Below are 72,089 nucleotides of genomic sequence, written 5' to 3' on the forward strand. Positions count from 1 at the left end.
TCCTAAAGAATAACAGGAACCGCGGTGGCTCACTGGTAGAGTGCTCACCTCTGGTGTGTAGGGTCCCCGGTTCGATCCAAGCTCCGGCAAGTGGGCTTTGTGGTGGACAAACACCACGTGCGTGGGTTTTCTCGGGGTTCACCTGTTTCCTCACACTTTCTTCATTCCACCATTTCATTCATTTTCATCATCACCGTCTCCTTTAGCTTAACCGGCATAAGCGCCGGACGTAAAACTCAATTTCATTTCATTTCCGAATAACAACCTAATGCATTCTGTAGTGTTTCATTCTTGGCTAATTCCCCAATAATAGCGTACAGATTGATTATATGCTTCCAGATTGATATGCCATAAAATCGATTATTCATGCAAAAAAAATGCACCAACATCTGTCAGGTAGTCCCTACACTACAAGCAAGAATTATATCCACTTTACTCAGAGAGTGTTACCCATGAGATGAGACGAGAAGTAAGGTTTTCTCGTCTCCTAAATTTAGTAGGTCTCGTCTCGCCTCGAAGACCTCTTTGGCTTCTGTCTCGAAATTTCGTTGTTCCATTTCGTTAATTTACGTTAAAAAAAATATGCCCTACTTTTTCTTAATTTAATCTGGAAGTTATCATAGCCGTTTCGCCTCACGATTGGTCCACAAATAGGGTAATATAACAACATTTAAGCCATACTTATTACTGGAGTCAGGGATGAATTCAGGGGGTAGCCCGGGGGAAATCTCAAAATTTCAGTCACAAAATGTAGAAATTACTTCACCCAATTAATTGCTTTTCTTTCCGTGCACGTGCAGACGAAATCCGATCTCTCAATATATATATAAATGACGCAGACCTATTCTATACAAATATTAAACATGTAACATCTAAGGTAGAATACCAAGTAGTGAATAAAACCTGTATTTCTTAACGCTATGACCGAGTTTGGCAGAATGTGAAATTGTCAACTGTTGAAGAAATGTTTGTATTTTAGTAGGTACTATACTCTCGCCCTATATTATATATTAGTAGGTAGCACTAGCACAGACTGAGATAGGAAAGGAAAGATAGGGAAGATCTTTCGATCATTCCATATGATCTCTGATGTCAGTAGACTTCAGTTCTTGAAAATGTACAGTCCTTGCATTATTTGAAATAGAGCGCCTAAATCCCATTTCTCGCATCGGAAGTAACAGACGTAAATGTGTTTTACGATTGTTAAAGTAAACATGCCTTTCTTTAACTAAAAATAAGTCAGTTAACGGGTGAGATTCAGAGGGCGTCATTTAGAGGGATCAGGGAAGAACAGTTATCCCTCCTGGGTTAGAGATTTATACAGAATTTATCAATAGTAGTATATAAGTGAAAGATTGCTATTGAAGGTGAAGAAGACCCTGCTCAGTGCCGTGCCATGCGAGAGGGACAAGCGGGGCGACGGCCCTGAGCGCCGAAGTAAGGGGCCAAAATTCGGGAGGGAAAAGAAAAGAAAAAAAGAGAGGAATGAAACGCATGTGCACATGTGGGCATTTGCACATATCTATATATATAAAAGAGAACGTACAAATCCTTTGTTCCCTCATCACGCTAATACGGCTGAACCAATTTCTTTCATTTTTGGGGGGTTATTAGGATTTGGACCCTAGATGGTTTTTATCATATCACTTTAATTTTTAATTACCAGTGTCTTGAGATAATTGACCATTCAAGTGTCCATAACGTACAAATCCTTTGTTAGTTCATCATAGGTAAAAATAAACGTATTTATATGCAACCCGCATGACCGTGTCACTCGGCGGGTTAACATAAATGACAGGCGATATAATGTTAACATTTACTGCAATCTACTATGGTTTTTATCATATCACTTGAAAGCGAAAAAGTAAAAATTATCTAAGTAACAAAGTTTATTGCGTTCCGGGGTGACCGCAGCGAAGCGGGGCGGGTTAACATAAATGACAGGCGATATAATGTTAACATTTACTGCAATCTTCTATGGTTTTTATCATATCACTTGAAAGCGAAAAAGTAAAAATTATCTAAGTAACAAAGTTTATTGCGTTCCGGGGTGACCGCAGCGAAGCGGGGTGAACGCTGCTAGTATAAAATAAAAGGAAAAAAGTAATAAAAAGTGCTCAAAATCAAGGAACAGCAGGGTTTACTTTTTAAAATATTTTCACTTTTCGCGGCTGGTCTGTCGACCTCACTCATATGTACGTGGGTGCTGTCGTTTACTCTCGCCCCAAGCACTGATTTTCCACGACACGGCACTAATCCTACTGAAGACTTCGTAAACTAAACTATTAATGTGTATACAGTGAAGAAACCAAGGCTAATATGCTTGATTTAGAATCAGAAGTGCGAGAAAGAATGATAACTTTTTGTTAAGATATTCCTATGTACAGGGTCGTATCCAGAAGTAGGACGACTGATTTTTTCCCGCGGACGCGGAGCAATGTAGGGGGCTGCAAGGCCATATGTTATGGAGGGGAGCCTTGGGAACAGGTGTCGACCGGCGGCAGTCGCCTGCGTGCGTTAGTTGAGTGTGGACCACTGTGTTAGTGACCTCCTGTTGTGACTCCTAGAGTAGTCAGTTGCGATGGAGCGAAATTTGGAGCAGCGGTACGCCATCAAGTTTTGCGTCAAACTGGGAAACTTAGCGACTGAAACCAAGGACATGCTTACGCAGGCCCACAAGGAGGATACCATGAGCCGTTCCTCTATATTTGAGTGGCACAGGATGTTGATTGCATTTTTTGACCGTTGTGGCATTGTCCATAAGGAGTTTGTACCTCCTGGACAGAGTATAAATGCAAGATTTTAAGTGGAAGTGCTCACACGGCTGCGAAATCGGATCACACGCGTGCGACCAGACCTGGTGGGGAAATGGAACTTCCACCATGACAACGCTCCGTGCCACGGCGTGTGGATTGTGAGGGATCTCCTGACCAAATTCGGCGTTTCCACGTTGCCTCACCTCCCTACAGCGCAGATGTGGCACCGCCGGACTTCTTCCTGTTCCCCCGTATCAAGAGGCATCGTTTCGACTCGGTGGAAGCGGTCCAAGCGGCGACGACGAGGGCGATGAACGGCATCCCAGAGGACGACTTCCAGGCCTTCGTGACCTGGAAGGCTCGCTACCAGAAATGTGTGAATGCCCAAGGGGCCGATTTTCGATGTACCAAAATGTTCAATAAGTTAAAAAAAAAAAAACTGAGTCCTACTACTTTTGGATACGACCTTGTATGTTTGTTTAGGACAAAAAATATTTGAGTTAATTTAAATGTTTTTAAAAACTTCTACATTAGTAACAAACAGTAACTACTGAATATAGGAAATAATAACAAAAATAGCTACTGTAAATAGCAGTTAAAGTTTGGTCTAAAATATTTTTGCGAGTCTTTATTTAATGTTTTACATAAAATTAAACGATTGTTTTTTTTTTTAATTATAATCTCACATTGAATATTTATCAGCAATTAGCCTCAATATTAGGTAAGATGTGCATGTCAATGGAATTGTTAAATATACTGCTTTCTTGCGAAAATACAGAAAAACAACCCTCCCCTCCGAGGAGTTGAGTTGATTTTAGTTTAACGTCCCTTTCAGCAGCGAGGCTATACGAGACGTGGACCTACTGATTAACGTGGAATCCGAACCACATGAGCTCCCTCCGGGAATCGAACCCGGGTCTCGCACGCCACAGGCGCGTACGCTAACCGCTTAGCCACGGAGGAGCTCTCCCCTCCGAGGAGTTCACATTCCCCCCCCCGGGTGAAAATGTCTGAATTCAACACTGATTGGAGTAAATTCTGTAGACTTGCATATTTTGAACGTACATAAATGCTCTTCATTGCTTTCGTACTATCATTTTATCAATTTGTAGGTTTTTTTTAAAAAAAAAAAAAACATATGAATCATGTATACTAACACTAGAACAGTGTTTGAAATCCAAGACTTGTGTGAATTAGTCTTGCCCACGAGATTCGAGAAATTTCTCGTTTCAAAAACTAGACAATAATTGTTGTTTCTTGTCTCGTCTCTAATTTAAAAAGGTACAATATCCAGTTTTTGTTTTTCTTACGCCACAGTGAAATATTTTCCAGTATAAAATACCAAGGCACTTTGTAGAGATGTTAGTTTTAAATGCAAATTAACAATTATCTATGATACTTTTATTCAAGAGACCAACCCTTTGGGAGTTCGTTCGACAATACGGCTACAGTTACTACCATCTTACGTTTTCTTATTTCTATGATAATTCAGGTTTCAACTTTCTATAAAGTATCAAAACCAGTGGCGTATACAGGATCTTGTTTTGGGCGGGAGCTTGATAACCAGTAAGAAGCATTTGGGTTGTATGTATAATGCGAAAAAATAATAATGAAGTTATTTCGGGGGCCTTGAGCCCGATAGCCCCCTAAATAGTCACTGATCAAAACATATTTGTTATAATTATTAGTGCTTAAATTTACTCAACAGGTTGTTAATTGTATTGTTCATATAGAACAATATATCATGGTGATGGAGCAAACTTTTCAATGTTTATCTGTCACATGAGTTATACGTTATCCGCCTACGTAAGTAAGTTCGTTTGAGTTAACAGGTTTTATCCGTAAATTAAAAAAAAAAAAAAGACGTTGCACCCTATTCATGTTCTGCACCTCTATTTAATTAAGTTATATGGTGAACATGAACTGTGAAAATCTGTTTCCGTTGCGCAACAATCAAGATTTACTATCAGAAATGGTTGAAAAATGAAAATAGGGAAAGTGCACTCTGATTGACAAGGCTTCTTATAAAATACAAGATATGTAGGTAGATAAGGTTGTCTCATTTCTGACAGCAGTCAGTGTTGCCTTCCGCAACCCTTTCTTCTTCCGAACCATATGATCAGCTTGTCAACTAACGTAACATTTTCCACATTATTAGATGAACGATCTTATCTCATTTCGTAATTTGTTTCCCTCTCCCACCAACTTTTTTTAAAGATCAGTGAGGAACAATGGTGTGAATGGATCAGGAGAGCTTCTATCTGCACCTCCACGAGCAGGAAAGAAACCCTGCTGATTCTCCAATGCCTGAATTTGTGTAAATATTTATGTTTCCAGCGTTGTCTCATTTACTTGTAAAAAGTAATATTAATGAACTATAAGAGCTAGTTTAAAAATAGAAAAGTTAACATGTAGTATTGGGGTAGGTTAACACTTGGAGAAATTTTGAACCGCATAAAACAAGTAGTTTTCATAATACTTTGGAAAGAAGATCACCATATTATTATATAGGGATTGATGATCTCAGATAAAAACGTTAGACACGGCCTTAATGCATTCAATGTTTGAGCTTTTTTTTTTTTTTTTTATTCGATTTGCAAATGGGGCCAAAAGTGACTCAATGATAAAAGCGCTTACCTCTGCTGCGTGATGTCCCTGTTTTGATCCCCAGCCAAGTACGTTTGTGGTGGACAACATCGTGTCCGTGAGCTTTCTTGGGGTACTCCCATTCCATCCCATCAATTCTTCCATCATCATTCATTGCCTTATTATCGTGCCCCTGTACCTAAAGAGGGCGTAAAATTGAAAGACGTCATTTAATTTCATTTTCGATTTGCAAATGAATTTCTTGTACATTTATTGTCAATATTGTAAAAATAATACTTATCTTCTGGTAATAGTGGAAGTCGTTTTGGTTGCCTCGATGTTTCGGTTTTTACTAGTGATAATTTCATAAGCAAGCAAGCAAGCGAGTTTCGTTTCGTTTCATACTGTGAAGCTACGATAGACTTTCAAACTAAGCGTTTTCAATAGAGCAGTGATGAAGCTCATTCTCGGGACGCCAAATAATTATATATATATATATATATATATATATATATATATATATATATATATATATATAATGTGTGTGTGTGTGTGTGTGTATCTTATAGAGTTCTTCCATAAAACTTCCCGTGATCACGCACACAGCAAAGTTGTATGTCTAAAACCGCAACTTTTATAGGGACACTTCTACAAGTGAATTGACTAACCTTATAAGATTCAAGGTAGAAAGAGGAGTATATTTTGAAACAACTTAGTGTATATCCTGATCTAAGACATTAAGAATTTTCTGCCGTTAAACAGGCTTCTTACGCGGTAAGAAAGTACTCAAATAGCATTTCTTTTATTATTTAATTTGATTTGAGTTTAGTGTCTTTTCAGCAGCGAGGCTATATGAGATGTGGACCTACAGCTTACCTGGACCCGAACCACACGACCTCCCAGCAGAAAGAGTAAAAGGGTCTCCCGCGCTGAAGTCGCATATGCTAACCATATAGTATCAATTTATGGTTCATTTTATTTATGGATTTTTCAATTTACCAGCGTGTGTCATAAGTTTGTTCGATTTTTAATGTGAAACACACGTACTATGTAAATAGCCTGAAGACTTATCCTAAAAATCATACGCGCTTTTGGCGTGAAGACCCGGGTTCGATTTTCGGCGGGAGCTCATGTGATTCGGATCATACATTACGATGTAGGTCCACGCGTCATATAGCCTCACTGTTAAAACTGGCACTAGAACTCAAATCTCTCTCACTCACTCACTTATTCTAAAAGTCTATTAAACTGGACGGTCCTATGCTAACTTTCCTCAAAAGCTACAATCCTACGGCGATACCATTCGACAGATCTGGAGGCCAAAAACTCGCGTAGAAGTGAAACATTATTAGTTAAGGGGACGAGGTCTGTAGTGTCTATAACAATTCGAATCCTTGGAATTCCCGAGTAACTACCAGTGACCACGGTATATTATTCACCTGAAGCAGATCCCTCTTCCCGTTGATCAAAGTTGTGTATATCAGTCGCATAGCATTATGGACCCAGTGTAAGAGCGTTTGCACACGCCCCCGGCAATTCCGGTTCCGACAATGGAATCTGCGGCAATGTAATCAAATGGTAGCTTGCACACGCTTTCCGACCCGGCAAAAAAGCCGATGGAACTCCCGGGACCGGTAAATGCAGTCGGCCTAGCCGCCAAGGTCTGTGTCGCCTCCGGTTTTGTCGCAGCAATGTTTTCTTATGCGTGGATGCACACGCAGTCGGTAATGCCGGGCCCGGCTTGCTGATAGGTGTCTTCAATCTAGCTACAGTGAGTGAGTGGCAAGGCGTTGTGTATTTTTGTTTCTTTTCCTGTATTTGGATTTTTTGTTTACTTCAGTTTTTTTTCTGTTGTTTTCCTTTTTTCACATCATTTCAATATATGAAGAATGAAATAATCAAAATGGCTGTGAGATACTACAAATATAGCGGCTTGCTATGTACATAAATTCTCAGCAAGGGAAATTCGGATCTTGTTTTAATTACCCAACTATGGCAACGCGGAAAGTGAGTTTCACATATGTATATTGTTATCTTCTACAACCGAAACTCACTTAAACGATTTAAACAAAGGGATCGTTGGATTAGTTTTGATAGAGAATATGTCTTAGCATATATGAAGTCATAATTTAAAAAATCAACATGGCGGAAATGAAAAAATGGAGATATGAAGAAATTATGAATCTAGGATAGTTACCCAGTGTTTATCCTGTTAATTATGCAATCCAGTATGTAGGGTATGAATAATCTTCATAATAAGAAAACAAGGGTTTAAATCTTCATCATAATCGAAGAAGTAGGCATTCCCAAGCATAACAAAGGTTCTAAATAAAAACTAAAACACACCTACAGAAAGAACTGAAAAAGCACAAACAGAACAAGAAAATTTCCAGTCTTCTGGTTGCGTGCTGCTTTACCCTATAGATCATAATAAATATTCATATACTCTGTGTCTAGTCTGGCATTTGTTCCATAGTACGATTGTGGACTGAGTGAATAGGCAACCGCAAAGCTGCCTTTTCAGAACCTATTATTATTATTTTAAATACCCTGATCTCAGCCTGTTTCAATTTTGAGAAATTTAAAGAGATGTTAAAATTATGGCAACAAAGGTGAAAAAAAAGAGAAAGAAACCAAAAGAAGGCCACATACCTCGTGCGTACATAACCACACATACAAAGAGCAAATAACTTTGCATCTTCGCTCTTCTGTTTAGCTTTTCCCGAGGGGAAAATATAGAAAAATAATTGTTTGCAAGACTGCTTCTATCAATCATTGATAGTGATCAGGTTTCTTCTAAGCGTTTTCCTTTTGTGTGGATGGTTTTTCTTGGCTCCTGCAAGATCATAGTACGTAATTTGAAAAAAAAAAAAAAAAAAAAAAAAATCGAATCATATTTCCGCAGTTTTTCATATAATGTATAAAACGAACCTTCCACATGTACTGTCAACAATGGATGGATCCAAATCTTTCTAGTGCTGCTTTGTTTCCTCTTTCTTCGCGGCAAGGAGATATCGTTTGTTTATTGTTGATTCATGTTCTCTCCTTCACGATCAAACTCAAACTACTTCTCGGTACCAGCATTTCCGGGATGTGTGTGCAAAGCAGCGCCGGCACCGACACTGCCGGGGTTGGCACCGATTTTGCCGGCCGCGTGTGCAAACGCTGTAATTGTTCTGCGTAAAGGTTTCCGTCCACAGCATGGCCGTCTGGAAGGAACTTTTCAGAATATTGAACCATTATTATTCCAATTTAAACACATCACGTTTTTTCAACCTATTTCTTGGGACAGTCTGCAATGCCTTTTGATTTGGTCGTGACCAGTAACGACCACCGGCAGAATATCCCAATAAGATCTCTCATCACCTGATCCGACACCAATCTGTCGTCACGAGGATTCTATAGACTGCGATTAGTCTTTCGGTCTTCTGATCCAGCAGGTCCCTGTTTACAGCAACTTGTCTCCAGGCCCAAGGTTTGCCTTCAACACTCGTGTCTCTCCTGAAGTGAATTGAGTTATGAACGTTTGGCCTGTCCGAATATTCAGTAATCTCTTCTTCCACACCAGAGATTTACTCTGCAGCTTTCGTGTTTCACCCTTTTCTCGCAATAATGACTTAGCAGTATGCAAATAGCCAATTGATCGACCTCCATGTTTGACTCCCTAAGTTTGATTGATGTGGAAACAGATGCAGTCTACTTCATGACTGACATACAGTTCATATCTCAGTAATACATGGTTACGCTCGGTGCTTCCACGTAACACACAACAAGAGGAGTTCAACAACTAACGAACTTATGACTGACTATGGTATTTTCAACGTCTTCAGGAAAATAACTAAATACAATACTCAAGTATATGTATTGTTAATTGTAGCAGAGTATTTTCACTTCTGGATTTACTTTTTCTTTGAGAACCTACAGACACCATACGTAGTGAACTTAACCATTTTAAACTCTAACAAATGGAACGTGTGCTTACACATATAAATTCAATAAAATCATAGTACTTTTTTCTTTTTTTAAAAAAAAGTAAATAAAGAAAATTTATTCTTTACAAAAGGAAAACATAGGCAACAAACAAAAGTTTTACACAAACATTAGAACAGTTCTTCTCTGGAAGACGAAACAAACATAAGGAATACACATATTTGTACTGTAGCAGAAGTTTTCAGGAACAATACAATTTAATTATTTTCTCACTTGAGCACAGGTAACATTGCTTTATAAAAGAATATAAACAACTGAGGTCTCTTAATGTATTAGGCCTAAACGTACCCTGCAGCACTCACAGGAAAATGTCTTCAAAATAAACCTTTTATTCAATTACTCCATATTGTATCTGAACTATTTGTTTCTCAGTACTTCTCGCCTATCTTCATATTTTTAATATGCTCAACTTCCTTAAGGCAAATCTTATGAACACAACAACTCAAATACATATCGTAACTTTTACCTATATATATACATATGTAAACGAAGATTCATGTAACTGGGGAGCGTGGCAGAAATTTTACCACAATTCCAATAAGTATATGTATCACAAATAGGGTGATGGAACACCTTTCTCTCGCAGCAAGAACCTTCTTGCTTTCTTACAATATCCTTACTCAGATTTTTACAGCAACACATCGGACAAAAAACACAAATTCCTCAAGACAGTAGGAAAAGTAAAAACTGTTTATGTAATCATAACAGCCTTATGAAGGTACAGATAGTAAATCAATATGGCAATATTCAAATACATATTAATGCAAATTTTCTATGAAATGCTTAAAGTACATACCTTTAGTCAATGACAATTAATCATGACAGTAGCAATCGTTTTCAATCTAAACAATAGAACTGAATTTGAATAAATAATTTTTAGAAACAGAATAGTTACAAAAAAATATCTATATAATAATTAAAAGTATACCTAAATTAAGAAATAAAAACTGAAGCATGTGTTGCTAATACCAACAGAAACATCACATACCTGCTCGATTACTAATTTGACATTCGACATTCCATCGGATATGTTCGAACACAGCCTCTTGGATTCCCGAGTGGAATCAGACATCAATAAAAATGAGAAAAACTCACATTACATCACACAACTAACATAATTTATTTTGTTCTTGGAGAGGGACTCCCATCATAGGTGGGCCTCGCATTGAACCTGAGGGAACCCATCGCATCCATTGGCATCATTTGAGCCATTGGCCACAGAAGTCGACGGAGACCTGAAAGAAGAAGAAAAGTTACAATAACTGTCTCATAATAAACTTGATTGAAGTTTAATGGGGATGTCAGCATCAAGCCTATTTGTCCCCATCACGATAAACAACTTAGGTTACATCAGTTTTTTCTCTCCCTTCATTCTGTTCTACTAAATGGGACGAACTTTCCAACACACATTTACAATCATTTCATTTCACCTGATCTAGAACAAACTGAGGAACGCTCAACTAAATATCTGTCCGCAGTTTCGAAGCCTGACACTGAAAATAAAAACAGGACTTTCCCTAAACATTTGCAATATATTAATGCAGTTTTTAATGAAACGGCTATAAATGTATCAGCAGTTCTGATACATTCTATAATAATAATTCTTACAAGGACTAAGAGGATAGGTGTGAATAGTATATAACACACTTAAATCAACCTAAATACTAAACGCGAGCAAATACAGTACAGCAGTCAGTTCCCAGGTTAAAATACAAATACAAGTATACAGCAACGACGGGATTGATTAATTATTGTATATGGGCACAGACAAATATATATACTATTATAAAACTATCTGTAAAGACTTGAAGCAGTGACACGAAACCTAAAAAATCTGTATCGCTTAAATTACAGACGTTGAAAATTTAGGGCGGTAACATGGATTTTCAACAATATCGCGTAAATTACCAAACATACGTAAATGTGGCGAGTCCACTTTTCACACAGGAAGTCATGTGTATTTCCATTAATGAAGTACCTTCTTGTACCTTTCGCACTAAGGAGGAGGTTTCCCTGACACCACACACGGCAAACCTTGAGCTTTGTGGTAGAAAAATGACCGACAAAATACTGCTGAAAGTCGCCTATAAAACACACTGCACGTCACATATCAATAACCACCACGCATTTATGCAGGATGTTTGAACCATTCAATTGAAAAGATACGGTAGATATGATTGACACCAGCAGAACTCATTTTGGTGGTAACTTGTAAAACAGCTCGCTGAACGCATTTTGAACTTCCCAATTGATAGCTCATTACAGTGATAATTTCCCAGAAGTGAATTATACTAGCATCAACCATTTCTATAGCTTTTACTAATTGCAACTGAATGGTTCGGACTAAACTTGAGGAACATTCTGCATAAGTTGGTTGTCGTCATTAGTGTGAAACATGCAACGTGTTTTCGACGCGACTTTGCACGTTAGTTGATCAGCTTTCGTTTTCGGCGATTTTTGTCTCATAGTTTCTCGTGCGCAGTATCAGAGAATCTGCCTTCGAGTTGGGTACTAAAGGTGGAAGACAGACTTCATTATTATTTCAATGAAAGAACAAAATCATACACGAACTCTACGGGAACAAAAAATTAATAATATGAAGAGAATAAAAAAAGCAATAAGCCGAAGTGAACCAAGTTCAGATGCTCCCGGCGTGCAAAGTTGTAGAACACAGCCTTTGTTGTTGTGTCGAGCCTGTACCTCACCGAGCCTGGCCACCAAATTCAGCTTTCTTTATCCCCCAGGCGATAGGATATTTGTTAATTAAACTTCCTTCAGATCTGGCCAGTAGTTATGGAGAAATAAAGTACCACACACAAATAGGTCGAGCCTGTCCCTGACCAAGCCGGCCACTAAATAAAGTGAGCTTTATTCCTTAGACAATGGGCCAATTGTAAACTAAATTTCGTTCAGATTCGGTCGGAAGATACCGAGAAATAAAATACCACATGCAAGCCGAGCCTCTCCTTGACCGAGCTCGGCCACCAAATATAACGACTTTTATTCCTTAGACGATGACTGACTATTAAATTTGATCCAGATCTGGCCAATGGTTACCAAAAAATAAAGTATAATAAAGTTACCAAAAAATAACGAGCTGAGCCGAGCTTGTCTCTGGCAGATCCCGCCCACCAAATATATCTACTTCTATTCCGTAGACAACAGGCTCCTTGTTCATCACATTTGGTTTAGACCCGCCCAGCTGTTACCGACAAAAGACCTCATACCTGCACGGAAGATGTGCCAGAAAACTAGGTAAAAGCCTCTCCTAGATTCACATTGAAGCCCCGATATTGATTTTCCCGGATTTCCATGACAAAGTAAATTTTCCCTCACCCACGAACACTATCGTTCCCTACATATTTAGAAAACATACATTCTTTTCAATGGCCTCCACCGTCCCCACAGCCGTTCAGCGTTCTTCATTTCTTAAAATACAGTATAAGCTCATTTTCTTAATATAAATACTTATTAATCAAACTTTCTTTATTTGAAATCAATAAAGTCCACAGTTTTCGGAGTCGCTGAGATGAACAGTGACACTCCTGATACCGTTTAAGTTTCAGTACAGCCCCATCTGCACGGAGGATGAGAAGGGGCGGAGGTAAGAACGGGTGACATTATGCATTTTTGCCAATACATTTTCATTGAAATGCATATCCTATGCTATATACTGTTCATAAACCTACTCTCCCAGTGTAAAGAACACGAATTTCAGCTAGTATTACAGAAAATGGTCCCTCTTCTTCTCTTACGAGGAAATTTTCGAAATCGCTGGAATAAATTTTAAATTACTTTTAACTAACGAATATACATCATGTGTCACTCCAGGCATATTTTGCGTTCTTCTTTCTGCACTTTTCATACAGATTTCATGTGAACTCTAAGTCTCGGAAGAAATTCGAACATATCATATGGATATCGTAGTGAATCTTCAAACTCTTTTTTTTTCTTCCATTTTAGGTCAAAGAATAAAAAAGAAAGTTAACAGGGTGTCTACTAAAATTCTACGATGAAATTTTCTGACTTTTTCGTGATCTTATCTTTACCAAACCATAACATTTCGTAACATTCAAAAACTAATAACAGTATCTATATTCTTTAGCACTTATCTTTATCTTATCTCTACTTTCAAAGGCTGTTCCCTGGACTGATAAAAACTTGGTGTCTTCTCACAGTTGAATGAACTGATTAGATGCGTAGATGCTTTTGGCGATGCGACTTTCATCGTTACTGCTCAGACGATGCCAGCTGAAGGACAATCTCAAGAGCAAATTTGGGTGCGAATTACGCAGAATTTTCATGCATGCGATAGAAGCGTGCTTTGCTTGCGATTTGGTAGCATCTAAAGCCGACCATAGACATTTTTAACGCTGAATTTTGAAATTCTACAGAACAAAATTTACCAGTTTCTACTTAAACAGATTAAAAAAGTGACCTAAAAGCTAAATTTCGTGACTTTTCTAGACTTTCATTAACGTTTTCTGATTGCGTGACCGATAGACACCCTGGTTAACCCCTTGCACTGAAATGACAAGTCTAGCTTGTCATGGCCTCCTGATGCCAAATCGCACAATGACGAGCTACACTAGTCATAAAATTTAAACTATTGTAACATCACGTACGGTTACTATATTGATGTTTTGAAAGTTATATAATGATAAATCATCTATAATATCCTTTTATAACATATATTTCAATTATCAGAATTCAGAAAATAAATCGTAGTGGAAGGGGTTACACACATCTTTAATGATTTTATATGAAAAATCCAAATATCGAATTTCATGTCTGTAACCTTAAGAGATTCCGAGATATGAACGTATAATAATTGCTACCGCTATTCTCCCCTCTTTACGTCGAATTTCCGAAACTCCCTCTTTAGTTGGTACATCACAAGTCTTATGTACCGTTCATTTCAAGTTTCTATCTGAAGCAGTTTAAATTAAATGTCGACTAAAAGCAGGGAATTCGTGTTACTATTCGGTTCAAAATCTCTTGTCGCGAATTCTGTCGAGGAATTTGAAGCTTAAAATATACAAAACTATAATCATGCCTATTGTTCTATATGGTTGCGAAACATACTCGCTTACTCTAAGAGAAGAACATAGACTGAAAGTATTTGAGAACAGGGTCCTGAGAAGAATATTTGGACCCAAGAGCAACGAGAATGGGCAATGGCGGAAACTTCATAACAAGGAACTACATAATTTATACGGTTTACCAAACATTGTTAGGGTCATCAATCTAGGAGTCTTAGGTGGGCAGGTCATGTAGCTAGATTGGAAGAAAGTAGAAACGCTTTTAAAGTCTTGACTGGACGACCAATCGGAAAACAATCATTAGGAAGACCTAGGCGCAGATGGGAGGACAATATTAAGATGGATCTCGCAGAGATAAGAATACAAAGTAGAAACTGGATCCAACTGACTAAGGATAGAAGTCAGTTGAGAGCTTTTGTGAACGCGGCATTGAACCCCTGGGTTCCATAGGCCATATAGTGAGTGAGTGAGTTAGTAGTTTATTGTAGGTGTTAGTCAGGGCATATTTTTTTCTTTTTTTAATATTGCCGTCTTAGCCCACAGCAGCCTCAGACGGGATCGCTTGTAGTCCGTAGCTCATAGCAGCTCCGTGATTAGGTATTACAGGATAGCTCCGTAGCTCATAGCAGCCTCGGGAGTAGGTATTAAAGGAAGCCTTCGTAAGCCATGGCGACCTCAGGAGAAGATTTTGGTAGTTGAGCGATCAGTACTGGCACTGATAACTTTTTGGTTCCGTTGTTCTCTTTTATAGCAATCTTCTTGGAGGCTGTCGGTTTTCTTCGTAGTTCCCCAAATCCTCTTCGTCTTTTCCTGGAGGTGTAAGAGTAATTTCCTTCTTGTCGTCTGCTATTGTTTGTTTATAATTTTAAAAACACGTGTTTGTAGTGAAAACACGTGGCTTGCAGTACATGTCGGTATATGGATACTTATAATATAAAGGTGTGGAGTTTACATACATACAGTGTTTCATTTCCCTGACTTGTGGAGCTGCTGAGATACTATTATTTCTGGCTTAAATTTGGAAACACGTTCGCCCCTTTTAGGATACGGATTTTAGTCAAAGTGACATGACAAAAATCCAGTTGGAGGTAGGTACTCACTACATTTAAAAAATCATTTCAAACACTTACGCCATTTTTATGTAATAATGTAGCAGAAAGCCAGTTCTCCGTATGGAAAAGATACGATTTAAGAAAATATATTGGGAAGGTATATTTGAATTATCCTCACGATGTGCATAAACAAACTGTAAATAGCCTACGGTACGACTTGAAGTAGGTACTTAACTATGTCCATAAATTTATTTCAAAAAGTTCAATGGTGTAACTTTGTACGTGGAACAAATATTCAATTTTATACGTACACATTTATTACCTCAACGATTAAAAATTTTATATTAAGAATAAATATCCAAATAAATAAATAAATAAATAACAATAAACTTACGTGGAGGCACGAATCTGGCCTGTGGGGGATACCTTATATTCTCACTGTCTGGATCAAAATTATATTGCGTTAGTCTTCTCGCTCGGAATCCCCCAGCTGAAAATAAAAGATTATATTCTATTGACTGAAGGGAAGGAATTATGTAGGAAATAGTTATAGTAATGCGGTGTACGGCAAGAAAAAGAAAGAGTACAATATATAAGAGAAAACATTAGTAGTAAAACAACAATTTGAAATAATTAGATGGTACAAAAGTGACTCTGCATTATGAGAGAAGTGTATACACTAATACGCAGGGGTCCTTGGTAGAAAGATTGTTCCAGTATCGGGCGTATGAAGGGCTGGCGATGATGGAATGGGATAGAACGGACCGGGGTCCACATTAAGTGCTGCGAGTGGGCCCCGGACCCAAACCATCAGGAGCACCATATAGAACACTCAAGGAACAAACCCTAGTAAGATTACAGGAAATTAATGGTGCATAGGGTAAGTGGAGTGTTAGGGATTCAAATTATATAGATAAAAACCAAGTGGATGAAATGAAATATGGAACAGAAATAATATATAGGAGAGAAACATGAAGAAGTGCTAGTGCTAGTGAATAAGTGACAGTGTTAATAAATAAGTGTTAGGGTTAGTAAATAGAGGTGAATAACCAAGTGAATGAAGCAATTAAGTAAATAAGGTGAAACAACAAATAGAAAGACAGACAGGACAGAAAAATGGAGAGAAACCTAATAGTCATACAGTGTGGAAAACGAAGAAAGAAGAAAAGAAGATGACCAATAAGTAAAACCATATAAACACACACAGAATAACAAAATACAAAACACACACAATACAACATACTACATAGTAACACCCTAAAACTAGAGTCAAGACATCGTTAAGTTTTAGTTGTTTTTGTTTTTCGTTTATTTGGTTTTCTTTTTTTTCTTCTTTTTTTTTGTTTGTTTGGCAATCCCTTGGTTGAGTGATTGTCCGTAACCTTCTATTCCTTTCCCTTTTTCCCCTCTCTCTTTTCATTTACTAAGAAATAAAAGATATGAAGAATAAAAAAAAAAGAAACATTCGCAATGATGATACGTCGCCGGTTTTGAATGCTCAAGGCACCGGCCGAGAGCTATGCGGCTGAGCGAATATTAGTATTATTATTATTATTAATAATAATAATAATAAAAATTAGTAGTTTTGCATTAGTTAAATCTGTACACGTGTATTATACAGATCACAACTTACACTGCTATTTATATTAACGGTTAAGCTTCTCTTTTAACAATCAAGGAATCCCAGGTTCGAACGCAGTGTGGTTCATCGTGGATGAAATTTCTCCCATCACACCAGGCGACTGCTGTGATGATAACTTCCAAAATTCTTTGCTGTATTTCTGTTTCTAGAGTTAAGTTGCTTCACATTTATATCTAGAACAACGTGAATTAAATAAGTATATCATAATAGCCTATCGTACTACCATAACTTACATATTCTGTGTATTAACTTCACCACAGATATGTGACACTTTTTCTTTTCTTTTTTTTTTTTTTTTTTTTTTTTGTCTCAAAACGTTGACGCGCGACAATCGTATTAACTTCACTGTATTTTGTTAATTGTATTCACGATCCAGGTTTACGTCATTTGATGTGATTGAAATGTGAGTCATAACAAATTTTTAAATAGTAAGAACGACATCTACCTAATCAGGAAGCTTGGTTATTATAATACGAAGTTGACCAGAGTTTGTGAGTGAATTTTCAACAATGGACCGAGAGAAAAATCGGGAATTTAGAGAATACAGAAAAATTGCATCATACAATTTACCGATAATCTGTAGTTATTTGTACGACAAGTGTCCGACAATTGTCGTGCACCGCAAAGTCTAGTGTCTTATGCGAGATGCTTGACGATTAATTTTCCACAGTACAGCATACTAACAATCTGAGCTACCATTTAGATACCGTCTGTACAGTTTCGATACACACCTTAGGAGTACTTTTCTTTCCATTTCTACTTATACTTTTACTTCTTTCTGTCGAACAAAGACTTTAAAAAATCCCAATTACGTTTTCAATTTTTACAACGAAATTTCTAGTTTAAGGTCCCATGATTATGCCATTTAGGCTAAGGGAGACGATGATTAAGGGAAGTGAATGATGATGGAATAGTTGGTGGAATGAGAATATGGGAGGAAACGGAAGAACCACTCCAAAAAATCCACGGACACGATGTTGTCCACCACAAACTTACTTGATCGGGGATCAAACCAGGGATCCTACGGACCAGAAGTGAGCGCTCTACCACTGAACCACCGTATCTCTCGTGCAAATGAAAACTCCGTAGGAAGAAAAGGACATTCACTAAAGATTCTATCCCTTCCTGTACCGAATCCACTTTTCTTTTAAGATGACTGGTGGAAAATTCTTCCATCGCTTGCTCTCCTCCCTTATATCGTAAAAACTGGCTAACGTCAACCAGCTGCCCGATTTGTTTGAAACATTTGAAAACTAAGATGGAACAATAAATCATTAAATAGTCCTCCCCCTAGAACTAGCTGCTAGTAAAGAAAAATTTCAGAAGGTAACACCCAAGCCTGTAATATAGAAAATAAAGTAAAACAATAATAATAAAAAAATGATTACATGACAAGCGCAAAAACAAATTACTTACCCAGGCAGGGTTTTTATTTCAATACTATCACTCACATATAAAATGAATCATAACGTAAGAATCTAAATAATACATTTAAAAAAAAGCATATCTTTAAAAGACAGTACTGCAACATGTAATTCCTAACATTTAGTCAAATTATAATTGCTCATACTTACGCTCATTACTATCCTCGGGTTCCAATTCATTCTGGCCACTACTTGCGGTGGCTGAACACCATTCTAGTTTCAAATTTGGTGGGAAAAAAAGGTCATATATTTCAGGAGGGTAATAATCCATTTGGCGCGACAGAGGAGTGATAAGTGTAATTTCTTTCTTTGTATACACTTCAATAATAGGGTGGGCACATAGGCTATGTTCCTGGAAGAAAGGGTAGTTATATTTATTACACCATATTTTAGATATTATATATACACAGGGTAATTCAATTCATACCTAGCAAAGGGATATTCTACAAGTAAGTCTGAATATTTTCACTTATATGAACCGGGGGTCGCAAATCAATAGTTACTGATTAGTTTACACATATGTGATTTGCTTCAAATTTGCTTTCTAACGACAGGTGCGAGAGAAAATTTTACTCTGACCCACTTCCACATATCGTAGAGCGATGAAATTTTACGTGTGTAACCCTGCATACCCATGTAGGTCATGTCGTAATGTACAGCTTGTAACTCTGCACCGTTGCTGTGTTATAGGTCCGAACGTGAAGTAAGGTGTAGTGGTCCAAAATCCATTACTGCGCCTCAGAAAGCAGCGTGGCAACATCGCAGAAGTGCTTGCCCCTAGGAAATGACTCCATGGTTGAAAGAGCTGGAATGAAGATGGTGTGCGGTCAAGAGAAAACGCGAACTACGGCGAATTTCATGCCTAGAGTCGTGTATCTGTCTGGTCAGCATTCGAGCAGTGAACGGGTGCGTTGTTTTCCCGAAGGCGGACACCTTTTTTCAGCATGTCACGCTCTGGGATAACACAAAATCCCGCAACGCACGCAGCAATGACTCATAGTATATCCTGATAATTGTGGTACACTTGTAAGGAATGCATCGAGTTACCAGTCACCCGATTTTAAATCTATCTATCTAAGGGGTGAGACAAAAAAATCTTAAACGTTTGCAAAAGTGTGAAAATCATACCTAGTATGATGTGCAAAACAGCTTGGATCCCACGTGGAATGGACGTATACAGCTCCTGAATCGTGGTGTGCGGAATTTTGTACCATTGTTCCTACAAAACACGCTCCAGTTCTTTAAGGGATGCTGGTGGAGGTTAATGACACCGAACACGCCTTTCTAACTCAAACCACAATGGCTCAATGATGTTCAGATCTGGTGATTGTGGGACCCAGGGGAGGTGTGATAGCTCCTGGTCATGCTCCTCAAACCATGACTTCACAGTTTTTGCAGCGTGACAGGGTACCAAATCATCTTGGTAGATGCCATCACCATCAGGAATAATATTTGGGCCATGGGTAGAACCTGGTCTCCCAAAATGGCCTCATACGCCTAGCATTCATCATTCCATGCAGGGCTATGATGGGACCTGCAGAAAACCACGATATCACTGCCCATAATGTAGCAGAATCACCCCCATGCTTGACAGTTGGGAGTAGACAGTCTGCATCATAGGCCTGCGACGGTGTTCTCCATACGTAAAAACGACCGGTTGTTGGAAACAAGGTGAAAGTCGATTCATCGGACCACATTACGTGTTTCCACTGCTCATGAGTCCACGCTTTGTGGTCCTGCACCACTGGATACGCCTCTTAGCATTTACTGCTGTGACCACGGGTTTGGCGATAGCGGCCCTGCCATGAAGTTTCATTTTATGAAGTTCCCGTCGCACTGTTTTCGATGAAACTGGGTTATGTAGGCCGGAATTGAGTTCAGGCGTAATTTTCATTGCAATGGTCTTCCTTTTAACTGATACAATCCGTTTTAATTCCCTCCGGTCCCTATCTGACAGGATTGTCTTTCGACCACTGTTGTGCTTTGCAGATGTCCTTTGCCCTTGTGACGTTGGACACAGTGCCTTTCGATACCCCCACAATGTTCGCCACTGTTGCCACTGAAGCTCCAACCAGACGGGCACCAATGATCGTGCCTCTTTGGAAGTCTGTCAGGTCGCCCATTTGACCGCACCACTTTCACACCACGACACTCACGGGTGAACTGGTTACTGCTGACGGAAGAGGAAGGTCCACATGACACATTAAAAAAAAAAACGGCAACCACAACACGTGTTGTTCAGTGGAGAGCCAAACTTACGTGTCCTGTATGATGTGTTTTTAGATTTTTTTGTCTACCCCTGTATATATATGGATTACTTGCCAGGTTATGGGGAGTCACTAAGTTCCTTTGGGGAATACATCGCACAGATCTTGCAGATGTTTGAAACATACATTTTTCAATCGAGCAAGTATGACTTCGAGTGTCATGTTCTGAACCACACTTTTCAATCGAGCAAGTATGACTTCGAGTGTCATGTTCTGAACCACACTCTCTACATTGCGATATTTTTGAATTACAGCCCTCTATAGTTCACTTTCCCAACGCTTTCGGCATCTTATATCGCTGAAATTATCCCTCACTGACCAAAGTTCCACAGGACTTTTTTGCTGGTTTCGGTTATATCGGGTATTCTAAAAAAGGCGACCACGGACCACAGAGCACTATTCTATAGGCCAAAATAAAGCAAAAATGCTACATGATAGTATGCTCTCCGGGGCCTCCTTCAGCCGCTATGGGGAATCAAAATTTCACAATGTGGCAACGTCGCAGATTAACTTGGCACCATTAGCATTACTCGGCGAATACAACAAGCAGTTGAATCGATTGCTACACTAATAAGTAATGCTAGTGTCAACCAATATCGAATTTAGCTGCTATCTGAAAAGACCCGTTATAACTATCTGATAGATTGGTAGAGCTAATTTACGGTTCTTTCGACGATTTGCGACGTTGGCACTTAGTGCGATTCGTGTCTCCAGACGGGCACTCGAAAGGTATACAAATATATTTTTTGCTTTATTTTGATTTATAGAATACTGCTCTGTGGTCCGTGGGCGCCACTTTTTTTTTTTTAGAACACCCAATATATTAAATATGTATATATACAGGGTGGACAATATATCTGGAACATCCGTGACCAATTGATAAAGTTCGTAACACTGCTGAAAATGGCGTATTTCTGGACAATATTTAAACTCATTGTTGTTTTCTCTCTCTTTTATAACATTGCAGGAAATAACTTTTACTACGAGTAATTACAAGTCCCTGTAATTATGTGATTTAAACAGTGTTGCAAACTTCAGCAATGTTTATCATATCTCGGGAACGGTTTATGATATCAAAGTGCTGTAAACAGTAAAATGATATGTTTGCCAATTGCAAACCACACAAGTAATTAGATATGATACTTATCTAAGCATGTTTTCGAAATAAAGCCTTTCAAAAAAAAAAAAAAAAAAAAAAAAAAAAAAAAAATATCAAGTCCTTGTAACTTCGTTGCTTTTCATTCAAAACGAGTCATTCTATGACCAAAGTATCCAAAGCTAAGGTACTTCCGATGTCCGTTGTGCTGTATGTACGATAGAGGCTTACAAACTTTGGATGTTTGTGATATTATAACATTCTTAGTTTGCAATACTGAATAATAAATGTGGCATTTTAAGTTTTCGTTTAATATGTTGAATTGAAATATGTAATAATCTGACGTAGTGCCATTTGAAAAAATATATCTTTATACTGGGATGGCAACATTGTTCACTGAGTGGTAGTCTTTAATACATAAAACGATGTCTCCCTCCTTATAGTTGCTTCATGCAAAGTTTCGCTTTTCTCCTTTTTCTGGTTTCCCCATTATCACAGATGTTCCAGATAAATTGTCTACCCTGTATATATATGTACTGTACAGGGATGTCTCAGGAAACTGTTACCTTAGATCCTGTTTTATACGGGAATCTGGAGTATTTGGGGGATATTATTTTTCGCGGGCTTACTTTTGCACCTACAAGATTGAAATTTTGCACATTTATTCAATGCACCCCTTAGTATTTTTCAGTGTTTTAGATCTCTACCTTAAAACAGGGGGTTGGTCCAGAGGGGTAAAAAAGGATATTTTTAACAGAAAATCAATTTTTTCGTGATTTTTCCGCCCCAGATACACGATGGAGAGATTTGAATGGTACGATTGAATTTTTTTTATTATTATTTATTCTGAAGAGAATAATGTACAAATCACGACCCCAGGATAAATAGAGATGTCTGAGGAAATGTTTATATTACATGCAGGTTATCTAGAGCATTGTGGGGATGTTCTTAGCTCATTGTTAAATATTTTCCCCGCCCTTACTATTCAAGATAGCTTGAAATTTTATACACACATTTAGTACACTCCTTAGTATTTCCCAGTTGATTTTGAGATATGTGCGTTAACACAAGGGAGTCCAGAGGGGATCAAAATTTAAAAAAAAAAAAGTCCCATTTTTTCTCACAATTTCCCGCTTCAGGGACATGATAGGAAAATGCGAATGTTACCGCTTCAAAGGCTGTTCTATTCTGAGAAGAGGTATGAACCATGATCCTAGGATAAATAGGAATGATGATATAGCTGCTTGACTGAAAGTCTATAATTAACTCTTTTAAAAAAAGCCATAATTTAAAAGTGTTAAACATTGTTTGGGATTGATATAGGTTAACAATTGGGGATTAATTCAAAATTCAGCCCTAATACTTTCACTCAAATAGCATAATTAGCATTTAATACTAATTTCTAATGCTTTTCCTTCAGTTCGCGACTTGTAATTTACGAGGAGAAAGATTTGATTTAAATAAAAAAAAATCAACAAAAATGATTTTTTTTTTAAAAAAAATCATGATTTTTTCCACCCTGATATATATATATATATATATATATATTGAAAGTTTCAAATTATTATTTTAATAAAATATTGAAAACAATTTATAGTAAATTTAACAGGACTAATTACTAACTTTAAACATCCATGGCAAATACTAACATTACCGAAAAACAAAATTTGTTCGAAAACTACCAATTAGGTAAATGTCAATACGTGATCTAAATGTTAGCCTTTTAAGTGAAAGTATCACTAGCATTTGATGAACAGTACATTGCCGACGAACACGCACAGCGGAAATATAGAGTATATATAAGAATATAATTAATCAGTTAAAAATAATAATAAAAAAAAAAAATCAAATAGGACTTTAGAATAAAAAATAATCATTTTTAAATACTGTATGGAACTGATACTCTGATCTTTTTTTCGAGTTACTTCAGAAACTGTCTGGGTGGTGCTATAACAGTAATTTCTAGGAGTGGATTATTGCAGGCCCCTTTCCAAAGTGAACACTGAGAATTTGCCTTTAAACCAAAATTAAAGAAACTTTTCCGATATTATATCTGACCGTTTTGGCAACGCTTCTGCCATTTGTGATTAGCACTAGCAGCATGAAACTGGCGTCTTTATCAGTGTGGTATCTCGCTTTCATAGTCGTCTTGTTGCTGGAAAGACTACTTGTTATTGGAAAGACTACTTCATGCCTTGACCATCGGAGTGACTACATCTAAAAATATCATCGCTAGCCAAATACAAATAAGCCCTAGCAGAAACATTCGAAAAAACGAATTTGTATTGGAGTTTCTTTCTTTGCTTTACGCTTGTACTCTTCCATCATGGATGTTAAATCCACCAAGGCTCGACTTCGGTTGTCATTACACACCAAACAGCACACAAGTACCCAGGAATTCCACCAAGAGTTGGAAGCGTTGCTAGAACACAGGGTGTCCACACAATTTGGCAAAAAAAAAAAAAAAAAAAAAAAAAAACCCTGACTTTTCCCTGATGAAAGATCCAGATTTCCCTGACCACTGAATAATTTAAAAATATAGAAGAAAGAAAGAAACCCCAGCCTTCTACACTCCTCATAGTTGGTCTTGTTTTCTCTCCGTTTATGTTCCTTTCTTTTTTCAATTTTCTTTAATCCAAAAGAATGTAAATTTACAAATATATGCATGAGGCTGATATTGATTACATATTACACAAAATGTAAAGTTACAAACGAAAGTGTGCAGTATACAGAGTACTTAAGATATGAAAAAAAGTAACACATTATATGCTTACACATCATAATATCAATTACGCAGCATTATAATATTGCCTATAGTAATAAACAGTTCATACATGATTTTACTGATCATTAAAAAAAGAAAAATATGTAACACATACCTTTGCCGGTGGTCGTTAAATGCAACCCATTTAACAACTTGTTTTTATCCTTTTTTGCATAGTTTTCTTCTCACTGATCTCAATATTCTTGCCGTCTCCGCAGTTTAATTTTCTTCTCTTCTTCCTCCAGTTCCTTTAGTTGATGCTGAGTCTTTCGTTTCTCTCTCCTCTTCCTCTCTCCAGCATTCATTTTTCTTTTCTTTCCCAAACTCACCTGATATCGTCTCCTTGAACTTCTCACTGAATTGATAATACCTCTTGTAATGGTTTATCCTGACGATCCAGCTATCCTCATCACAGAATCATATATGATCCGTTGAGCTACCACAGATACTTCTCGTAAGTTCTCAACAATGAGATTTTTGTTTATTGAAAAAACACTTTCAACAAATGCGTTTCCGTGAGAGAAGAAAAAACCCAGCTTCATAACAGACCATAAACCAACGAAGTTCTCATTTAAAAGTTAAAAAAAAAAAAAAAAAAAAAAAAAAAAAATCAATAAGTCCAATACCATCTCCGTTCTTGGCTATGAAATCACTGAAGTGTTCCCTAAATCCTTCAGTCTGAGATTTCACTGTGAGCTGGAGATGTTTTTTCGCGTTCTCAACCACTTGTCCACATCCTCTTGGCACCATGCAATTCTTCTAGTATAGCGTCTACTCTTTAAAGCAAATATGCCAGGACGCAGTTAGATGTGTTTCTCGCAGAAAATTAGCTTCCACAACTATTTCAGAGAACACTCTCTCCCTCAATATCATCATTGGGAACACCACATTTTGCATCCAGTAACAGTAAATATATTAACAGTATTCCATAAATTCAGTAATTGAACAATGGACTAAATCGATTTTTTCCTGACCAATCTGCCATTTCCCTGACACAGATTTACTTCCCTGACTTTCACTAATTTTCCAGAATGTGGACACCCTGAGTAACCCCGATTATAATGTGTTATATGAATGGTTCGAAAATGAGACTTCAGTTAGCTGTGTCTTTCTGCCTTTATCACAGAGCACAGCTCGGAATTAATTCGGCGTCGACTGCATTAAGCGTTCACTGATGAATTAACATCAGTTAACCTTGCGCTTCAGCTTTCGCCGAGTCCTGTGCTCATATCTACTGGATCGCAAAGCGTTACGGTAAGACTACACAGTATTTTAAGGAAGTGAGCCCTTGTGCACGGCATTCTGATCATCTCTGGCGGACGGAGATGCCATCAGCTACAGTAACGGGCTGTGTCGGGACGTTTCAGCATTCGAGGAAACGAGTGCCCCGATAGAGGAGCCAACAGCACTCTTCAATGCTCCAATATCAGTAGCTATTTCCTCCAACGGATATCCAATGATTGGCAAGGGGATAGAAACTAGGTCAACAAAAATAAGCTTCACTCAGTGAAAACAATATTTGGCAATTAACAGACATCGTTGCGTAGTAGACGCAGAGAAATGAACTCATCCTGATTCACTCACGTATCGGAAACTTTCTGAAAGCACGTTTCTGAAACCTTACAGTGAAATCATACTCAATCTCTCTCATTGATTTTCCCGTATGGGGTCGTTCGTGAGCCCACGTGCTCATTACAATCTGTTCCTCCATGGTGTAAGTAGACTCATGAGCCATGATTTAGATTATATCAGAACAAGCAACAATAAGAAACAACAATTCATTAACATCTACGTAATATAAAGAGAATAACAGGACTTTGTAATCACTCTGTATATAACAGTAGCGAAATACACATGTAAATTCAAATTTTGACTCCAATGTCGTTCATTTCCTTACAGGAGCATGTGACTAATCCTAAAGAAACAGAGAAAGTCAAACTGATTTTATAAATTTTCATCGTAATTTCTTAATTCGGATTCATGTTAGAAACACGACATGCCATAATATGGAGTTAAGCAATTGAAAGTAGGGCGTAAGAGAAATTTGAAATCCTACAATGTCAGCAGCGTACATTATATCTTCGACACGGTAATACAATTTATGGAATATGGGACAACATGATTTTTCTCTAACTTCTACTGACTCCGATATTCTTCGCAATTCTGAATGCGTTTCGTTAAACCGGTCACAAGATATAACAAATGTATGGAAATGGAACTAGACAAAAAGAAACAATGGAAATTTAAGAGAAGCTGATAGTAAACATTATAGACTATCCATCACCACGCCGAAACCTTCAGTAAACATAATTGTATTAATAAGAATAATCAAATCGATATTTATTCTTATTGTTACCTACATTCATTCTTAGGCTCGTTTTTAGGTATGACTTGTTTCCTTTTGTGACCAGCCACCACCTTACAAAACACCAGATTAAATTAACAAAAATAAAAAAGGATTATGTTTAAATAAGTAAATAATGATGTTCAATTCACTAAGTGCTTATTAGAATTTTAATACTTGAAATGTTGGGTCCGCGACATGTTGGCGAAGGTATGAAGGGGTCTTCAAAGAAAATTTATTGGGAACCACTGCAATATACAATTTAGTGGACCATTTATCTTGAAATGCCTTATAACTTAAACTAATAGGAAAACTCTGAAATTTTGCACCATGCTAATATCGGCCGGGGTACACTGTTTAATATACTTTAGAATACTTTGTAACTTTTAAACCTCGTTAACACTTCAGCAAAAAACTTGCGAATTGACAGAAACATCATATTACAAACTATATTATTTGCATATATCTATTATATATATATAAACTATTTAGTTTGTAGCCTACAGAGTAACTATTTTGAATCTTTACTAAGAATTAAACCACAGCTGACTCAAATTGTTCACAAAATTTTACTTACGTCGATATATTTCGCAAGTCTGGAGTAGACTCTTGGGATTGTCACGAATATGGTTAGCCTACTGCGATACGGGAACTTCACGTAAAGGGCGTGCTGGATCTCAGGAATATTAGCTAACCTTAGATTTAGCTTCTTGATTCTTTCTAGCTCTCCCTCTGTTGGGTTCGCTGAACCCTCGCACAAGATAAAACCCATAATGCATTTGTAGGGTTTTGCATCCTTGTAGAAAAGAAAGTAGATATGTAATACCTTGATTTCTTTCAGCTACATTTTTCATCGTAAAAGAAAAAGATTTTAGAGAAACAAAAATGTAAACATTCTATGATAAAGGGTTATTCAAAAAGCACGCCGGTTTTGGATCGTCTGGCAAATTTTTGTTTCTCGGTCGCCGACATTGTTTTGTATTGTTACTTTACCCACAAACATTCCGATTGTCGCCTTAGTCTGAATTTCTTACATTTCTTCACTCTGTGTCTAGCCATGGAGCAGTTTACTATAGCGCAACGTGTGCTAATTGTGAAAACCTTTTATCAGAACGGATCACCTCATTTTACGTAATGCTGACCAGGAATGGGCCCCGAGTTCTTGTGACTTAACTCCTTGTGACTTTTTTCTTTGGGGTACTCTTAAATCATTGGTGTATGTAATAAACCCCATTCCATCCGTGAATTAAAGGAGGAAATTCGAGGAGTCGTCGGCGAAATCCAAGTGGGAACTTGTCAGGCAGTCATAGCGAATTTCACGAACAGAGTTATTGCATGCCAGGGCAGTACAGGAGGTCATATGCCAGACGTCATTCACCATACCTGAAATCGGAATGTGATGAACATGTTTATGAATTTTGTTAGTGTGTTTTGAAAAAAATAAAGTTCATAATTTGATGTAACAAAAGCGGAACGCTTTTTGAATAACCCTATACAATAGGATCATATTTAATAACAGCAGAAACATTCACCATCATATCTGCTGACCTAGTATAATGTTCCAAAGCTTATTTACTTCCTTCATCGGTTCCTCAGAAGGAACGAGAAAAAATTCCGCTGCTATATGAATTTCATTCTGAAGAAACATCTTATTTCGAGAAATATGACTCCTACCCCAAGCATTTACAATCAATGAAAAATCACTAAGAGTCACTATAGTCCGCGTCCCCGAATTGGCGAGTGGCAACAGCCAATAGGCTCGCAGTGCGCTGTTACTAAACTTTCAGGGAGGAATCTAATCATTCATAATGGATTTTGTTCGTATTTATGGAGAATTATGAATGATCAAGATTCGGCTGACGCGGAGTATAGTCCTCTCTATTTACTTTCATTTATACGTGGTTAAGCAATTTATAAAAATGTTTAGTGATGGATTTTCTGCACAATATTAATACCTTAAATAGCATCAAATAATACATTGCTGAAGTCTTACCTTTCCCAATAGAGATCTGACGAATTAAAATGCAGAAAACAAGCTTCTACATTGAAAAGTACCGACAAAAAAGTCCAGAGAATGTTTGAAGCAGTATACCATTCAAGGGATGCGCAAGTGAGTCTTTCTGCTGTTATAAAATGTACTATTACAATAAAATAAATTAAAAAAGTCAACTAATCTAAGAAATCATGACGGTAACAAATGAGTAGTAAACATTTGAACCATAACACAGCAGATGTTACTGATAACGCTGTTCAACAACTTTTGAGCAAAGGTGTGTAAAATTACTTCCTACTTTTGCAAAATTACACTTGTACATATATACACACAATGGTACATTTAGTGATAGTTTTGAAAAAAAAAAAAAAAAAAAAAAAAAATAGAAAAGTATATTTGCTGAGGTAATTAGAACGAGAAACTTGTAAATACATTGCACCAAAATCCTTGTAAGTAGCTATGGGTAAGGTTTCTGATATTTATTTATCCTTAATTGGATATATTTGAACAGAATAATGGAATATACTAACCTACAGACTTTTATAACCTTGTACAGTAATATTAAATGAGCACATCAATATCATGTAACATGTTTCGAATAATTGTAATACAATAAATATGTGAAGTGTTCCAGTACAGTGGATTCGGAATCGGTATATTGGAATCCATATCAAAAACAGTTTGTCTACTTTCTTTTCTAACATTTTCAGTTGCAATAAGGAAAAAAATGAAATGATATCCTTCAGTCTAACGTCCAACGATTATGCCCTTTCGGCTAAGAGAGAATATGATTAAAGCAAGTGAATGATGATGGAAGAAGTGGTGGAATGACCCCGACAAAACCCACGAACACGAAGGCTCTCTACCACAAACTCATTTGGCCGGGGCGAACCAGGGACCCCACACACGAGGGGTAAGTGCTCTACCTTGCTCTATAAAGACTAATATTGAAACCGGAATTAGTATTAAATATCCACTACTTCCGGTTTTAGATTCAGGTTGACATTCCACTTATTTTTCAGAGTTCAATAGATTAAAAAGAAAAAAGAAAGAAAGGTTATTTCTACCTATTACAGTCTTTGTTCTGTGGCGGCTAACGTTAAAACCATAAAGGTTATTTTTTCTACCACCTGGTATAAATACCGAGTTAACAGAGATCATAGCTATTCTTGGGACGCTGATGGCCGTGTGCACCAACGAACTGTTGAATGAGGGTCATAACCAAGCTCGGTGAAAATGACTGTTGCACCAACAACGTTCAAGGTTAAGTCTCGGTCAAATGGTGGATAAACTTGGTTTTAGCTTGAACGGCCGAATTTGGGGCTTTAAACTTCGTTGATTCAAGTCAGTCTTTAGTATTAGTGGAATTTGCTATTGTGATGCACACAGCTCTCTTCTTCATGTTATCATAGCTGTTCTTAATTTCTTTTACATTCCGTTTAACGACATTTGGATTGTACTTGAATTCTACAAATCTTCACCCAAATCTTTTCTCTCGCTTTTATAGTATTGCCATCAGTCCGCTTACATTCAATAATGTCTGTATTTTTCCACTAATGAAATTACTATACATTTCTCGTGCTCGGAAACATTTTTTGCTCGTGGTTTCATTACTTTATCCATCAAAATTACGATCACTAAAATTAGACTGCTCACAACTCTACGCACACAATCTCGAAGATGGAAAAGACCGGGACGCAGTATGCATTCTTCATTTGTTACTTTGTTAAACGAAGATTAAAGACAAAAAACGACAACCAATCGGAGTCGACTTTAAAAAATTGACCGAAGTTTACTTACACGAGATGTACTAAACTTTGACTTTCAATGGTGCCACAAAAGTCCTGGAACCACGTTTAAACTTGAAAGTTTAATGTTGAACGCGTTTGATTAAACGCTTGTTTAAACTTCGTTGGTTCACACGGCTGTGAATCAATTACAAAAATATATTTTCCAATATCTCTTTTCGTATTTGCTCTAATATCTGTATAGGAAGCACATATCTACAGGACAAATGAGAGAATAAGGTCCTAGCATGGCGCATTTGCCAGCGGAACTTCCCGAGTGCTCCCAGTAGTGTAGGGGCAGTGGTTGAAGATGGACGTTCCTATTCCAGCTCACATCGCGTGTGAAGTGCAAGCAATGATAAAGTTTTTGAATGCACAGGGCATAGCGCCTATTGAAATTCATCGTCAGCTGTACCGTTGCAAAAATGTCATTGCTGACCCCATGCGCGTTGCTTTGTGTTCTGGAGTCAGTTACTTCGGCACCCACCTGGCACACAACTTCTTGAACAACAAGCGTTCCGTAACAATGGTGTGCAAAGATGCGGAAACTGCTTGCTCATGACGTTATGCCCATAGACCTGGCACAGGTGACGATGGATTTCAATCGGCGCTATGCCCTGTGCATTCGAAAAGTTATCTCTGCTCGCACTTCACATTCGACGGGAGCTGGAATAGGAACATCCATCTTCAACAACTGTCACTATCTACTGAGAGCACTAGGGAAGTTCCGCTGGCGCATGCGCCATGCTAGGCTCTTACTGCCTCACGTGCACACGGTCCCTTCGCGCAACATACAGTTTCTTAGCTATGGAACGCGTGGGAAAGTTACTTTCTGAATGAGTCTCGTATCTCGTATTGTTTGGTTAGTAAGAAAATATTAATGAATTTGAACAAAATCTCTTTAATCGCTGAGAAAATAGTTCTAAAAAATTCACTCTAACAGTAAACTACTTCTGGATTTTCCCAGAGAAATAAGTAACACCACAGTATAGGACTGGGCACTGGAATATGGTGTACGAGACTTAAACAAAATCGTTAGAGCAGTGAGAAAATCGCAATTTTCAATTTTCACCCTTCAGAGAACTAATTTTCAGAGTAGGAAGAAAATACACAAAACGCTAATAGGGAATCTTAGAAAAATTTTATTTTTAAAATTTTGTCCAGGTAAGTTGAACGGTACAACTTCTAGGAGAATTAACATGTTTAAATCAAGAGGAACGGACGGACGGACAGAAAAATTACATTTTCGGTATGAGGACCCATGAAAGATCTAAATCCGCTGAAATATTAAATCCTACTTATTTCACGATCAGCATACTTATTTCTCACCTATCATCGCGTTGCTCAAAATAAAAATAGCATTGCAATAGACCTTCAAAGGTTTTATACTATTAGCGCATTTATAAGGGATGTATCGATACCACTTTTTCAGATACCGATACTGATAGTTTTGGACACATTTCTTATATATTATCAGGAATGTTCAGAATAATGAAATGATCAACATTGTATCAGATATAAGGCCAAAATTTGACATACAACAAAGACAGAAATGCAGAATTTCATATTACGTTCCACACAAAAAATTTTTCATCTAAATTTAATCCAGCTCACATATAATGAACTAAAAAGCAACAAATACTTATATAGTGTAAACTTAATTCTAAGAGTTAGTGACTGATAGTCAGAGCGATAACGTACTTTGATATTTACATTGTACTTACTAGTCTCTATTACATACATATAATCAGGGTGGATTGATTTAAATCAGTCTGATTTAAATCACGATTTTAATCGAGATTTAAATCACTTGATTTTTTAAATAAAAATCGTTGATTTAAATCAAATTCCGAAATAAATTAATTTAAAGTGAAGATAAGTAAAATCCCGTTTATGTTCTATTATTTCGATTATGGAAGATGATAATCATAATACAATGAGACTAAAATGTATGTAAGCGCAATATGAAAACGAGTATCGTGCAGAGAATGATTAGGGAAAATCCAGTTTTGAACGGGTGAATCCTACTTCCTTCTCTTCGTAACATACGGTTTTTAAATCGTTAACTATTCCAACGGGGAAATCACAATGGACATTTTGATTCTTTTGTGTCCACATCTATTTCTTTGTTTCCAGGTAATAGGGGCGTATTTAGAGGGGTCCGATCCCCTCTCCGAAACAAAATAAAAATAAAATTAAAAAACAATTAAAACTTCAGTCGAAATTTATGTACTAAACACATAGAAGTTCCTCAGAATCGTAGTACGGCAAATTTTGGATGCGTTAAAATATTAAATAATTCTTTTGACAAAGTGAACACTTTCAAATATCTAGGATAAATATTAACAGACGAAAACGATATTTACGAAGGAAATAAATGTCAACTGCAAGCAGGGAATTCGTGTTATTAATCAGTTTAAAATCTCTTGTTGTCGCGAATTGTGTCGAGGAATTTGAAGCTTAAAATGCATAAAACGGTAATCATGCCTGTTGTTCTGTATGGTTGCGAAGTATGGTCGCTTACTATGAGGGAAGAGCATAGACTGAAAGTATTTGAGAATAAGATCCTGAGACGAATATTCGGACCCAAGAGGAACGAGAATGGCGGAAACTTCATAACGAGAAATTACATAATTTATACGGTTTACCAAACATTGTTGGGCTCATCTAGTCTAGGAGACTCAGGTGGGCAGGTCATGTAGCCAGGATGGAAGAAAGTAGGAACACTTTCAAACTCTTAAGTGGGAAACCAATGGAAAAAGACCATTAGGAAGACTATACGCAGATGGGAGGACAACATTAAGATGAATTTCGCAGAAATAGGAATACAAAGTAGAAACTGGATCCAGTTAGCTAAGGATTAGAAGTCAATGGAGAGCGTTTGTGAATGTGGCATTGAACCTCCGGGTTCCATAGGCCACGGAGTTAGTTCCTTAATTTTAGGCGAAGTTTATGTACTTTATATGTATTTCGTGCCGCTAGCTAGTTCCGAGTTTTTAAAAATGTGTCCCTGCCAAATATCAGTAACTTTAGTGAAAAGAAAAGTCTCATGTTGATAAATGTTGCTGTACTTTTCTTTAATGCTTAAGAAACATTGCTTGGGATTAAAATAGGTTAGCGATAAGGAATTAATTCAAAATTCAACCCCAATACTTTCACTTAAATGGCATAATTGACATTTAATACTAATTCCTAATGTTTCTTCTTCAGTTCGCGACTTGTATTATACGAGGAGAAAGATTTGATTTAAATAAAAAAAAAAAAAAAAATCAACAAAAATGATTTTTGTTTTTAAAAAAAATCATGATTTTTTCCCACCCTGCATATAATGCAAACGGATACTATCGTTACAAATTTTTGTGTTCTCAACCAGGCGTTTCTGTGTATACCACAAAAAATAAGAGGGTTAATTAAGCGCAATCGAAAACGATAAAACTATTTAACTTTAGAACTAAATGTTTTTAACAAGTAGGAGAAATAATGGCAAAGTGAGTTTCTTCCATAGCATTTTCTTATGAATCGAAACCTCTGTCTCGTTTAGGATTCAAATTACGGGTCTGCTATCCCGACCATGGGCGTCCGAAGAGCGAAGGCAGGATGAAACTCCCCTGGCTCACGAAAATGTATATGTAATATAGCAAACCACGTATATTAAATACCAGACGTAATATAACAACCATGGAATGCCCCCCCCCCCTCCTAGAAAATTTTCTTCGGGCGCCCATGATCCTGACTGAGGACCTTTGGCTTTTCTTCATCAGTATTTTGGCATCGAGAGTCTAAAAATATCAGGTGAGTACGAGTAGTGCGAATCAAAAGCGTACACATGCATATAGAAATCGATTGTACAATTGATGATATAATTAAGATCAACTTTAAAAGAAACCGATACCGGTCCCTTTTAATATATATATGTGTGTCTCTGTTAATATTAAACAAATTGAAAATAATTCAAAAATGTATCGGTAAATCTCGCTGGCCATTTGCCGATACCGATACTCCCAAAAGTGGCCTATATCACCGATACCGATATATCGGTACATCCTAGCATTTAGAATTTTATTATCTTGCCCTTCCCATTGCAAATGAACAATCAGGGTGCAGACTATATATACACACACATTTAGCTTATGCACAAAAATGATTTCTAATCACTTAGTAAAAAATAAATCTTCAGTTTTACGTCACACGTTTGGCTAAAGAAGACTGTGAGAAGAGTGAATGAAATGCTTGAATGAAAAGTGTTTAGAAACGGGAGAACCCCGAAAAAAACCCACGCACATGGTGTTTGTCTATTACAATGCTCACTTACCGCAAGCTCGGATCAAAAGAGAACCCCACGCACAAGAAGTAAATGATTTATCACTGAACCATCGCCGGTCTGTAACGACAGAAGTAACGCTCATGTCATTACTGATCTCCTTAGGTAGTATGTAGAAAAAAAAAATGCCCGCGCGAAAACCAAGGTATCAAAGGCAGGCGAGTAATATTGAGGATCAGTGTTCCGGAGAAATGGAGAGCACACTATTTATGACCTAGCAGATAGCTTAGGAAGTACATAGCGAACGAAGGCAAGTGCGTGTAGATTTACAATAGAGGTCCTCTTTTTTACTAAATCGACTGTACCATAATCATTATTGCATATTATCTCAAATATCTCTGTGCAGATTCACTTTACGAGGGCTTAAATGTGCGTATGCCATAAAAACTTGTGCAAGAAACACTAACCAATTTGAGCTAGGCTGCTACTAAAAAGGACGAATGCTACGTAACCGAGTCAGGGGAGGAGTCAAGCGCCACAGAGTAGGTCTAAGTATATGGAACCTAAGCCTTAATATGTTGGACCTACTCTGTGGCATAAACGCCCACGGCAGAAGCGCACCAAAGGGTCCCGCGCGGCAGCGCGTCCGTAGAAGGCAGGGGCGTGAACAACGATGGATATACAAACACTGTATTATAGCAAAGTAACACTTATGTGGTGAATTATGTATTTGCACGTTATTATGGATGTTAGAGGTAAGATCAGGATAGGTTTCCATTGCATCCAAATTGCTGTTTTAACATTACTTACGTAAATTTCACAAATATGTGGACCCTGTAACTCTTGGACTTTTTTATGGTTGCACATCATAAGTTAGCACACTGCCTTCAAATACACAACTTCACCTTACTTCATTTGTATACTGTGATTAATGACTACCTTACGGAGGAATTTGTGCTTAACAAGTCAGACTTTCCTTAATGTATTTTTCTACGTAGGTATGCATCTCACGGTTAACATATTTCGATTATTTGCACATTCAATGTCTTCTGTAAACGCTTTACAAATCTGTGGATCCCTATTCTAAATCGCCACCGGCAAGCGAATAACAGAATTAAGATGTCTTAAGGGTAGCTAGCTACTGACATTGAAGATGACTTCAAAACAGCTTGTGAAATATATATATATATAGTTTTTTCTGCTTACTCTGTATTATATGAAAACATTGGGTTAAGTGCTGTATCGCCAGACCAACTTTAGGAAATTTACACGGTCAATTTGAGAACTTATTTAAGTTTGTGAGAAAGAATGAATGAAAATCAGGTAAGGGGAATAGTAAAAGTTACGAAAGCGGTTGTTTATGATGTTGCAAGTAGTACTGTATGTGGAGGCGGATGGATTATTTCGCGGAGAGGTACACTGGTTATGATATAGAGGTGCGAAAGGCAGTGTGGAATTGAGTTGATTTTGAGTTTAACATCCCGTTGAGCAGCGAGGCTATATGAGACGTGGCCCTACTGATGAACGTGGAATCCGAACCAACTGAGCCTCCGCCGGAAATCGAACCCGGGTCTCCCACGCCACTGGCAGTGTGGAAATGGCGCATGTATGTCAAGGGTGACACATATCATTTGTGAGTTATATAGAACTATTCAAAAATAACGAGCAACAAGTAAAAAACTGTTGTACACGATCTTCTTGAAATCGCAAAAATTTACAAGCCCCCGTTTGAAGGTAAACACCTCTTAACTCAATGGCAATGTATATCTGCACAGTGTACAGAAGCTGTCTTTTATGCTTACAAGTGAAGCGTTACTACTATGAAGCCATGGCAAGTGCTTTGAAATATGTATGGTTGCTAAAACCCACATATTTGTACTTTCACTCGCCCACGCGTATACCAACCGTCGCCGACGCGTCTGCTACCTTGGGACGCACGGAGCGCGGTCCACGAGCTTCGCCCTGCCTTGAAACGGTTATTGTAGCATTCGTGCTTTCAGTGGCCAAGTAGCACAGGTTGGTTTGTGCTCTTTGCACTGTAGCTCTCATGTCCCTAACCTAATCCAACTAAATATAATCGAATGCAGCATATATTGGCACTTTTTTTTTTTTTTTTTTTTTTTTTTCGATTTTCAAATCGGTCCGGCGATACAGGGGTAATGCCAAAATATTTACATTATGCGATCGGGGTCAAAAGCACATTAAAAAAACAGAAGTTGGTGCACATTTACTATACGGATTCATAGACCTGAAGTAGTTTTTAAGTAACCAAATTAGTTTGTGGTTTTAAGTCCGACACGGATTTGCTACCTAAAAAATAAAAAGTGAAAATGAAGCGTAACATTCTACACAAGCAGTTACATTTAGGCAGCCATCATGCACAGTGTATAAAATAATTAAAAGTAAATCAGGGTATACGGAAGTGAAGAATTAAAAAGTGGAACCACTGAAATCTTAAGGATGTAGTACGGATACATTAGAAGATTATTGTGACCATTTCCGGAGTTGTGAGCAATGCCGGTGATGAGTGATGTAGTGCATAAGTATTAGTGCAAATTGAGGAGAAAATTGGAACTTCGTGATATCGGGAGATAAAACGTTGTCTAAATTGAGATAAAGGTAGGGAACAACAGAGTTCTTCGCGTCTTCTAACCCCCCTCGCTCGGCTATGCTTTCTGAAGGTAGCATTCGATCTTTCTAGTGGCCGCCTAGCACAGGTTTGCAGAAGACTCCGTAAAGTGATTCTCCAGGGGAGAATGCAAGTGCAAACCTCAAAAGTGATTCCTGAAGGTACAGAAAGTAAATGTAGAGAGAAAGAAGTATGTCTTTCATCCATTTGTGTATGGACCCGAATAGTAAAACTGCACAAGAAAGTTTATAGGAGAAATGTATTGTTGGTACTGAAATGTATTTAATGTGTGATGGAATAGAAATACTGGGAAAGGTTCTAGATTACTGGTCCCCCATGTAGGTTAGTAGCTGGGTTGTTTTCTTTCTGTACTTAAGTTTATACAATTAACTTAAACAGTATTGCCGAGCGAGCGGCAGCGAGTGAAGGCGGGTTAGAGCCCCGAAGGGCACGTTGTTGTTTGTCTTTATTACTGTTTAATGGGAAGGGGGACCAGTAATCTAGAACCTTGTCGAAATACTGTGCGTGGACTAAAAAGAGTGAAGCAAGAGAATATAGTGCACACCTTTTTGAAAGCCATTGCGGATCTATCCAAACCAAGGTAAGTAAAACGTAATGTAAAGCTAACCGAAATTAGGCGGCATATCTTTGGAACTGGGGGGGCCCAGAATATTTTGCTTAAATTTCGTGTTTTTTAGCTATATTTTCTGTATATTTTGATGGTTTAGGTTAGGATTTTTGGATTTGGAGGGCCAGACTTCTTTGCTTAAAATTCGTGCTTTCTTCCTATATTTTCTGTTTTCGGGGGTTAGGCTAGGTACTTGGAAATTAAACTTGCGTAACATAAACTCATTTCTCCTGCAAACATTGTGATTTTACCTGATATTTGGTCCCTCAGTTCCATTTGGCTATAGTTATGAAGAAAGTGTAAATCTTTATGAAAAATTCTGGTCCCCGTAATTAGAATGTATTCTTACTATTTATTAATTTCTTTAGAAGAGTGGAGTCTGATAAAAATAATTACGTAAATATTACTCTTACTTTGTGAACTACCAAATTCTCCTTGGAAATATTCCAGCAAATAGCCTAACCTCTTTAACTGTACGAAGAGTAATAGCTACCGGTAATGGAAGTTAATTTGAATAATGCATTTCAAACGGGAACAATAAAACTGATCAGAAATATATTGCTTGCACTTTCCCGCTGAACACGTTGTACGTATAACACAAATAACTTTCAAACTTACTCCTCAAATATACTTGGGCTCCCAATATCTGGATATTTGACAGCGAAACCTTGAACAGGATCCCAAAAGTTATTCAGAAATAAGCGTTGCAGACATTGTTTTTTTGGTGTATGTTTAGTACAAGGGGTCCAGAAGCACGTAAAAAAAACAAAATTTACAGGAGAAATGAATGATGAAAGTACTTAGACGTAACATAACGTAACCAAATCCAACCTAACCTAATATCAGTAGAAATAAGCGAAATTCTATCATTTTTTGGAAAATTATGCGGGACACCTACACTAATATAACAAACTAACCTAACCTACCCTAAACTAAATAATGTGAACAGAAATTACCAAAATTGTAACATTTTTTAGAGAAAAGAGCTGAAGCTCTTTAGCTAAACGTAAGCAGTTTTTTTTTTTTATTTCATAAACTACTTAATATATCTAATGCAATAAACATGCTTACCATAATCTGATTGTTCATTAACATATGAAACATTCGTTTATTCGGCCATGAATATTCAAGAAATCTCCATACATTGTAGTCCGAATTACGACCGGTCTGTGATCCTGTACACCACCTGTATGCAACTGTTATTTTCCTAAGACGAGGTTTTCCTGTTGAAATGTTTACATCGTCCATCAGACCACTAAACTTTACAAAAAGATAACAAGATAAAACTAATATAACAATCAAAACGAGTGCCACAATGATATACATTCCCAACACAATCCTTACACACAATCTTTTCAAGAAAATCAGAGGAAAAATCCTACACTACACTAAGTTGACTCTAACGACTATATTCTCTGTATTTCTATGTAAATACACTTAATTTATGCACAGACAACGAAGATAATATCCGTCTTCTTAGCTGCGAGCTTACACATGACCTTTAAAAATGCCACTTCTGACAGCAGTGATGCCAGAACCTGGAACCTTATAAAATCCTATCTTGTAAGACAGAAGTCCCCAGTTTGATCTTAAATTTCCCACCCGAAACACTAATTAAAAAGTTTTGAAATGTATATAAAAGTGAAAACTGAAATTACTATAGGTTACTTTTCTGGATATTAGACAGCGGGGCCGGTGGATCGTGGTTCCGGGTGTTGCAGTACCAGCGATCAGAGACAGAAGACAAACTGCACTCCTTGACAAATCAGAATGGGCCATGTTCAGAGTTGTTCTGAAACGTGATTAGTGTAATACTAAAGAGATTTACTAAAATCAGGCTGGCCTTTAGTATAACGCTAATCATTCTTCAAAACAACTCTGCATAAGGTGGCATAAATTTACATGCAAATGCAATGTGACATGTGAAATTAAATAAAACTCTGATTTTAAAAAAATAAAAAGAATAATGCAGAACATTTTAGTCGATTAGTAATCTTATTTAATTAGTAAGTCCATTTTCCTCTCTTTAGTTGGAGTAAATGAGGCTTATGCAGAGTCGTTTTGAAGCATGATTAGTGCCCTTTTAAAAAGTTCAACTAACATATGTTTCCTGCAGTAGTCAGACCTTTAGTATGACACTAATCATACATCAAAACGACTCTGCATGAGGCGGAAGTTGCCTAATACATGCTGGTTGAACTATGGTAGTCCCTTTATGAGATCTTTTTCGATGAAAAGCATAACCAGTGGTGATAACCTTTCTTGCAACATTCAATTCCTTATAAGTGTCAATTCTTTTCGATGTGGAAAAACGCCTGTCTCCTTTTGCTGACGTCATAGGTACAGTTAATATTAATCTCAGAAGCTTTGTAAATTCACTAAATACTTTTTCTACATTATTGCGAACAAACCCAGTACGTAATGCTAGTTTTAACGGAACCATTTACTGTAAGAGATGTGCTGACAAAAATCTCGTAAACTACTCTATGGCATCAAAAGTATATGGTCTTTTAAAGGGTAGAATTTTGATAAGCATCTTGTCGTAACGTAGCAAACAAATCACTGGAGAAAAGCGCAATTATGGCTCCGAAACTAAAACAGAGATTTCAATCACTATTTCTTCTAAAGCCCTTTGTCGCATATGCTTATTATGATACAAAAGACTTTTAACTTTGTACAAATAAGGATGCTCTTCATATTTTTCAGTCAGCATAATAATAGTATCTTACTCCAAATAATTTTTCCTCACTACAATTAGTAGTGTAAAAATTCCCGATCTGGGCCATATTAAGCCATACTAGCTCAATCCAGGTCTCGGCTGATACGAAGTACTCAATATTCCACTGTCGCATGACACATGTTGCCACACGTATCGCCGAGCTATGGAAAATCGAACACCCCGAAAACTCGTTCTCATTTACGACCGCTTTTTAAGGGTGTATTCGTTCCTTTTTATGGCCCCTATTTTAACATAGCAGACTACGTAACATAGCAGAGCTAATAAAAGACAATGAACACATTTTCCAATCTCTATGTAACATACCAGAAATTACATAAGACTACGAACACATAGCAGAGCTAATAAAAGAATTTGACTTTTTTCATCCCAATTTTAACATAGAAGAAACTACATAAGACTACGAACACATAGCAGAGCTAATAAAAGAGTTTGGTTCATTTTTACACCTCTATTATAACATAGCAAGTGTGTGAGTGTGTGTCCTCCCTCACTCCCATGCCATTTTAATTTTTCCCAGTTACTCTTGTCTGAAGTGAAATAAGGCTCCATGCACTATACGTTAACGCAAACTTTATGTTATGGTTTTATCTTTTTCAATGTGTTGGCAACGCTGTGTAGTGGTGACTTGCATTTCCTGTTCATAGCACAAAGGAACGAGATGCGGTTGTGACTTTATAAAAAAATAGTTCTATTAATCCCAGCGTAATCGATGAATATTTTTACTATTTTTAGAATTCTAATTATATTACTCTAATGGTGACTGCGTATAACATTTATCGATATGTATATTCCCTGTAAAGAATACTTCGTATAAATATTCTTAAAATTTTTCTTCGTCGCCAACAAGCGCAAGAATACAGACGCTTGGTACAAGGCGGGTACTGTACTATGCCAATGGAGGATACAGAAGAAAAGGTGTGAATGAAGCCCTAAAGAAATCAACGAACAAATTATTAATCGTTCATGTTATTGTGCTACTAAGTGGATTAGTTTTTCATAAAACCTACGTAGTTTCGTTATATACATAAAATGAGGTAAATCTTAGTTAGAATGCACCGAAATAAGTTGACTTACCAAAAATCAAGGGTGAGCACGTTGTGACAATCTATTGCAATCATGTTTGATCGAAAGGAAATATTAATTTTCGTAGTGAATTATGTCCATACTTCTGGTAAATGGTAAGAACAAAGTGAAGGACAAATCTTTTCTTGGATCATTAATTCGTTGTGCAGTAAGTAAATCCACTCAGTCGGAAGATGTAAAGTGGAAGTAATTCAGCGAGAGCCTTAGAATCTACACCGAAATTAGAAGAGAAATCTAAAAGAAATGCCCTCCTAATATTCAATAAACCTCCCTTGATACCTTCGTAATGAAAGTGTTGTGCAAATTAGTGTTTAGTGATTAAAGTGTGCAATATAATCGCATATCACCAATTTCGTAATAAGCCGACTCCGACGATGTATCATATTATTTTAAAATGGGCTAAAGTATAATAAATTAAATAACAAAGGAAGGAAGGTATTAAAAATAAAATATTAAAATGTATCCATAAAATTTATATTGATGAAACGTATAAGTAAGTATATGCAAAGTGTACTATGATCTTGCTTGAGTAAAATTAATCTCATGTGATTGTTTTGTTTTCAGTTGTTCTGTCCATGTTTCTCACACGAATCACTACAAAACGGTTAAATTTAAGTACAGGGATTTATGCATATTCTCCAGATACAAAGTGGGCGTATCAACGACGGTGAGTACGCGCGTATGCTACCTTGGTTCAAATCCATTTTGATTTGTGATCTGGTGCGATCCCTCCCACGATTTCTAACCACTATTATACAGGAAGTGGGGTACTTAATTATTCTAACCACTGAGTCCACTGTTTAGGTCCAATGCTAATAAGCCCGAACAAAAGAATCGAACCCAGCCAGGTTACAAGAATGGCTTATCCCAAACAGGAACCAACGAAAACCGAACCTTTCCGGTTACAAGAATGTCTTCCCGAACAGAAACAAGTAAGAATCAAACCCTTCCGGTTACAAGTGTTACGTAAGACTATGAGCACAGAGACTACGAACGCTTATTTCAGCAGTACTCCTATGTAACCTAGCAAAGACCACTAACATAACAGAGAATAATGGGGGTTGTATTCGTTCTCTTTTATGACCACTTTTTCAGCCTCGATTTTAACATAAGAGAAATTACATAAGACAATGAAACATAATCCAATCAGAAATTACACAGAGACTACGAACACCTATTTTCGCAACCCCCTATGTATAAAGAGTATGGCCTATTTTTAACCACTATTTAGCATAGTACCGATTACAACCCTGATTTAATACAGCAGAGAACATGAACCAATAGCAGGAGTGTACTCGTTCCCTTTTATCAACCTCTATGTAACATAGCAGAAATTACACAAGTATTTATCTAGTCCAAGTCCCAAAAGTACTGACCATGGAAGTCAAAGGTCAAATATTTAACCCCGAATAACTTCTAAACGGAGCTACATATTGAGGTGCTTTCCCCCATTTAGTAATGGGTGATCAACTACTACATATCCCAGAAGCACTGACCATCGAGGTGAAAGGTCAAATATTTAAGCCCTAGTAACTCGTAAACGGAGCAACGTATTGAGATGCTGTTTCTACATTTAGTAATGGGTCATCAAGTACTGTAGAGGATATCAGGCTTAGCGCCTATTTTGAATTCTCCCTGTATGTTGTTATTTTGTTTTTCAAACAAGAAATTGTAATCATTAAATAATAAAGAAGAGACTTCCTTATGTTGTCACCTCATACCAATACAAATTCATGCTTACCATTCTCTTCCTAGTTTCCGTAACTGCATCAAAACAGACTCAGCCACGCCGTTTCAGCAATTAACAAACTTCCCTATTGACCAAGATAATTGTGATGAGCTAGTCATCCACGTGCGGAGCACCAGGAAGAAGCGAAAGCAAGGAAGTAGAACAAAACCAGGGGACACGGGACCCTCCAGGTGAGAAGTGTGACAGAAGCCGCCAGAAACACACTTTGGACCCCTATTCAGAAGAGTCGTCGTAGCAGAAATTGAGAGACGGTTGGCACGCCTGGGCCCTCACCATCCACTGCATGACAGAGGTGTCATTCCGAAGAGGCCAGGACATCTGGAAGCTGTTGCCCTGAGGTCGAGAGGTTCTTCACTCTCGAACGTGAGGTCCGGGATCGATACCAGACGGAAACACTCAACATTGGAGGATTAGACTTCACTCGATGTTTGAAGAGGCTCATCACATCGAAATGGCTGAGGTACAGTAAGACCCTTTCCTTTCCTAACCTTTGCGTCTCTGTAATTTCTTCTATTAGAAAACATGTATTTCATTTCATTCATCCCCAATTAATTACTTCAGCGCTGTACTGCTCAGATTCCCACGTACTTTCTCTCTTGCCATGCGAAGTGCCATCCCCACATTCTTTCAGTAAAGAACTAATAATTGAGCAAATAACTGTGGTTGTAGCCCCACAGTACAGTACAGCAAGAGTACTACACGTCCCAAAAGTACTGACCTCGAAGTCAAAGGTCAAACATTTAAACTCGGATAATTCGTAAATGGATTCACATATTGAGGTGCTGTTTTCACACTTAGTAACGAGTCATCAACTACTACGTGTCCCAAAGTACTGACCATCGAGGAAAAAGGTCAAATATTTTAACCCACAGAACTCGCAAACGGAGCCACATATTGAGGGGATGTTTTCACATTTAGTAATAAGTCATCAACTACTACATGTCGTAAGGGTACTGAACATCGAGGTCAAAGGTCAAATATTGAAGCCCGAATAACTCGTAAACGGAGCAACGTATTGATATGCTGTTTCCCCACTTAGTAATAGGTCATCAAGTACTATCTCTTTGGGGATATTGTGATACAATTTGTACCATACGTGGTGTTTCATGGTACATTGCGTTATAACTCTCTTATTTGAGCTTTTTCGTCCGGGTTTTTTGGTTTTGAAGTCCAGAGGCATTGTAGAAGACATAACGGATGGTTTCACACCTTCATGTGGCGAGACATAAGAGGTGATGACGTCATAAGTCTAAAATTTATATTTTCGTGTAATACTTTTTGGGGGGTTTATGTAAAGTATTTTTGGCGGGCTTATTTTTGCACGTAGAAGATTGAAATTTTGCACAAACATGCAGTCCACCGAGTAGTATTTACCAGATTTTTTCTTCAGATTTATGCGTTAAAACAGGGGGGAATCCAGAGGGTCAAAAAGTTGAAAAAAGGGATATTTTTACCCATAAATCTCGTATTTCCTCATTTTCCCGTCTTAGATAGATGATGGAGACAAGTGAATGGTACCGCCTGAAAGGCAGTTCTATTCTGAAGGGAATAATGTGCGACACATGGTTCTAGGGTAATTAGGGAAGTGTCAGGGAATTTTTATCAAAATATACTTCTGTATAGGGAATTTTGGACATTTTCGGTACTATTTTTGTGCTGGCTTATTTTTGCACCTAGAAGATTGAAATTGTGCACAAACATTCAGTCCACCGAGTAGTATTTACCAGATTTTTTTCAGATCTCGGCGTTAAAACAGGGAGGTACAGAGGGGCTAAACGTTGAAAAAGGGAAATTTTACCAAAAAATCCCTTTCACGGAATTTTCCCGCCTTAGATACATAATGGGGACAAGTGAATGGTACCGCCTGAAAGGCAGTTCTATTCTAAAGAGAATGATGGGCGAAACATGACCCTAGGGTAATTAGGGATGTCTCAGGGAATGTTTAAAAATTTCCCTCTGTTTACGGGAATATGGGACATTGTCGGTATATTTTTTTTGGCGGGCTTACTTTTGCACCTGGAAAATTGGAATTGTGCACAAACATTAAGCCCAGCGAGTAGTATTTATCAGATTTTTTCAGATCTCTGCGTTAAAACATAGGGGTCCAGGGGGGCTAAAAAGTTGAAAAAAGGATATTTAGACTCAAAAAATCCCGTTTTTCCTCATTTTCCCGCCTTAGATACATGATGGAGACACGTGAGTCATACCGTCTGAAAGGCAGTTCTATTCTGAAGAGAGTGATGGGCGAAACATGACCCTAGGATAATTAGGGGTGTCTCAGGAAATTTTCTCCCTGAGATCATGGTGTTTTGCGGTAATTTGGGGCATTGTGGGAATTCTTGATAAAATTTCTCCCGTCCTTACTATTCAAGATAGAAACTTGAAATTTGGTACACACATTTAGTTTACCAAGTACTATTTATCAGATTTTTTGAGGTCTCTACGTTCACACAGGGGGGGGGGGTAGAGAGGCCCAAAGTTTGACAAAAAAATTCCTGATACCATTTGAAAGCCAGTTCTATTCTGAAGAGAATGAGGTATGAACCATGATCCTAGGATAAATAGTGACGATGCAGTAGCTGCTTGACTGAAAGTCTAAAAAATAGCCCAAAACTCCGGATCTCTTAAGGACTTAAACCCGAAGAAATTGCAAACGGTGCAACATATTGAGATGCCGTTTCCACACTTAGTAACAGGACACCAAGTACTACATGTACCAAAAGTACTGACCATCGACGTCAAAGGTCAAATATTTAAACATTAGTAACTTATAAACACAGCGACGGATACATTTGTGTGGCCTATTCAATTTTGTACCAAGGAGATAAAAACGAAGAAGGAATAAATTAGAGTGGCTTATTTACTTTTGTATTAAAGGAAAAAGAGCCAATAAAGGCCATTTAAACTAGTTCAGTGATTTATACCTTTTTGGGTTATTCAAATAAACGAAAAAATAAATTTATACCAACCCGAAAAAGCAAAGATATGCCATTTTAACTAGCAGAGAATTTTATATCATCCTGTACTGTTTAAACAAACGAAGGGAAAAATTTGAGTGACCTATTCAATTTTGTACCAACGAAAAATGCCATTTTAACTAGCTCAGAATTTCTATACCTTTTGTTGCTACTGAAATAAACGAAGGAATAAATTTGACTGGAGTATTTAGTTTTGTACCAACCAGAAAGAAACCCAAGAAGGGCCATTTTAACTAGCTGAGTATTTTATACTATTTTGTAACATTTAAACAAACAAAGGAATAAATTACTATTAACCAGAAAAAGCAATAAGGGCCAATTTTAATTAGCTCAGAATTTATGGATCTTTTGTACTAGTGCAATAAACGAGAAAACCTTTTGTAGCAACGAGGAAAAAAGCAAAGAAGGACTATTTTAACTAGCTTGGTATTTCATACCATTTTCTACTATTTAAATAAACAAAAGAATAAAATTGTACTATCTAGAAAAAGCGAAAAAGACCCATTTTACTAGCTCAGAACTTATGTACCTTTTGTACTACTGCAATAAACGGAAGAATAAATTTGGGTGTCGTACTTATTATACCAACGAAAAAATGCGAAGAAGGGTGGTTGAAGGAAAGGGCAAGAAGAAATTTGAGTGGTCTATTTAATTGTGGTGCTAGATGTTGTATATTTTTGTCTCACCCAGAGAAAGGGCCACTTTAAAGTAGCATTGCTAAATAAATTTTAATTGCCTCTCATGTGACTAAGTAAGGCTCATAGTTATAGGGTTAATGGACGTGCCTTTAGGGAATTAAGTCTTACATTTAGTATAGGTTGACAAAATACTAGCGGCGACGTTAAAGTCCAAAGTTTCTAAGTCACTAACTACATATTTGAACGTAAGATTTGACCAACTAGAGCTGCCATTGGTTACAGAAGAGAGTAGCGTCATACGTTGAATTTTAAGTTAACTCTCTGGAACATACTTCATAGGAATTAGCGTTATTAAGGGATGAAGACATACTAAAGAAAACTAATGAAGGACGATGAATCATGACAATAGTAAAAAAGAAGAAACAGTATGCTTGGCAATTTTGGAACACAGTGCTGATAGAGGAAATGGTAGAAGGGAAACCAGCACAAAAAGTATAAAATGCTGAGTTGGTTAAAATGGTCCTTCTTCGCCTTTCCTGGTTAGTACAAATTTATTCCTTTGTTTTTTTAAATATTACAAAATGATATAAAATGCTCAGCTAGTTAAAATGGCTCTTCTTCGGTTTATTTTCTCGTTGGTACAAAAGTAAATATGCCACTCAAATTTATTATTTCGTTTATTTGAGTAGTAGAAAAGTACAGAAATTGTGAGCTAGTTAAAGTGGTCCTTTTTTCCTTTTTGTGGTTAGTACAAATTAATTCCTTTGTTTATTTAAATAGTAAAAATGGTATAAAATACTCAGCTAGTTAAATGGCCCTTTTTCTGGTTGGTATAAAATGTTGAACACCCAAATTTATTCTTTCGTTCATTGGAGTAGTACAGAGGTCCGTAAATTATGAGCTAATTAAAATGGTCATTTTTTGCTTTCTCCGGTTAGTAATAATTTATTCGTTTGTTTATTTAAATGGAAAAAATGGTATAAAATTCTGAGCTAGTCAAAAATGGCACTTGTTCGATATTTCTCGTTGGTATAAAAGGCTTTCTTGTCTATTGCAGTAGTACAAAAGGTACATAAATTCTGAGCTAGTTAAAATTGGCCTTTTTCGCTTTTTCTGGGTAATAGTAATTTATTCCTTTGTTTAAATATTACAAAATAGTATAAAATACTCAGCTAGTTAAAATGGCCCTTCTTAGTTTTTTTTTCTGGTTGTTTCAAAATTAAATACATCACTCAAATTTATTCCTTCTTTTATTTGAGTACTACAAAATGATATAAAATTTTGAGATAGTTAAAATGGTTTTTCTTCGCTTTTTCTGGTTAGTATAAATTTATTCCTTTGTTTACTTTAATAGCAACAAAATGTATAGAAATTCTGAGCTAGTTAAAATGGCATTTTTCGTTGGTACAAAATTGAATAGATCGCTCAAATTTATCCCTTTGTTTGTTTAAATAGTACAACTTGATATAAAATTCCCTGCTAGTTAAAATGGCGTACCTTTGCTTTTCTGGTTGGTATAAATTTACTTTTTATTTGAATAGACCAAAACGTATAAAACACTGAACTCGTTAAATGGTATTTCTTGGCTTTTCTCGTTAATACAAAAGTAAATAAGCCAGTCAAATTCATTCCTTCTTCGTTTTTATCTGCTTGGTACACAATTGAGTAGGCTACACAAATTTGTCCGTAGCTCCGTTTACAAGATATTAAAGTTTAAACATTTGAACTTTGACCTCGATGGTCAGTACTTTTGAGATATATAGCAGTTGATGACTTATTACTAAATGTGGAAACATTCCCTCAATAAGTGGTTCCACTTACGTGTTATTCGGGTTTAAATATTTGAACTTGGACCTCAATAGTTAGTATTTTTGGGAACATGTAGCACTTGATGACGTGTTACTAAACGTGGAAACAGCTCTTGAATATGGGGCTCCGTTTGCGAGATCTTTGGGTTTAAATATTTGAGATATGACCTTGACGGTCACTACTTTTGGGACTTGTAGTACTTCATGGGTTATTACTAAATGTGGAAACACCACCACGGTACGTTGCTCCGTTTACGAGTTATTCGGTTTTAAATATTTGACATTTGACCTCGCTGGTCAGTACTTGGACATATAGCACTTGGTGACCTATTACTAAATGTGGAAACAGAATCTCAATACGTTGCTCTGTTTACGAGTAATTTGGGTTTAAGTATTTAACCTTTGACCTTGATGGTCAGTACTTCTGGGACGTGTAGTAGGTAAAGACCCATTATTAAATTTGGAAACAGCACCTCAATACGTTGCTCCGTTTACGAGTAATTCGGGTTTAAGTATTTAAATTTTGACTTAGTAGTATGGGCCCCAATTGATCTAACTTTTGATTATCCTCAATGAGGGGCCCCAAAGCCCGGGGTCAATGACCTAGGGGTACATAGGACCACCCCTCTAGATTTTGGCAGGGGTACCTTGGCCCACCCCCTAAATTTTGGCAGGGGTACATAGGACCACCCCCCTTAAATTTTGGAAATTGCCAAATCTAAAAATTTGGTATGATAGCCTACGACCATGGTATGTACCTCTATCAGTATTGGGGGTCTATGTCGTTCCCTTTCATGGGTAAAAAAATTGCCAAAAATTTAAATTTCGGAGGTTTTTGACCTAATTTATTTCCTTTGATGAGGTATTATTATCCTATATGGTTATATGGGTTATGGTTACAGGGGTCCATTACCTATTATAAGACATGGGTATATTAATGCATCCCTTGAAAATTTTGGAAAATTTTGCAGGGGTACCTTGGCCCACCCCCTAAATTTTGGCTGGGGTACTTTGGCCCACCTCTTAAATTTTGGAAATTGCCCAATTTAAACATTTGGTATAATAGTACAGAACCCTAGTATGTATCACTATAAATTTGGGTGGTCCACCTCGTTCCCTTTCATGGGTACAAAATTGCCAAATTTTAGTACAACCACGTGTTTGGTTTTTGGCCCCGTCTTATCCCCGTTGATGAGGTTCTATTACCTTATATTGTTATATGGGCGTATACAGGTGTCCATTCCCTATCATAAGACATGGGTATATTGGTGCACCCCTTTAAAAATTTGGGAGGGTTACCTTGGCCCACCCCTAAAATTTAAAAAATTGCCAAATTTAAGCATTTGGTATTATAGTATAGGGTCCTAATATGTATTATGATAAATTTGGATGTTCCACATCGTTCCCTTTTAGGGGTACCAAATTGCCCAAATATAAACGTAAGCAATACGTAGTACCACATCTTTGGTTTTGACCTAAGTTATCCCCTTTGATGAGGTCCTATTACCTTATATGTTTATATGGGCATATACAGGAGTCTATTACCTTTCATAAGACATGAGTATATTAATGCACCCTAGAGGGGTACCTTGGCCCACCCCTTAAATTTTGGAAATTGCCAAATTTATACATTTGGTGTAATAGTATAGGACCCTAATATAGATCACTATAAGTTTGGATGGTCCAGCTCGTTCCTTTTTAGGCGTACAAAATTGCCAAAATATAAACGTAAGCAATACGTTGTACCACGTGTTTTGTTTTTGACCTAAGTTATCCCCTTTGATGAGGTCCTATGATTACAGGGGTCCATTTTCCTATCATATTGATGCACCCTTTTTAAAATTTGGCAGGGGGTCCACTGAAATTGTCCAATTTAAGCATAGTACAGGACCTCAATATGTATCATGATAAATTTCGGTGGTCCTTTCAAGCGTACAAAATAGTAGAACCACGTGTTCGGTTATTGACTCAATTTATCCTCTTTGAAAACGTTATAAGGTATGGACGTTTATCCCCTTTCAATTTGATAGGACCCTTATGGTGTCAAATGCTAGTACGGTCACGTGATCGATGATTTGTTCTGATGCGCGACGGGTCCCTGGTCAATGTTCTCTAGGAATTAGGTGGAAACTTTGTCCAGGGTTCTTGTCTTATATCGCACAGTTCTTTAGGAGAATCTGATAACGTTGTATGTATCATATTGATGGAATGAACAACAAAAACACATAGATAAGCATAAATTGTATTTTATTCATTTTTCTGGTTTCTTCTTTTTCGTTCTTATTGACAATGTTTGTATATCGAGCTGGGTTTCTTCATTAGACCTCCTCCTCTTCTTGATTGTGGTGATTGTTTCCATGTTTCGCAGCATAGCACCGGTTTGCAAAGCTACGTATTGTGAATTCTGTAAAAGAACGAGGAAAAAAGATGATTAGTATAGAAATAGGTGATGATAAAACAAATACACTCTCAATGATAAATAAGACAAAATTACCTGGAATGTATGTTGTAGTAGTTTACGATCATTAACCGTGGGTACTGTTGTGAATAAGTATTGAATTTCACGCAGAGATTTTCCTTGGGCTTTACAGCACAAATAAAAATAAGCATAATAGCCACATACGGATGAACCAAGACTTTGCATTTGGCTATTATTATATTTATAGTACATACAATGAAGTTTTAAGAATGCAACATGTTATGGTACATAAGGAGGAAGGCCATAGCTGTCAAAATATTCTCCAACACCGCAATTATCAATATAAATTGCAATCCAATGGCTTCCCAATTTTGTGGATGGACCTGTATTTACAATGATTGCCAGAGGTAAAGAAATCCGTGAGGGCAACTCATCGCTTGCAAATACCCCGGTAAAATGATTTCTGAATAACGGACTACCGTTTAAAGCACTAGCTAATTGTAATGTATTCAACATCGTGCATGGAAATGATACATAACTTATACGTACCTTGTAATTTAAAAGTCCGGGATAATGTTGCTCTGGTGGTCGATCTCTAGGAGTGAGGAAAACTCCCCATACACAATACAGTTTGCAGGTGCTGCTAATTTCTCTGGAAATTTACTTCCAGTCGGATGGCTCCATGTCGTTGTAAATTCCAATAGTGATAATCTCCAGCAGAAGAATCGGGAGTTAGGTCAAATACAAACAGTGTATATCCATTCTTGTAGTCGGCTCTTGAATTGTATTTCCAGTATTGGTAAAATGTACTCCAGAGCTTGAGAACAATGTGTGGTACGATGAAATGTAGAGATTTTCTTCAAAGTTGGGTTGCAATGGTTTTGAAGGTACAGCTTTTCCATCCGCGTACAATGTAAAGAAATTAATGTTTAGATGTTGAAATTTAAATGGATTGCTGGTAATAGTTCCACTGGATGCTTCATTCGGTGTAAATCCTACTATAATAATACGATTTGGCAATGTTCCCATAAACAGGTTATCAATAGTTTTGGATAGTATATCCTTCGGGATGGTAAATTATTTCATTTGAACCTTTGTCAGAGGATACTTTGCCGGTGTAGATTGTAAAATTTTATTGTGTGCCAATTTGACACTAGGGCTAATGCTGACTTTTTTCACCTGCAGCGATGCATCTAGAATATTGATTTTTGCATTGACACCACTTTCACTGGCCATGAGACAAAAGTTTTGTTTTGCAGGAATAAGTTTCACACGTAATTCCACTCCATGAATTTAAAATTTATCTTGATTAAAAATGTCACAACGAAGATGTCCAATCATATCGATTTTCATACTTTGTTTTGTCAGTTCATAGCGTTGTTGAAATCCTTTGTTCTCCCTGGTGGTTGCGTTCATATGACCAGCCGTATCTTAAAAAAACATTGCTGCTTGTAAATGTGTATTTTTAGCTCCGTCACTGTAATTGAGCAGTTTTTCCAGGTACGAACGATATGGATGTTTATGTGACGGAAATGAAATCAGTTTATTGTTCAAGTAGATTTGTACTTCACTAAACATAGCATTTAGAAAATCATTGACAGGTGCAATTGCTTTATCCGTTTCGGTGAAGGAGGAACCATCTGGTTTCACAATTTGTGCTAGGATGTATAATAAGGTTTGAGGCAAATCAATATATTCATCACTGCTACCACTCATTACAAATTCTATTGGTGAATTTTCAGCTATTGAACTAATTGGTTTGTAGCCAATAATACGATTGTCCAGAACACTGGTTTGCGTGGGTAACGTTGAAAAAAATGTCCAATTCACTTTCTACACATTCACAGGATTGATGATGTAAGAAAGCCATCGTTGAATTAATCAAAAATATCTGGTGACGATGCCAATGATCTATTCTTCTTCTTATGTGATAATTTACGTCTCTTCGTAGGATTGATGATGTTGTTGATCGTTGGAAGGTCAACCTCAAACTGAGAGCAGTCATCCCATTTTCGTTTATGATATCCACTTCCCAGCATAGTTTTCAACTTATTTTTAGCTTTTTCTTGTAAATTTGATTTTGCCTCTTGCATACGTTGATGAAACGATTCTTCCAGCGGTTGATTCGAGATCACATCATTAATCATATTGGCACCTGATTTTAATAATTCTTTTCCCACAGTTTTAGCTCCTTGCTTTACAAGTGGTAACACTGAACGAAATAAGCCACCAAGGAAACTTCCAATGCCATGTCCTGCTTGATAGGGACTTCCCACATAGACGTTGCCGATACCGGACAACGCTTGTTTTTGGTAGTATTGCAAATACGGATCAGTCATGACGGCGACGACGGAAATGTAGTTTTGTACACACCGTTCCAAAGGTGAATGGCATACGATAACCTGTGCTATCCCTTATATCGATTTGTATTTGCTCAAAATTCATTTTTTCCACCGGAACATAATGTGCAGGATTAAAGATGAATGCCTTCCAAAAGTATGATTCACAGTATCCATGTTGACAATTCGTAGCAAGGGTACCATTGTATCTCCAACAATGACAGATTCAATAATGTCACAATAGACGTACATTTGTGATGGTAAGCCTAATCATACATCCGGTGTATATTGTCCCTTTTGCATATCTTTTAAATCACTTTTCTGTTCAAATCCAAGCATTATACTAACACATGGTGAGAATTGTACAGAAGTATGGATTTCCTTATTGGGATGTCTTATGAGGCATATATTATTAGTTGCGTCATGAGATATAAATAAATTGGTTTCTTTATGATGTATATTAATTTCATGAATAAGATCCCTTATATTGTTATAATAGCATACAGGGATCGTTACAAACTTCCACGGTTCCTGATCATTACTAATTGATAATTTGTAATATATTTTATTGTTTTTACTGTTAATGTTCAGCAAAGAATGTGGATAATGAATCTCTACAATTGCCATATCCCATTTCTGGCGAAACTCTACACGTCGTTGTAATTTCGTAATATATGAAGTTTTTGTATTTTCTGGAAAATAATCCATGGAACTATTACTGGGAAGTGTAACGTAAAAATCTTGATCAGGTTCCATTCTTTTTCTTCTTCTTCAATGAAGTTGCAGGGATTCACGAGTTGAATGAGGAAGGATATCCTTTCCACTGGACGAGATACTCCTTTCTGTGACCTTTTGTTCTTGTACGTAATATTTTATCGATGAGAAACGTTGAAGGGGGCGGTACTGGTTGTAATTCTTCTCTGTAGAAAACACCATCGATGAGTTGATGATTTAAATCCTCTAGTCGATACACTGGTGGGTTTCTTGGTAAAATGGCTTTTACTCTAAATATTTCCCAAGTCCAGTTCTCAAGGTAAACCTTGTCAAAGATACGTTTTGTTTTACTAATACGAACAGTATCACCAACAGATAAATCCGTATCTTGTTTTGAACGCTGTAGTTTTTGTCGTATAAGTTATGCCACACCTGCAGTAAATTGTCCTGAGAAACGTTTGCAGGTGCCATTTTAATGCTGGAATGCCGACTCTCATTGTATGCTTTTACAAGTAAAGGCAATACTTTGATGTAATTGTATGTTTGATATTTGGTAAAGTATTTTCACATACGATGTTTCAATGTCTGATTAAATCTTTCTGCGATGCTGGCTTTAATATATGGATCCTTTGTTGTAACATGTTGCACGTTGTGTTTTCTGAGAAACTTTTGTACTGTCTTGTTGGTAAATTCAGTTCCTTGATCACTACGTAGCACAATTGGTTTCCTGTCCTGGAAAATCATTTCAAATGCATTCACTATATCCTCGGCACTTTTCGATTTTAGTGGTACAGCCCACCCGTACCGACTAAACACATCAATCACTGTAAGAATATAGCGGTAATTGTCATTATAGTTTTGAAGTGATTGTAAATCATTTAAATCACATTCCCATTGATCATCAATATTGTTGACAAGATAAAAATCTCTACGGAAACGACGACGTACAGGACGATGTAACGTGTAGTTTAACCAAAGTTTTATTTTGGCTAGAGGTATAGATTTTCCTGTGGCTTGCCATAATTTCTTTGTAGTAGAAAATGATGCAGGATGTGCTGGATTGTAATAAATGGATTTCAACTTTCTGTTCATGGTTTGTACGTTGACCATCCTGGAATGATACATTTTCTTTTTGGTCGGACTTCTAAAACATCATCATCATCATCTTCTTCTTCTTCTTCTTCTCCGGAAGAAAATAATTCAGGTGTCGGTTTTGGTGGTGCAAATCCTTCAGATGCTGTTGTACTATTATGCTTGACAATATAGTTTAATCTTCGTGTATTACCAATCAATTCTTGAGGTGTGTTTGACGATGCAAGGTAGTTGCAAAACAATTCCCAGCCTTGAGGATTAGAATGTTTCCTCGGTCGAGTCACATCGCACATTAAATCTACAATATTGGATCAATGTAGTTTATTATTGATGTGCACTGTTCCTTTATGATCCCACGTAATTGCGTCATCTTGTTTTAAACGACGGAATAATAGTTCGGCTTTCTTACGATACATTTGTGGTATTGCGGCTAAAATTTCTTGCTTCGTGCTATCGTCAACATTCGGAACTTCACCATCAGGTTTCATTGATGTAATTGTAAGTGGTATTGGTTCTTCTTGTTTACGTATCACATAAAGATATTTCTGTAATATTCTATTGTACTGATTCCATTTTTCTTCATCACTTGGATACGATGTATTCAATATAGATTGCATTTCGCGATCGAGATTAGATTCTCGATTTTCACTCACACGGGATGATGATGCATGCATTCGTTGAAGCATTTCTGCTGGCACTAAAACCATCTTCTTGCTATGTTCCATGATGTTTATTGTTTAAACAAAATACTGGATAACACACTGCCTACAATAGGTGCAAGTAATGCAGGTAAGAATCCTCCTTGTTGTACGGCTAAATTTTTCTTCTTTTTATCCAATGATTTTGTATTGTCCACGAGATATCGGAGCGTGTTCTTGTAACGCTTTAATCTTGACTTCTGCGCACTTGGCAGTGGAACATTGCCTTTTAAGACATTATAGTGACATTCACAAATACTATGAATTAATGAAGCGTCTGCATTGGCAATAATAGCTTTACGCAATCTTGGTTTAGCTTTGTGCAGAGCACGTAGCAGATCAGCGTGTTTCACTGTAGGAGACATCGTGACAGACTAAGTCATCATTTTCACATGCACAATAATTTAAACATGTTTTGTTGGTACGTAAACGTAATTATGCAAATCGTCGGTAAAAATATTTGTACGGAATCGCATTTCATTGGGTGTATCTTGTTTAAGATCTATCAGTAAATAGTCATGTGGATTTCTTGTTGCGTCTGCATAACTTTCTTGTAGAAACAGTGGATGCTCAGGCATGATTTGATAACTCATATGCTTGATTTGTGACTTGTCACGTGGATTTTTAAACAACACAAAACACGAACAATTTAAACTCATATTTCTATTTGCTTTACTTTGATGAAATACATTTTGTGTTATAAAAATCACACTAATATTTCGATGATGCGATCCTTTCGTGAACTATCATAATTATCACTATTCACTTCTCGCATATGGTCATCAATAATAATCAAATGTGGTCCATCTTGAGGCTGAAAATCTTTCATTCGTGGAAGTCCTTCGTGAAATTCTACTGGAACCGGCATTGTTGCATACATGTCTTGCCATTCTGCATAATACCAGTATATCTTTCGAAATTTCGCATTGATCATGGTTGGGAGATGTGACAGTAATCGCTTCACAAAATACGTTTTACCACACCCACTAGGTCCTGCGAGAATACAGGTATACGGATGTCTCCACTATGTATCCATGATGAACACTAACACCTTGTTTCAAATGTGATGCGTATTTAAAGTGACTTCAAATTTTTTTGTTTTAGTTTGTAAATTCTTGCACTCACTGGTAAACGTTGGCGAGAAACGGAAAAAACCGTTTATCTGTTTATCGAATAGTTGAAAACCGTTTATTTGTTAGTCGAATAGTTGAAAACCGTTTATTTGTTAATCGAATTGTTGAAAAACGGATAAAGTTTAACGGTTAACCGCGAAAGTTGATCACTGATTTTAAATTCTACTTGAAAATTTTTTCGCTTGAGATTTGTTTTGAAATTTTTGTTTCAAAAATTTTCTTTGAAATTATTTTGTATTAAATTTTTGGTTACAATAATTTTGTTTCAAATTTTTAGTTTGAAAATTTTTTTCGTTTCTAAATATTGCTTCAAAATTTTGTTTTGAAAATTCTTTAGTTTGAAAATTTTATCTTTTTAAAATTTTTGTTTGAAAATTTTTTATTTGAAATTTTTTTGTTTCAAAATTTTTTGTTTCAAAAGTTTTTGTTTGAAAATTTTTTCAAAATTTTTCGTTTCAAATTTTTGTTTTGAAAATTTCTTAGTTTCAAGATTTTCCTTTAAAAGTTTTCGTTTCAATTTTTGTTTTGAAAACTTTGGTTTGATTTTTTTTAGTTTGAAAGTTGTAAAAATTTTAAATACCAGGAATCTTTCCTTTCAAAGTTTCCACCTAACTCCTAGAGAACATTGACCAGGACCCGTCGCACATCAAAACAAATCATCGATCACGTGACTAGGGATGCATTCGAGTCGAGTCGAGTCGAGATTTAAGCCTGTCTCGACTCGTCTCGAGAAAATGTTGTCTCGACTCGAAAATATGTTTCTGTCTCGACTCGTGTCTCGACTCGACAGTCTCTGTCTCGACTCGACTCGAATTCGAGTCGAGACGTCTCGAAATTCGAGTCGAGACAAAATGTACGAGTTAAAATATACGCACACATCAGCCAGACCATCATGACTACCTACCTAATTGTCAGTATGTCGACTTTTGGCATGGATAAAAACGGCGACACGTCTTGGCATACACGCAATGATCCTTGATAGGTCGCTGGAGAGAGCTGGCACCATATGTGCTCACTCAGGTCACCTAATTTCCGTAAATTCCGGGAAGGGGGGCGATGTGTTCTGACGTCACGTTCAATCACATCCCACAAGGGACACCACTCAAATGTCCGGCTCCAATTTCAATGAAACTTTTTTTGCTGATAGAAGGCATGTATACATCATTACTTGTGATGACAAATTTTTGCCATGGTGCATGTTTTCTATTTTTTTTTAAACAACTTTTAAGAATTGTGATGTGGTTATTAGAGGTTACTACAGAAGTCCCTTACTACCCTTTGTAAACGGAGCGTTAATGAAGAAAAGTGAAGAAAAAACATGTGGACACATATAAGTCCTGGGGGGAAGTCGTATGGTAGATATGACCTTGATGGCAGCCATCTTGAAATCCGCCATTTTGAATTAAGGTCAAGTTTTCAAAATGGGAATAGGGTAAAATGATACATAATTTCGGGCTAGAATTTAATTAGAAAAATAATGGTGAGGTTAGTTTTAAGATACACCCATTTGGGGGAAAGTTACAGGCATATTAATTGTTTTTACTTACTGTGTGCGTAAGTCCCTTCTTACTTTCGTCTCAAGACCTGTAAATCGATCGCAACGGCAGAGCCCGGTTTCGCACTAGTGTTTAGAAATCTTTAAACTCCCTTGAGGCAATATTTGTGGATTATTGTATTTTATTTTGCCTTTAATTAAATTTGAACCCACTTCATGATCTTGTGTAAAGTATCTCTAAAAGAGAATTTCTGTTTTTATGGAGAACGTAAGCATGGCAATTATAAAAGGTGAGTAAGGTGCGTATGTATTTACAAGAAAGTTTATTTTACGAGTCTTTTGTGGTTCCGCCAACCTATTCTTTAGTTGTTTTTTTTTCAAAATACTCATATCTCATAAATAAAAGAGCTATTATAAAATCTCTTACCACTATTCTTTAATACTTATAAAATTTTATTTATTGTAAAAGCACTGGCGAGATATTTCTTATCGCCCACTAAAATTATGGTGGAGCTCCTTCGTGGCTAACGGTTAGCATACTTGCCTTTGGCGTGGGAAACCTGGGATTGATTCAGGGTGGGAGTTCATGTGGTTCGGATTCCACGTTAATCAGTAGGTCCACGTCTCACATAGCCTCGCTGCTGAACGGGACGTTAAACTCAGAATCAATTCAACTCAAAATTATGGTTTTGACTTTATTATGATGTCATTAGTTTAAACGCCCAACTGTCCAGTAATTATAAACATTGACTACATTATAAAATTGTAATTTGTGACAACTAAAATATCAGAAATTAAAGATTATTCTTTGGGTTTTGGAACATTTTGAACAACGTGAAAAACTGGTACTGCACCGATACAACACACCTTTTGGATTTTTCATAACATGTCTTACATAGCTTTGGTTCGATTCTCAACACGGACTGCAACTACCCGTTAAATTGTGCATCCGAAAGGCACTCTTTGTTAAACCTCGCTTATCACCGCTCATCTTAATAATATATATAACTTCACCGCGAAGCAAATGTTGCATTTCTCTCTTTCATCCTAACACAAAACAAAACTAACCACAGCTGTGACACGAAGGAGCTATTTCGAAAAGAAACAAGCTGTGCTTCATAGAGATGTGTACCAAATGATACAAGTATAAAGCATTGTTTTCTTTCCTGTTTAATGATATCAGTTGGTGTTCTTAATGAGTTTACTCATTAGTTTAGAAAGAGTATATATGGAATTTGGACATATGTTGTACGTATTCTCCTGAGAAATTGATGAGACCAGAAAAGTTATAAGGACAGATGGAATAGGTTTAAGCGCATCTACGTGACTTTATCAAATATTTATTCTCCAGAATGGTACCACGCGGAAAACTTGGTATAGGCCTACTTTTATCTTTGCCTCCCCCTGTTAGCTGTTTCGTATCATATATATTGGATGGTTTTGATATTTCTTCTGATCATTAAAACAACAATGGTACCTGTGTGCGTGCAGAAATGCAAAAGCACAAGGTAACTTCCTATTTGTTTTGGAAACAACAAACCCATTTCACGTGTGCGAGAGAAATTGAGCACAGCGAGATGGGGTGTTTACTCACGGTCAGTTCGCAGCAGGAGTCCATGGTAAAAGATTTGGCTATCTCGAAAATACTCGCAATACCTTACAAATACATAAGACTGCGCTTCAAAGAAAGTTTAGACACAGATGTTTCAATTTTCTTTTAGCATCTTTCTTCAGCAAAATAGTCGGTTCATTGTATTCGAAAAAGGGAAGGGAGAAAGGGTGAAGTTATATTTTATGTGGGGGGTAACGTTTATGTAGTATAAACAATACATACCGCTTCCGACTCTCTACTGAAGCACTTCCTTTAGCGGTATATCACTAGATCTATCCTGACCCTCATCCCACCTCAAGTTGTAAAGTAGAAAGGGACAGAAGTATTCAACATGACTGCGCACTTGAGTTTCAGTTCACAATACGAAAACCAGTGAGCAAGTAAACAGTCTTTTGTAGGATCGTGTTTAACTTCTTGAATTTATTTTTGAACATTTCTGTGAATTCAACAACAGAACGCAGTAGAAATACGGACTAGTTTTTACTCCAACCATTACTTTCGCTCCAACCCAGGGATGCCACATTTATGATTTCGTACTAGATTTAGTGATTTTACTATTGAACTAGTGATCTAGTACGTACTTTGGGTAAATAGGCACATTCTAGTGATTTTTTTGCATTTTTTCTGATGCAGACAAATGAGAAGGAAATGGTTCTTAAAATAAAAGGAAAAAGTATATTGCAGTTCAAAACAAATGTAGAAACCTTAAGTTATTTTTTCTTTTCCCTCTGACTGAATAAAACCCCTGCTGTGTAACGACCTTAGGTAAACAACGGCTATCTTTGGTCCGCTACCTCCTTTTGTTAGCCGACATGAGATGGGTTACTTTTTTTCTGGAAGAAAGTGAAGAAATAATTATCCAGTACATTTACGTTTTGTCACGCACACAGGCGCAGTCTGTACTTGTTTCCTAACAAATTTTAGCAACATAACATAAATGAAACATATGTACCAGAAAATAGAGGCAGTACAAACGGAAATTTTCATCTGTGACACATTTGATGAGAAATATAGTTAGATGTCACGTGCAAGCACTCTAAACATGTCCTATCCTGTAATTCTATTCGTATGTTTATGTAGGTGAGACTGAGAAATCAAGAAACAATAATAACTGGTTTTCTTCCAGGGGAAAAATCTAAATGTGAAGGGGTGTTACACTGGGACTTTAATTGCGTCCTTTGTACAAGATTAACAAGTAATAGCAATTTTTTAATTTATTTTAGTTCTTGGGGAGAGGAAGATGGAAGCGAACCCTCGTAAGGACCTCTGCAAGGAAACATGAATACTATCCGCCACTGTTTGTTACATTACACAAAATAGTTTTATATATATATATTGAGTTTTAGTCAGGGTTTTCATTCTGCAGGAGAGGGGGGGATAGTAATACCTGACGAACATGTTCTATTCTCAGAGTGTTGCAATGATAGCATTTCCTCCATTATAACTTGGCCAAGCTAGTTGCATTATATGTAAGGATTAAGTTAGCCTAAAAAGCTTAAATTTCTATGGCTGTTTTACCCTGTACACATGTTTCTCATTTTCGGTCTACGGGACTCTGTGTCCGGAAATTTTCGATGGCTTCCAAGTCGGAAAATAAGTGTATCAAAGGCATATATATTATATCTATGGTTATATGAGGCATGGATCTACAGTTTAAAGTGGGATACCGGTAACAACTTCATGAGCTTCCACCGTAAATCGAACCAGAGTCTCTCGCGATCAAGGCGTATGTGTTAACCATACAGCCACGAGGAAATTCACATAAGCACACACACATATATATTGTTGAGTTGATTTTGACTTTACCGTCTCTTTCAGCAGCGAGGATATATGAAATGTAGACCTACTGATTAACGTGGAATCCGAACTACATGAGCTCGCGCCGGGAATTGAACCCGAGTCTTCCACGGCAAAGACGCGTACACTAGCCGCGGAGTTCACACACACACACAGAATCAGAGTCCTCACACACCAAGGGTGAGAGCTGTGCCACTGAGTCACAGCGGCCACTGGGCTAGGTCGAGTCCACTTTACGTTCATAGTTTCATAGTACATAAATGTTACGATTATGAAATAGATTTTCCCTAACGAGCTGCATAAAAACAAAAGCTTTCGAAATGCATTAAACAATTAGCTCGATTTGAGTGTGAACTTAAAGTTATATCAGAGTGTAAATACGGATACGCACCAAAGCTCGAAAACTTAATACACTATTTCTCCTATATAGTCAGCATGTATCAAGCAATCCTTCAGCTTTCATTTGAGAGGATGGAAATCGAAGGCCCCTGAACAACTATGTTACTAATGTGCGGAATGTATTTATCTTACAGTGAACTGCTTTGATGTCAAGTGGCCTAACTCCAAAATTGAAATTTTCCAGGAGTGAAAGTTGAAGTTCAATATCTCATGAACAATCCATATTTCTTTTATGTTGGGAACCAAAACCATAACTACTGTATGTAGTTCATTGTCTTATAACTTAGTGTTTACAAAAATCCTTTTAAAAAATACCTATTCATAGAAATGAATGATACTTATCTGTACTAGTTCTTGGCATCCAAGCAGTCCATTTATTGTAATACTAGCTTAATATACCCATTCTTCGCATGGGTGCTGTATTTGGAAATCAACACCTGTGGAAGTATCACCATTCATTTCAGTGACCGCGAAAACTATGGATTTGACACTAGTATCAATCAATATGGGCTATTTATACATGTCTCGGTATTCCTCACCCGCTGACACCCGGCCCGCATACAGTAGTAGCTGAATTTGCAAGTCATTGCTGATGGAAGTGTCACCATTGAACTCAGCGACCTTGAAAACTATGGATTTGACACTAATGTCGATCAATTTGGATTACTTTTACTACATGTCTCGCTAAACGCCCCCGTGAGACCCCTGGTTCCAATTTTGACAAAAACGCTTCGCCTTAGACTGGGACCTGGACCAAGGTATCCGTGACCAAAATTTGGCAACTCTCGGTCAACTTGTCTGGTCCCCAGGTCGGTCCCAGTAAACGTCCCCCCGAGACCCCCCTGGTTCGAAATTTAAAAAAACGCTTCGTCTTGGTCTGGGGCCTGGACTAAGGTACCCGTGACCAAATTTTGGGAACTCTCGGTCCACTCGTCTGGTCCCCAGGTCGCACACAGACAGACAGACAAACACACAAACAAACTCTTTATTTTATTTATATTAGATAAGATATACTATGTAAAATAGTCTCGTATCATAATATGTGATTTACAACAAATGTTACATTATATATTATCCGTAGCTCGTGATATGCTGCAACATATTAAAGCCTCAGAATAGTTGGGCAAGCGAATAATCCAGAAGTTACGTAACCCTATTGCGTTCATGAGAACGAAAACACAATAATTATAACTATGCTAAATTACTATAGACTACCAACTGCTCATTCAGAGAATTTATGAAGTTCACTTTATCGCAATAGTTTTATACAAACTAGATTTAGACTACGGATAATAGTTTTATACAAACTAGATAATCAATTATTATTATTATTATTATTATTAACATTATATTTGCAGTACAACCAAATACTACGACATTAACTATTAGTTCTAATTAACTGAATTAAGCTGAAAATTAAATCTTGATCTTTAAAGATTAACTATTAATTTTATGCGTTCTGTACCTTTCTGAAGGAATAAAAGCTGGAATTGGTTTCAAGGCTGTTTCTGAGTGAATACTTTCTTCAAAATAATATTAAAAATTATAGAAAGATTTTCGAGACATTCGAGTCGAGTCGAGATTTTTAAGAGCCGTCTCGACTCGACTCGTGTCTCGACTCGAAAATTCGAGTCGAGAAATACGTTTGTCTCGACTCGTCTCGAATTTTACAAAGTGTGTCTCGACTCGAATCTCGACTCGAATTCGAGTCGAGTCGAGTCGAGATTCGAGACATGTCTCGACTCGAGCGCATCCCTACACGTGACCGTACTAGCATTTGACACCATAAGGGTCCTATCAAATTGAAAGGGGATAAACGTCCATACCTTATAATCTTATCAAAGAGGATAAATTGAGTCAATAACCGTACACGTGGTTCTACTACTTTGAACGCATGAAAGGACCACCGAAATTTATCATGATACATATTGAGGTCCTGTACTATGCTTAAATTGGACAATTTCAGTGGACCCCCTGCCAAATTTTAAAAAGGGTGCATCAATATGATAGGAAAATGGACCCCTGTAATCATAGGACCTCATCAAAGGGGATAACTTAGGTCAAAAACAAAACACGTGGTACAACGTATTGCTTACGTTTATATTTTGGCAATTTTGTACGCCTAAAAAGGAACGAGCTGGACCATCCAAACTTATAGTGATCTATATTAGGGTCCTATACTATTACACCAAATGTATAAATTTGGCAATTTCCAAAATTTAAGGGGTGGGCCAAGGTACCCCTCTAGGGTTCATTAATATACTCATGTTTTATGAAAGGTAATAGACTCCTGTATACACTCATATAAACATATAAGGTAATAGGATCTCATCAAAGGGGATAACTTAGGTCAAAACCAAAGATGTGGCACTACGTATTGCTTACGTTTATATTTGGGCAATTTGGTACCCCTAAAAGGGAACGATGTGGAACATCCAAATTTATCATAATACATATTAGGACCCTATACTATAATACCAAATGCTTAAATTTGGCAATTTTTTAAATTTTAGGGGTGGGCCAAGGTAACCCTCCCAAATTTTTAAAGGGGTGCACCAATATACCCATGTCTTATGATAAGGAACGGACACCTGTATACGCCCACATAACTATATAAGGTAATAGAACCTCATCAACGGGGATAAGACGGGGCCAAAAACCAAACACGTGGTTGTACTGAAATTTGGCAATTTTGTACCCATGAAAGGGAACAAGGTGGACCACCCAAATTTATAGTGATACATACTAGGATTCTGTACTATTATACCAAATGTTTAAATTGGGCAATTTCCAAAATTTAAGGGGTGGGCCAAGGTACCCCTCCCAAAATTTTCAAGGGATGCATTAATATACCCATGTCTTATAATAGGTAATGGACCCCTGTAACCATAACCCATATAACCATATAGGATAATAATACCTCATCAAAGGAAATAAATTAGGTCAAATACCTCCGAAATTTAAATTTTTGGCAATTTCTTACCCATGAAAGGGAACGACATAGACCCCCAATACTGATACAGGTACATACCATGGTCCTAGGCTACAATACCAAATTTTTAGATTTGGCAATTTCCAAAATTTAAGGGGGGTGGTCCTATGTACCCCTGCCAAAATTTAGGGGGTGGGCCAAGGTACCCCTGCCAAAATCTAGAGGGGTGGTCCTATGTACCCTTGGTCATTGACCCCGGGCTTTGGGGCCCCTCATTGAGGATACTCAAAAGTTAGATCAGGTGGGGCCCATACTAGTGACCTCGATGGTCAGTACTTTTGCGTCAATTAGTACTTGATGATTTATTACTAAATTTGGAAACAGCACCTCAATACGTTGCTCTGTTTACGAGCTATTTGGGTTATAATATTTGACCTTTGTCCTTGGTGGTCTGTACTTTTGGGACGTGTAGTAGTTGATGACCCATTATTAAATTTGGAAATAGCACTTCAATACGTTGCTCCGTTTAAGAGTTATTGGGGTGTAAATATTTGTCCTTTGACCTCGAAGGTCAGTACTTTTTCGTCATGTAGTACTCGATGAGCTATCGTTAAATGTGGAAACAGCACCTCAGTATGTTGCTCCGTTTAGAAGTTACTCGCGATTAAATATTTTACCTTTGACTTTGATGGTCAGCACTTTTAGGACATGTAGTGCTAGATGGATGCTTGTGTAATTTCTGCTATGTTACATAGGGGTTGATAAAAGGGAACGAGTACACTCCTGCTATTGGTTGATATTCTCTGCTGTTCAGGGTTGTAATTGGTGCTATGTTAAATCGTGGTTAAAAATATGCCATACACCTATATACATAGGAGGTTGCGAAAATAGGTGTTCGTAGTCTCTGTGTAATTTCTGATTGGATTATGTTATCATTGTCTTATAGAATTTCTCCTATGTTAAAATAGGGGTTGAAACAGTGGTCATAAAAGAGAAGGAATACAACCACCATTTTTCTCTGTTATGTTAGTAATCTTTGCTAGGTTACATAGGAATGCTGCTGAAATAAGCGTTCGTGCTCTCTGTGCTCATAGTCTTATGTAACTCTTGCTATATTAAAGTAGGGGTGGAAAGATAAACCAAACTCTTTTATTAGCTCTGCTATGTGTTCGTAGTTTTATGTAATTTCTTCTATGTTACATAGTGGTTGAAAAATAATCCATACTCTTTTATTATCTCTGCTACGTTACATAGTTGTGTGTTCGTAGTTTTATGTAATTTCTTCTATGTTACATAAGGGTTGGAAAATGTGTTCGTTGTTCTTTATTAGCTCTGGTATGTTACGTAGTCTGCTATTTTAAAATAGGAGTCATAAAAGGGAGTTCGATTTTCCATAGCTCGGCGATACGTGAGGCATCACGTGTCATGCGACAGTGGAATATAGAGTACTTTGTATCAGGCGGGACCTGGATTGAGCTAGTATAGCCTAATATGGACCAGATCTGAATTTTTTACACTACTACAAATGAATTTCCCACACTAACAAAGAGCATGGATATTTGGCACAAAATGTTTCGCTTCCTTTTAACACACCACGGCGCTGCAATCGGACCAGAAATGCTAAGAAATAGAGAAGGTTGTATCAACAAGAAATGCCATAGGATATGCCATGGCATGGGAAAAGCTATAGCATTTACTGCTTTACACGGTAGGATATCTATGATACAATTTGTGCTACGAGAAATGCTACGATAAATGCTTCCGTCTAAAACTAGCCTAACAGTGATCCAAATCCGTCTGCAGCGTAGACTGAAGGCAATTTGTGGTAGAGATTAGTGTAATAAAAAATGTAAATTGAACACACTTTATTCACAGTTTATCTAGGAAAATTTAAAACAAATTCTAGAAATATATCTAAGTCGAAAAACATTGTTGCAGCTGGGAATTTAAACTAGATTTTTTCGAACACTCTTCTGAATTGCCTTTTGCTTTATTTTGTCTAAGCCTTAATTGCAAGTTTTTCCTCAGTAGAGAGCTTGGCAATTTTTTTGCAAGTTATTTACAGAAGTCATGGTATAGAATTCATTCAGAATTTGTAGGTTATTTACAGAATTAGAGCACACACAACTCAAGAAAATATAATAACTAAAACCCAAAACAGCTGATTAGAGAAGGCACCTGATACGAAAGAGGTATATGAATCGCGAGTGTCACATATACACCAAAGCACACACGTGCTGAAAAGAAACACTATATTCCAAATCATTTGTCTTGGTTGTAATCAATGCACTACGAACACAATATACTTAAACATGAGGTGAAACAATTGAGTTGAGTTGAGTTGATTTTAGTTTAGCGTCCCTTTCAGCAGCGAGGCTATATGAGACGTGGACCTACTGATTAACGTGGAATCCGAACCACATGAGCTCCCGCCGGGCAGAGGTGAAACAATGTTTATTAATGTGATACGTTCTGGAAAGCATACTTTGAAACCCGCCAGATGTAGGATAAGCATGTAACAGAAGCCAAAAAGTAAAAGAACCTCTAAACAAACAGCATTGACAGTTCTACACCCAGATATCTTTGCTGGGAGGGGTCCAAAGTATTTGAGGAGTCCAATACGTCCATGTAATATCGAATATGTCTTATTCCTCACCTGAAAAGACGATAAGTAGTTAAGTACTGTCACCTATAATTTCCGAAAAAAAAAATGATAGAACGAGTATTTTTATAAGGAAAGAAAGAGGACATGTTGAGGCGTAAAATAAAATGAGGCTCCCTACATGAATCATTTCTCTGTTGACAAAGTCTACAAATGTTAGTCGAATTCGGAAATTTTTGGGGGGGTCCGGACCTGGTTGACCCCTCCGTCGTGGCTTCGCCCCTAAGCATCGCTAACTAGTCCCAAATTCAATGTGGCGTTTGCCATCATACAGTTTTATGTGAAAAGTTATTAAGATTATGAAATACATTTCTTTTAGAAAACAAATATGCATATACTAAAATCCTATCCACAGAGGAGGATTCTATATATTGACTTATTTATATCTGGTTCACAAATTGCAGTACAAGAAGCCTTCATTCCCTGTATAAGTTAAGAATTAACTTGTAAATGCGTGTTTATTTTCAATTGTTTTCTACTCTATTACATATTTTCTTTCCTATTTTGTAATTCTGCAATCATTTTATGTCATTATATTGATTTGCTTCAGTATAGTCCCGCAATTTAAAAATATGAATGCATAAAAATAAATTCCATTTGTTATTGGTAGTGAAATAAAATTCAAAAATCTTATTTAGTGCAAAAACCTTCTTGTTCACTGGAAACCGTGCCGCGTTGCAAAAGCACTGCAACGACCAGAGCCTTGATCTTCTGAGATAGAGGAAAGGAGACTTATCATTCGCTCCAATTACTGCGCTGAAGAAATCTGGTCCTTGTATGCTCGCTGCAACGCAATATAAATTAGAGACCCAGTGAAGGATTCTATTTTGCTTTTTAAAACGGATTAATGCATTTTACAGTTCTTGAATTAAAAAAATATGTTATTTAAAGTATCCGAGTATCGTGGGTTCCTGTCAACACGGCATGGCGCGTCCTCAGGTTGCGGATCGAGGAGAAGGCCTCTAGATATAGAGGTTAGCTGCGAATATACTGAATAAGCAGTCGCGGACAGCCGACTAGGAGTGGTCCTCCAGCTTGGGGGTTTGGGTAGGGCTAACAACCTCATCCTTTAAAAAAGCACTTGTTCAGAAATATTCACAAAAGCCTCGGATAAGGACTGATAAATTGGCACGACCTCAGCAAAAGAAAATGGACATGAGATTTGGAACATGGAATATTAGGAGTCTTTATAGGGCAGGCGCGTTAAAATCCGTAGCGAGAGAGTTAGAGAAATACAGGATGGACGTAGTAGCAGTTCAGGAAATTCGGTGGGAAGGAAATGGATCTGTGAATTCCGGAAATTTTACGTTCTTTTACGGGAAAGGAAATAAAAATCACCAGTTAGGAACAGGGTGTTTCGTTCACAAACGTATATTACCAGCAATTAAACGGGTTAAATTTGTTACTGACAGACTTTCTTTTATTACTCTTAAGGGACGGTGGTGTGATATTATTGTTTTAAATGTACATGCCCCAACTAAAGATAAGGATGACGATATAAAAGACAGTTTTTACGAAGAAGTAGAACGGATATTTGACCAACTCCCGCGATACCATATGAAAATTCTATTAGGGGATTTCAATGCGAAGGTAGGACGAGAGGATATTTTCAAACCGATTATAGGGAACGAAAGTCTGCATAAGGAAAATAATTACAACGGTGTTAGACTCGTGAACTCTGCAACATCCAAAAACCTAATCGTGAAGAGTACAAAATTCCCACATCGCGACGTTCATAAATACACTTGGACAACACCAGACGGGAAAACACATAATCAAATTGATCACGTTTTAGTAGATAGAACAAGGCAATCTAGCATAATTGATGTCTGGTCGTTTAGAGGGGCTGATTGTGACACTGATCACTACCTGGTAGCAGCGATTATCATACAAGAGAGGTTATCGTTGAATAAAGGTAATATTCATTGTCCGAAAACGGAGAGATTAAATTTAAAGAAATTAGAAGAGAGCCAGGCAAGAGAGAAATACCAGATTGAAGTTTCGAATAGATTCTCGGGTTTAGAAGATTCGGAGTGCACTAGTGTTGAGGATACCTGGATTGAAATTGGAGATAGCATTAAAATTTCAGCAAAAGAAAAATTGGGACACGCGGAAATACGTAGGAACAAACCATAGTTCGACCAGGAATGCATAAAAAAAATGAAATGAAATCTTTGAGTTTTACGTCCCACGTTTATGCCGGTTAGGCTAAAGGAGACGGTGATGATGAGTGATAATTGAAATGGTGGAATGAAGAAAGTGGGAGGAAACGGGAGAACCCCGAGAAAACCCACGCACACGGTGTTTGTCCACCACAAAGTTCACTTGGCGGGGGCTGAATTCGAACCCGGGACCCCAAGCATCAGAGGTGAACGCTCTACCACTGAGCCACCGCGGCCCCCTTAGGAATGCATAAAACTAGCAGAGAAGAGAAAACAGGCAAAATTACGCTGGCTACAAAATTCGAATGAAATGACTACACAAAATTTCGCAGATATCAGGGGGGAAACTTCCAAAATTTTAAAGCAAAGAAACGGGATTTTTTGAATGCTAAAATTAAGGAACTTGAAGATAATAGTAAAAATGAAAACATATGGGACATGTATAAGGGAATCAACGAATTTAAGAAAGGCTATCAACCTCGTACTAATATATTAAAGAAATCTGACGGTACAGTTCTCACTGACACGGATAGCATCTTAAATAGATGGAAAGATTTCTTTGACGATTTGCTTAACACGCAACCAAAAACTAGTGTGCGTGGAGAAAAGGTTATACACACCGCAGAACCGTATATTCCAGAACCCAACCAAATAGAAGTAGAAACCGCTATAAAGAAATTAAAGAAACACAAATCTCCGGGTGTAGATGAAATTCCGGCTGAGTTAATTTTAGTTAGAGGCAAAAAATTGTGAAACAAGATACACAAACTCATTCTCCTTATCTGGAACAAGAAAGAATTGCCACAAGAGTGGAAAGAATCAATCATTGCTCCAATTCACGAGAAAGGCGACAAAACTGACTAATAATTATCAAGGCATTTCTCTTCTGTGAACATCCTATAAAATCCTTTCAAATATTCTATTAGGAACATTGACCCCATACGCAGATGAAATTATTACGTATTTAGACAAAATCAATCAATTATCGACCAAATATTTACCATTCGCCAAATACTCGAAAAAAAGTGGGAATGCAATACCCCGGTACATCAACTATTTATTGATTTTAGAAAGGCGTACGACTCGGTTAGGAGAGAAACATTATACAACGTTCTTACAGAACTTGGAATACCGAGAAAGCTAATTACATTAATTAAGATATGCTTAAATGAATCCCAAAGTAAAGTCCGGGTAGGAAAATTTTTGTCCACGAGCTTTCACGTCGAAAATGGTCTGAAACAAGGAGATGCGTTGTCGCCATTATTATTTAAGTTCATTCTGGAATACGCTATAAGGAAAATCAAAGACAGCAACCAGGGCCTACAGTTGAACGGTATTCACCAGGTTATGCATTTGCTGATGATGTAAATTTAATAG

At 37.2% G+C, this 72,089-nt stretch overlaps 1 protein-coding gene across 1 annotated transcript; it reads right to left on the reverse strand.

Annotated features, from left to right (window-relative positions):
* Window positions 1-9,267: 9,267 nt before the first annotated feature.
* Window positions 9,268-39,802, reverse strand: LOC145687859 (testis-expressed protein 264 homolog). Its single transcript, XM_081761350.1, has 5 exons — window positions 39,333-39,802; window positions 27,541-27,759; window positions 18,643-18,844; window positions 15,821-15,916; window positions 9,268-10,567 (listed from the first exon to the last, which is right to left on the reverse strand). The coding sequence occupies exons 1-5, from the start codon at window positions 39,585-39,587 to the stop codon at window positions 10,452-10,454; spliced, it is 888 nt and encodes a 295-aa protein (XP_081617476.1). The 5' UTR covers window positions 39,588-39,802; the 3' UTR covers window positions 9,268-10,451.
* Between the last annotated feature and the right edge of the window lie 32,287 nt (window positions 39,803-72,089).

Source organism: Thermobia domestica, chromosome 6 (assembly GCF_964235325.1).
Source record: "Thermobia domestica chromosome 6, izTheDome1.hap1.1, whole genome shotgun sequence".
Lineage (NCBI taxonomy): Eukaryota > Metazoa > Arthropoda > Insecta > Zygentoma > Lepismatidae > Thermobia > Thermobia domestica.

Excerpts from the sequence above, each read along its gene's own strand:
- LOC145687859 (XM_081761350.1), bottom strand. The coding sequence starts at position 39,587 with ATGTATATCATTGTGGCACTCGTTTTGATTGTTATATTAGTTTTATCT. Across the intron at positions 27,760-39,332 it reads TAATGAACAATCAGATTATG|GATGCAAAACCCTACAAATG; the intron begins GTAAGCATGTTT and ends CTTTTCTACAAG. Across the intron at positions 18,845-27,540 it reads GACTTGCGAAATATATCGAC|GAACATAGCCTATGTGCCCA; the intron begins GTAAGTAAAATT and ends CCTTTCTTCCAG.